The 71888-nt window shown below is 39.6% G+C and overlaps 3 protein-coding genes across 5 annotated transcripts; 2 read left to right on the forward strand and 1 right to left on the reverse strand.

Annotated features, from left to right (window-relative positions):
* Window positions 1-2995: 2995 nt before the first annotated feature.
* On the reverse strand, window positions 2996-5487 carry LOC110369252 (enhancer of filamentation 1-like). Its single transcript, XM_036124763.1, has 2 exons — window positions 3332-5487; window positions 2996-3235 (listed from the first exon to the last, which is right to left on the reverse strand). The coding sequence occupies exons 1-2, from the start codon at window positions 5391-5393 to the stop codon at window positions 3126-3128; spliced, it is 2172 nt and encodes a 723-aa protein (XP_035980656.1). The 5' UTR covers window positions 5394-5487; the 3' UTR covers window positions 2996-3125.
* A 1619-nt stretch (window positions 5488-7106) lies between these two features.
* Window positions 7107-18452, forward strand: mon1a (MON1 secretory trafficking family member A). The gene is made up of 6 exons (XM_036152107.1): window positions 7107-7225; window positions 7574-7726; window positions 11443-11829; window positions 13842-14607; window positions 14721-14868; window positions 17356-18452. The coding sequence occupies exons 2-6, from the start codon at window positions 7603-7605 to the stop codon at window positions 17494-17496; spliced, it is 1566 nt and encodes a 521-aa protein (XP_036008000.1). The 5' UTR covers window positions 7107-7225; window positions 7574-7602; the 3' UTR covers window positions 17497-18452.
* A 1405-nt stretch (window positions 18453-19857) lies between these two features.
* Window positions 19858-47332, forward strand: mst1rb (macrophage stimulating 1 receptor b). Of its 3 annotated transcripts, none has more exons than XM_012874009.3 (21): window positions 19858-20088; window positions 24292-25512; window positions 29546-29722; window positions 32287-32409; window positions 32768-32938; window positions 33037-33197; window positions 35240-35375; window positions 35503-35639; window positions 36645-36821; window positions 36928-37027; window positions 37157-37375; window positions 38443-38589; window positions 40587-40740; window positions 40927-41016; window positions 42143-42358; window positions 42447-42527; window positions 42673-42854; window positions 42958-43067; window positions 43178-43343; window positions 44250-44386; window positions 45172-47332. In XM_012874009.3, the coding sequence occupies exons 2-21, from the start codon at window positions 24307-24309 to the stop codon at window positions 45407-45409; spliced, it is 4128 nt and encodes a 1375-aa protein (XP_012729463.2). In that variant the 5' UTR covers window positions 19858-20088; window positions 24292-24306; the 3' UTR covers window positions 45410-47332. The 3 variants fall into 3 exon arrangements, with proteins under 3 accessions (XP_012729463.2, XP_012729479.2, XP_035980448.1); XM_012874025.3 differs by having other exon boundaries at window positions 19982-20088; window positions 24205-25512; XM_036124555.1 differs by lacking the exons at window positions 19858-20088; window positions 36928-37027 and having other exon boundaries at window positions 24226-25512; window positions 36645-36702.
* The last annotated feature ends 24556 nt before the right edge of the window (window positions 47333-71888 follow it).

Genomic DNA, 71888 nt, shown 5'->3' on the forward strand with positions numbered 1-71888 from the left:
TCTGAGAACTAGACAAAAAGACAACGATTAAAGAAGTGATTATGCCTTCTATCTAAAAGTAGGACTCTCCGTGAAGCTGGAGTCATGATTTTAAGTGAAGTTCTAATTGAACATTACCAAATTGAACATGACAAATCTACATAAAAAAAATAATAGAAAACATCATAACCATAGAAGAGTTTAAATGTGCTTAGGCTGACATATAGCCAAGAACTGTTTTTTTTTTTGTTTTTTTTTTTGGTAGTAACAGCTTTTATTCAGCAGAACAGCCAATGAAATCCCACTGACACTCACTGAACAAAACCGTTTTGCTTGAAGTTCCATATTCTAAAATTTAGAACCTGTGGTGTTGGGATTTTGACAGGAAAAGTGAAGAAATGTCTTATTGACCCTGACTGCAGTGTTGCTGCATCACCTGAAACCAGAAACAACGGCTGCAGTAATGTCAACTCATTAAACGTTATAAATATATACTTGAAAAAAAAATGCATTCATTCAGAGCCTTTATTGTAGTGTTGTAGGTGGCATTGTGAACACAATAATAAATGGTGCAGACGTTTTTGAATAAAAATGTTTGCTCTTTTGAGAAAAAGGATGGTTTATGCTGCTGTAGCTACTCAGCAAAACTGACCAAGGCAGTTGGTCAGTTGTTTTAATTAGAAACTCAACTTTTTTCTGTCTGTACAGGTAATAATAATAATAATAATAATAATAATAATAATAATAATAATAATAATAATAATAATAATAATATAATGCATTTTATTTATAGGTGCCTTTCTCAACACTCAAGGTCACCTTACAAACTCAACAATAAAACACTCAATCCCATAAACATTGAATCAACAAAGAGCAGGAATAAAATAAAAAAGAACAGGAGGGATCCTTACAATCAAATAAAATGTAAAAATCATAAACAGTATGCTTGTCTAAAATAGATACGGTTTTAAGTGAGTTTTAAAAGTAGTAGTAGTAGACATGGAGTGTTGAAAGTAGTGTGGCAGAGAGTTCCAAAGATACGGAGCTGAATGACTGAAAGCTCTACACCCCATGGTAACCAGACGAGCATGTCTGGTCACCATGGATGAGCTGAATGGAAGAAGAGAACCTGAGAGAGCGAGTGGGTATCTTGATATGAAGGAGCTCAGTGAGATACTTAAATGTAAGACTAGCTATGTAGCTAATACTTTAAATGTAAGGTCTCTATTAAACAACACTGAATGGTTGAAATTCTGCTGCCTGAGCAGCGGCATGAGCAGGGATCACATGACATCTTCTCTTAAATCACTGCACTGCCTCCCTGTTTGTAAAAGGACCGAATCGGAGATCTTGTTGATGGTCTATAAAGCACTGAATGGTCTTGGACCTACACAGATTTCTTAATTGTGCTACGGGATGTAGGTTTTTCTGTGGTACTTCTCTAACCTTACTCCAGCCAGAGTTAAACACAAGACAGGGAAGGTACGTGGTGGGCGTTGGCTCAGAAGAGCTCATCTGCCTTTTGTCAGGTCTGGTTTTTATTCCTGCGAGGTGTCATGCCTCCCTTCACACCAGCAAAGAAGCGGGTGGGAGACTCAGTTTAGATGCTGATCTGCTGTTAATGTTGCAGGTAAAGCTGGTTTGCATGGTACCAGTAGTAAGCAAAAAAACAACAACAAAAAAAAACCCTGTTCTGACCCCCTGGCTCTGGAAACATCTACCTGAAAATCTGAGATGTGCAGAAATTCTTGGCTCCTTTAAATCACAAATCAGAAAACATCACAGTTAATTGCAGTTTACCTATAAAGGGCATAGATTACTTAAATATTTCACCTCTATCATGTTGTTTGCTTTTTATTTGTTTGGAAGGGATTTGAATCCAGCTCATACTGCTCTTTCAATGCTCATCAGTCTGCTTTGAAACCTTTTGCAAATGTGGTAAATGTTTGCCGGTAAAATACTTCAGGTGTTCTTTGTGTTTGTCTCTAAATTAGATCCCTAGTTTTACAGTAATTTCTACAAATATTTGAACACAGATGAGTTTCTGGATATGTCTTCTCTGAAGAGTGCAGACCTGTCAGCTGAACTTCTGTTTCTGCAGCATCTGTGTAGTTCACAATGTACACTTCTGTACAAAGGTTTCTGACCACACATATTGCTGTTAGATGTTTTGCTTGTATTCATGAAATGTTAATTCATGAATTAATTCATTTTTGATTTTTTAGCTTGTTCAGCAGCCTATCTCTGAACTGAATTATGTAGGTAAAAAACAGGAAGCAGATGATCAACTCCAGGTTTCTGCTCGATTCCATCCCATATTTCTAGGTCCACATTCATATCCAGAAATATTAATAGTGGTATAGTATAAAAGTGGATTGTTTTTGCAAAAGTTTAACAAAACTGTTTAACAAAAAAGAGCTGGATAAAACCCCTCTGCATTTATCCGGGCTTGGGACCGGCCCAAAATAGGACACAGGACACTGTGTCGCCTTTTGAGGCTGCATTACCATAATAAAGGGGGCTGATATTTTAGAAGAAACAGGGGACAGGGTGAAACATAATAGACGTTAGATGTATAACTGGCCATGTTATGTGTTATTATAAGAAAATTCAATAAAAACAATGTTAAAATTTTTTTTTTTGCTTTCATCTTTTACTTTTATATTTTGGCCAACAGGCAGGGAATACCCCTGACAAGTCGGCAGTCCATCATGTAGCAACACAGAGACACACATACAAACCTATGGGCAATTTAAAGAGACCAATCGACCTAACAATCTTGTTTTTGGACTGTGGGGGAGAAGCCGGAGCACCCGGAGAGAACCCCGCATGCACGGGGAGAACATGCAAACTCCATGCAGGAAGAGCGCAGGCTGGTTTTTGAGCCTGAAACTTCTTCCTGCACGGCAGCAGTGCTAACCACTGTGCCACCATGCTGCAACTACAATTACTTTCAAAGCAATTGTAGGGATACTTTTTTTTTTTGTTGATTTTCTCTGTGTATTTGTGTGGCAAATTTTTTATTTTTATTTTTTTAGAAAAGTTTTTTTTTTTTATGATTATGTTTTATTTAAATATTTTGCTTTATTTTGGCTTCCAGTATTTCTTTTCTTTATCAAGTTCTGTAGTTTTGGGCTTGCTCAAGCCTAAAAGGGCCTCTGTAAGGTGGAAGTCTTCTTTGGATGGAAGCCTTTATTATGGTAGTAGCCTGGGTTTGCATGTAGGCCCGCGTTTTGGCCTGGGTTTGGGTAGTGGCCTGGGTTTGCACGTAGGCCCGCGTTTTGGCCAGGGTTTGGGTAGTGGCCTGGGTTTGGGTAATAGCCTGGGTTTGCATGCAGGCCCGCGTTTTGGCCAGGGTTTGGGTAGTGGCCTGGGTTTGCACGTAGGCCCGCGTTTTGGCCAGGGTTTGGGTAACATCGCGGGTTTGCATATAGGCCCTGGGTTGGATATGGGCTCTGGTTTGCGTAGAGGCCTGGGTTTGAGCGAAAACCTGCATTTGTGTGGAGATCTGGCCTTCCCTGGGGGGCTCTGTGAGGAGGACCTCTTCTGTTTGCATTCAAGTCTGCATCTGGGTGGCGGCCTGTATTTGACTGAAGGCCTGGGTTTGCTTGGACGCCTCTGTTACCGTACCGTCTTATGTAGTGGCAGGACACATTAATATTACGGATGGGTGTGTTTGCACGGCGGCCTGTTCGCGCGGACTCCTGTGTTTGTGTGAAGTCCTTTGATGGCGTGGAAGCCTCAGGTGTAACGGAGACCTCTGGTGACGTTGAGATCCGTGATGGTGTGGAGACCTCAGCTTGTTTAAAGGAGTTATTTGGGGAGGAGCCTTTGTGGTCGTTTTCTTTTAAAGCAAGGTTCAGCTCCACTGTCAGATTCACAATGTGACTCTGCATAGATGTGATTTTTTGCTCCTGTTGCTGGACTTTGGTTTCAAGTTCACGGTAAGTCTTGAGCTTGTCCTCACATTTCAGTCTGAGCTGGCGTTCCTCTACCAAGGCTTCTGCCAGTTTTTCGCTCTTGGAGTTACGGCTTTCAGCTTGCCTCCTCAAGAAATTGAGCTCGTTAAGGACGTCCACATTGTCCGTTACTTTGGGAACCTCATTAAATTGTGATGTAGCCTCAATGTCTGGCGCAACAGATGTTTCCTGCTCCTCCTCTTTCTGTTCACGTGTGACTTTCATGTCACGTTCGTTTTCTAAAGCTTCTTCCAGTTCTCTGATCTTTTCCAGGTAGGAGGTGCATTCAACCTGAATTGTGATTCTTTGTTCTCTCTCCTCATGAAGGCAACAGGTTTTCATTTGCAGCTGATCTTTAAGGTCGTCCACCTGCTGCATGAGATTGTTGATACGTTTGGTTGCCTGCTCCATGTAAAATGAGCAATGGTTCCTCTTAAAGGCTGAGGCTTTGCGGGCCACTCTCTTCCTCCTGGGGGAGGTCTGTGTCCACTCCCTGTTTGAAGGACTTGTTACCTGCTGAGTTTCCACTGAGGAAGGAATGTCAAATTCAGCAGACAAAGATGTAACCTGCTGGGTTTCCACCGAGGAGGGAATGTCAAATTCAGCAGACAGAGATGTTAGCCGCTGGGTTTCCACCGAGGGGGGAATGTCAAATTCAGCAGACAGAGATGTAACCTGCTGGGTTTCCACCGAGGGGGGAATGTCAAATTCAGCAGACAGAGATGTTACCTGCTGGGTTTCCACCGAGGGGGGAATGTCAAATTCAGCAGACAGAGATGTTACCTGCTGGGTTTCCACCGAGGGGGGAATGTCAAATTCAGCAGACAGAGATGTTAGCCGCTGGGTTTCCACCGAGGGGGGAATGTCAAATTCAGCAGACAGAGATGTAACCTGCTGGGTTTCCACCGAGGGGGGAATGTCAAATTCAGCAGACAGAGATGTTACCTGCTGGGTTTCCACCGAGGGGGGAATGTCAAATTCAGCAGACAGAGATGTTACCTGCTGGGTTTCCACCGAGGGGGGAATGTCAAATTCAGCAGACAGAGATGTAACCTGCTGGGTTTCCACTGAGGGGGGAATGTCAAATTCAGCAGACAGAGATGTTACCCGCTGGGTTTCCACCGAGGGGGGAATGTCAAATTCAGCAGACAGAGATGTTACCTGCTGGGTTTCCACCGAGGGGGAAATGTCAAATTCAGCAGACAGAGATGTAACCTGCTGGGTTTCCACCGAGGGGGGAATCTCAAAATCGATAGATTCAGTTATTCCGCCCTGAATGTCAGAATCAGATGTTCTCTCTTCTGGCTCAGTTAGATGGAGCTCACTGGCGTCATTGTCATCCATGGGGAAAATAATGGCATCATAGTCGACTTGGATGTTGAGGTCAACCATGTCTGCCCATGAAAGTTTTAATTCAAAGGCTTCCTTTTCGCTGATAGTCCTCTTTTGCTCCATGTCTAACTTCTATGTTCTCACTTTTCTAAACGGTTTCTGACAGCTGAGATCGATGTCTCGAACGAACTCTCTCAACAGCGGTCTGTCTCGATAGAAGGCGGGAACAGTTGTGACGGATACCAGTTTGAACATTCCTTTGATGCATCAGAGTGATGTCATCACCTATGACATCATAGTCCCTTTGATGCGGAACATTCCGATTCTACTGTCCAACATAGCAAAATAGCACACAAGAAAATCTAAATGGAAATTGTATTGTCCTTTAAATTATATATTTCTTGTTTATGTCGATTTATTTCTTAACTTACCCAGTGGAAGTAATTTATTAGAAGGAGTTTAGAACATATGGAAACATAAATGTTACTTTCAGGATACAGCAGTGCTGTATCTTATATTTTTTTATTTAAAATTTTCAAAAAAATGATAAAATCATTACCTTTTTTTATAGGTTTAATTAAGTTACCGGAATGTTACTATTTTCCTTTAGTAAGTATTTATAGTGCTCAATTGTATCATGTTGTTGAAGATTCTCAGTTATCCAGGTCATAAAATAAAACAACTAGAATTCTATTCTGAAGGCAAAAAGGAGCCAAACGACTCTCCATTGTGAGGGGCGATCAGTTCCAGATTAATTTACATGCGAATCTAAACTCTAATGAGGTTCGCCAGCAGATAAAGCTTGGAACTCCACACTACTGCAGACATTTTTAATTGATAAACCTTCTTGGATGAGAAGCGAAACGTCTTCAGCTTCTGGATAGAAGTCCAATATATGTTTTTTTTTACCCTTTTTGGACTCAATTGTATCGAAAACTATGCGCGCTTATCAAAAGTGCGCATGCCCAAAGGTTTTATCAAGTCAGGGTTTTGGCCTATATGGCAACCTCAAGGTGGCACAGGAGGAACTTACATCCCCTTTTCTGCTGGCTGAGGAGCGAAAAGGAACACATTATTGTAAAGTATTAGTCAAACAGATACTCATGGGTAATTGTGTTTAAATGGAACTTGTATAAATAGAATTTATGGGTCTGGGTTAATTAAGATGTTTCATTCATTATGAAAAAGGGTAAATAAATCAAGTGCAAATAAAGAAAGTTCAGTTATTTTATGTCGAAAATCAACACTCTTAATTTTGTCGCATTTTTTAAACCTTTCTGTCTCCAATCTCACACAAACCTCTCGATTGAACGAAAATACTGCCTAAATTTGCGAGAGGTGTGAATGAGCATCCCTGAGGCATAATCCTGGCAGATCAAATAATTTTACAGTGTGCCGCAAACACGGAATAATGGAATAATACGCGGAATAATACGCGGAATAATAATACAAAAATAAATACAGACATACTTTATCATTTAATAAGTTTCCAAATTACTACAATATTTATGTATTACAAAAAAGTATTCAATGTGGGTAACACGTGTCTGGCGAAAATGTAAATAACATGTACAATTATTTTTTAAACTAAGGATTTATTAGTTGAACTAGCCAACCAAGGAGCGGTCAGCTTTTTTTTTTTTTTTTTTAAGTACTTAAATTTTTTATTGGCCGTTCATTTTTTTTATTTGCTTGGTGATAATTATTCTGGCACAAGCTATCAACTGAATACGTAAAAAAAATAAAATAAAATAAATTAATAAAATAACATAAAATAAATAAATAAATAAATAAAACAGCGTCTATGGGACTTCATATCCCACAATTCCCACTTCCGCTCCATAGCATGTTGGCAGCACACAGAAGTACTTCAGTTTAGAGCAGCTAGCTGATGCAGCAGTAACATATGGGCAGTGGAGACGCGGATTGAAACCTGCAGGCTGTGGAAATGAGAGGTAAAAGATGGACGTTGTTTAATTTGTGTGTTTGTGTCACTGTAGAGAGTTGAGGCACGTCTAGCGAGCCGATTGTCTACCGGAGTTAGCTTTTAACAGTAGCCTAGTCTGAAGTTCTCCTTTAGGTGCCGCCTCCACAAACAGAAACGACGTGATGGAGCATTATGCCCCCAACACCACACCGTTGTTTTGGTTCCTCAGTTTAGTTTCACTTCAGCATTACTGCTGCTGCTAGTTGTAGCTGTGAAGTCACTTTAGCAGCGAAGGAGGCTATAAGCGGCTCAGTCTCGAAGAAGCCAACCTTTGCACCCAGCTTAGCTCAGACGGTCTGTCTGTCTGTCCTGTCAGGCGTGGGTCCCCTCCGGAAGTAGCCGGGGATGGACGGAGAAAGCCGAAACGCCACAGTGCCCTGGGACAACGCCATGCTGTCTCCCGTGGATCGGCTGCGCTCGGACAGGGCGGACAGCCCCACGCCGGGTCTGGTGGAGGGAACGGAACCAGGTGAGCTGCAGGCTGGAGTGAGAATGAAACCATCTGGAAGATTTTTTTATGTGTGATGTGCATGAAGTCAAGACCCCACTGTCCCCCAGTTTATGGTGTGTCCATGTGTTTTTTTCTATACTGCCCACTGTGTTTGATTTTTATGACTGCATTAATATTTTATGGTGTTATTGTAAAAGTAAGCACACCGTGAACATGGTACAGAGTACCAAAGTCCATTTCTTCCTATGTCTAAACACTCCTGGCACATAAAGCTGGTTCTGATTCTGGATGTATGTGAACAGCCAGTTTTCCAGCCTTTCACCATCATTTAACTCATTTTACAGACTGCAGGTCAGTCCTGCTGAAATCTGGTTTGGATGTTACATCCAGTGCCTTTCCCCCCCCCCCCCCCCTTCTCCATTCTAGGGCCTCTTTTATCAGAAAGTATTAGGTACAAAAGTGATCATAGGATCCATGTCTGACTGCTGCATATGCTGGAAACAGTTTTGATTTCAACTCCACACTTCTGTTACTTCCTGGTTTCAGTGACTTTGTCCAAAGAACCTGTGAAATTAATGAAAGATTATAAAAAATAAAATAAAAAAAAATTCTGATTTGAAGCTGACTGCATCAAAAAACCAATGACTGTTGACATAAACTTGAAACATGCGTTTGTTTTCTTATTTTAAGCGGCATATTTGGCCATCATGAATATTTGAGAATCATTTAGTTGAGTTTCATACCCAGAACCTCTGGACAAGTTTATTTTGCCCTGTATTTATGCCCTGTCCCTGCCGCAAACTAGCATCCCCACAGCATGATGCAGCCACCACCATGATTTACCGTAGGGATGGCGTGTTAAGGCTGACATGATTCAATTCAATTCAATTCAATTTTATTTATATAGCGCCAAATCATGAAACATGTCATCTCAAGGCACTTTACAAAGTCAAGTTCAATCATATTATACAGATTGGGTCAGATTATACAGATTGGTCAAAAATGTCCTATATAAGGATGATGGGTTACTTTGGCGCCCAAACGAAGCAATTTTTTTTAAAGTAGGCCAAAAATGTGCCTTTTTTTTAAAACTCTTCCATAAAGGCCAGATTTATTGTCCTGTGGACACATTCTGTCATCTGAGCTCTGAATTTCTGTAGGTTCTCCAGAGTTACTGTAGATCTTAGCTGATTCCCTGACTGATGCTCTCTTTGCCCACCGAGACAGTCAGCCTGACGGCCATGTCTTAGTTGGTTTGTAGTTCTTCCATAGTCAGCCCATTTTACGATGTGGTTACAAGTTTGCTCCTAATGCTGCACCGGGTTTTATTTTGAAGGCAGATGAACAAAAACGCATGTCTCACTTTTCAGATTTTTTTCCATTTCCCAAATTTTTCTATTGTTTTGTATGGTGAAAAGCTTTAGTGTGAATATTGTGAAAGCCAACGTAAAAAAAAACAAATGAACAGCACAACATGCTTACAGCCTTGCCTTGGCAAAGTGCAATGAAACAGATCATGAAGAAGTAGTAAGTTAGAATCTACTGTTCCACCCAAATCAACCGCTCTCTACAACTTCCTCCTAGGCTCAACATAAGCAGGAAGTCAAAGCGTCAATGGGCACTTCTGCCAAGTTTCCTTTTTTCACATATCTACAACCCAGCAGCGTTTGCTCCTTGGCTCGTGCTGAATGGGGTTTGCTTGTGAAGTGGCATGATTGTGCACATTTTAGGCATTTAAAATAATGCAGAACATTGTGTTTTTGGTGGAATATAAATGTATATGCAGATGCACGTTGTGTTATTACAAGCAAGCGAAAGCAATAATCAGACCAACGTTGAAGAGGAAGAAGCAGGAGCTGTTACCGGTACCTGGGACGGCTGTTGCTAAGGGAGAACTGGCTTTATAACCATGCGCCATATCGTATAAAAACCCAGAATAATACATTGGTTTATTGTTGTAACATGACACATTTCAAACATTTAAATTTAGTCTGAGGGGCAATGACTAGTGTTGCAAGGTACTGTATGTATGCGGATATTTGCTGCCGTCCGTTTGCTGCGCCCCTCCGTCTGTTGCCTCTCAGTCTGCGTGGACACATGCATCAAACGCAGAAGATATTTTAGGTTTGGAGTTGCTCTTCTAAACCTGAAGAGATAAGAGGAACATTTTTACATGGTTATAACCTCATGAGAAGACTTGCCCAGAAAGTTACAAAATCTTATGTTAAAGTTTTTTTTTTTTTTTTTTTTTTTTCCTTGGTCAGCCTATATAACCACAGTACTTCTCTATTTGTAGAAGTATGCCTTTTTCCTTAGAAATTCTGCTTAACCCCAATGGGTTTTGAAATATTTTAGATTTTGACTCTTTATATACAACATATTAAACCAATGTTTACCATATCCATGTTGGGTCTCCAGCTTTACATTTATGGTCGGATAATTATTATTTTTTTTTTCACTTTAACTTCCTGCTTTTAACATATTGGACCCAGAAATACGCAAAACAATCTAATCAGAATTGTAAAAATGTATTTATTACAGTTCAAAAAATACATTAAACATGCTTAATAAACTGGTTTTGGAAGGAGGGACATATAAAGATAAAGTTGAAAAAATACAGAAATTCTATACAATTATTTCTCATATAAGCCTGTTTGTTTATATATTTTTTTTATCATGTTGTGGGGTGTAGCTCTTCCAGGCAAATCATTTCAACACGTAAATCATAGATACAACCCCAAACAAAAAGATGTTAGTATCAGTGGAAACATGTCTTTGAAACAAGTAGAAGAGTTTATACTTATGTTGAGGTAAAAGGTTAGAGCATTGCGCTTGTGTCCTGGAGGTTCTGTGTTCAACTCCCTCAGACTGCCACTCTGGCTCCCTGAGCAAACCCTTAACCCCAGATTGCTCCCGGGGTGCTGCACAGCGGCAGCCCACTGCTCCCCAAAGGGATGGGTTAAATGCAGACAACAAATTTCATTGCAATGTTTGTTGCTATAATAATAATAATAATAATAATAATAATAATAATCATAATAATAATAATAATTATTATTATTATTATTATTATTATTATTATTATTAGTATAATGCGTATTTTTTATCTTATGATTAGTATAATAATAATAATAATAATAATAATAATTATTATTATTATTATTATTATTATTATTATTATATATATATATATAATATATATATATATATATATATATATATACTATATATATTATATATATATATATATATATATTTTTTTATTATTATTGAAAGAGAAGAAAAAAGCTTATTTCCACTAGTTTACCTCTGCTTTTGTGGTTTTTGGCGCCCCCACCTGGTCCACATCAGAAAGGATATGGTGTAAGAAGTAAAAGACCGAGCCCAACTGCAGACTTTGAATGTTTCCGATTGTATAAAAGTTTGAGTTTTCTCTGATTAAACCTATTTTTCCTGCTGTTGGTACGGAACATGAAAACCTGCCCCATAGGGACGGGATGGAGGACTAAAAGGATGTTTTGACAAATGGACCAGTGGTTAACCGTCTTCTATTAGAGAGCAGCTCTCAGATTGTTTTGTGGCCTTTAAATGCTCTCCATACAGTGGATAAGACGAAGAAGAATAATCCAATACTTTCAGAATAACTAAAAATGAAACTGACTGTATAATGTTACCTGTTATACCAGCTATCACTAAGCATTTGTCCCAAATATTTCCCCCCTTTATGGATGCAGGTGCTGTTCAGAGGAGTGCTATTTTTTATCACGCACAGTCTTATGAAGATCTGACTGCTGAGGCTGAGAACGAAGCCCAGAGGGCCCCGGAGCCGGACCGCCCACAGGGACATAATGAAGATGAGATCGACGCGCTGGTGGGAGAGAAAAGCGTCGAGAGGCGGCTCAACAACGACCCCTCATCCGAGAGCAGCACCAAAGAGGAGGACGTGTCCAGCGAGGCGTGGAGGAGTCACAAAAAACACGTGTTTGTGCTGAGCGAGGCCGGAAAGCCGATCTACACCCGCTACGGCACGGAGGAGGCCCTGTCCAGCACCATGGGGGTGATGATGGCGCTGGTGTCTTTCGTAGAGGCGGAGAAGAACATCATCCGCTCCATCCACGCAGGTAAGGCAGTAGAACGGAATCACTATGCCATTATGTGAGGTGTCAGCAAATCACAGATGCCTGACTCACTATGTATCGATGTACAAACAGGATGAGATAAAAGAAAAAAATCCAATCTTAACGATTGACGAGAATGCTTTAATATTCACTAGGTACATCCTGATCAGGATATCTTTGTCCCTGATACGATCTAAATCAGGGGTGTCAAACATACGGCCCGCGGGCTGGATCCGGCCCGCCGAACAATTTAGTCTGGCCCGGTGGCTAAATGCATTATCAATTATAAAAAAATAAAAATAAAAAAATATATACATTTTTTTATTTTTTTTTCCAGTGTCCTGTCTGACAATGTGGCAATAATAATTTTTGTCTTAATGCCAAAAAGAGCTCATCAGATTTGACTTTCACAAGTGGAGCAGTACTGCTTTTGCCATAGTGCTCCGCTTGATGTATGAATGTGAATAGTTTTATTATGATTCATGCGGGGAATATCTCAAATGATATGGACACTACAATGGGAAAGTAGGAGAGCAAAGGAAGAACAAGAAGAAAAAAGAAAAGGTGAAAGAAAGAGGAGATAAAAGGAAGAGAATGATAAAACAATTATTGAAAAAAAAAATTTACTTTGTTTAATTGAAAATATGCAGTTCCTATATTGTCCACGAGGGGAGCTGTGTTTTAATTAGCAGATTAAGCTTCAGGTGTGGAAAAATTTAAATCATTTCTTACTTTTTATCTGTTTGATGTATTTTGTCATGTAGGACAGTGTTTTTAAGTTCCAAAAAATGTGAATACATTTTTTTCAACATTGTATAATCACTGTGATCAGTTCTTATGCATAATGCACAAGTAAATGTTTAACTGAGTAAAAGTATTGTTGAAATTGCACATACTTTTCTTAAAAACGCTGAGGTTATTCATAATATATTGTGTAAAAGTGAAATTCATTTGATATAAAAATCAACAACAAGTCCACTTTTATTAGTTCTATTTAATCTTGCAATGAGTTTACTCGTGTGGCCCCTCAACCAAAATTAGTTTGACACCCCTGATCTAAATCATTCAGGAATGAGCATCTGCCGATAGCCTCCGCTAGATGCAGAACTTCAATAAAGTTACTAAAATTAATGCCGTGTTTATCCATGAAAGGTGCCATATTAAAGTGCAAAGAAATATAATCTTTTATTAGTCTGATTTAATACTCTAATGCTAAATGTCATGTTTTCATTAGCTGTGAGTGGAAAATCAGCATAATTGAGAGAAATAAAGGCTTGAAAACATCAGTCTGAGTGGAATTCATCGACAGGGTTTCACTTGGTGAATAGGGTTACTGAAAAAAAGGGAACTTTAGCCACTGACGTGAATGTAATAAAAAAACACATGAATATATAAGTTATCTAATATTCTGAATCTATAAGAAAACAGGGAGTCCAAGAACTGAAAAAAGGGGAATAAGTTAATTTTAGTGTTATAGATCAAGCGCCACATAAGTGTAAAACATGTAACTTAAATACCAAATTTGAGCTTAATACTATTACCCTGTTTATCCAACTACTTCTCTGTTTTTCTATACAACGTTACCAATGGGTAAACTAATTAATTTAATACATTTTCATAAAAAGAGGCTGTGGTTGGTGGAAAATTGGACCGCATGGCTGACTGGGGATGTGGCCTAGAAAGTGGTAGACGGTAGAACATCAGAAGTAAGAGGCTGAGTATCGTCAGGGACTTTTGGGTAGTGATTATATGGAAAAGGCGTTGCTTGGTGACCGGGACATCCCTAATCGTAGGGCTGATGCGATATGGACCAAAAATAAGGCTGAGTACTGATGCACGATATTTATCTCGATATATAAACAATATAGTCTCATCCTATGTCTCTTTTTTTTATTTTTTAAATTGGGATATTTTAAAAATCTTAATGTATTGCCCAGCCCTGCCTAATAATAACACTTTCAGCCATTCTCAGGTTAAGCAGCTAAAACTCTGAGCCTTCTGTTCCCCCCTGTTAGATGGCTGCAAGGTGGTTTTCCTCACCAAGAGTCCTCTGGTCCTGGTGGGCGTGTCTAAGACCGGCCAATCAGACAAGGAGCTGCTTCGGGAGCTCCAGTACATCTACTACCAGATCGTCAGCCTGCTCACCCTCACCCAGCTCAACCACATCTTCCAGCACAAGCAGAACTACGACCTGCGCCGCCTGCTCGCCGGCTCCGAGTACCTCACAGACAACCTGCTGCGCCGTCTGGAGCGAGACCCGGGCCTGCTGCTCAGCGCCGTCACCTGCCTGCCGCTGGCCAGCTCCGCCAGGGACGTGGTCTCGTCCAGCCTGCAGGCGGCCAAAGCCAAGAACCTGGTGTTCTCCATCCTGCTGGCCGGCGACCGCCTGGTCACTCTGGTCCGGAAGAAGGACCAGTTCCTGCACCACATAGACCTGCACCTGGTCTTCAACCTGGTCGGCTCCTCGTCGTCCTTCCGGGAGGGCGAGGGCTGGACGCCCATCTGCCTGCCCAAGTTCAACACGGCGGGATTTTTTCACGCGCACATCTCCTACCTGGAGCCCGCCTCCGAGCTCTGCCTCATCCTGGTCTCGACGGACCGGGAGGACTTTTTTAACATGTCTGAGTGCAAGCAGCGCTTCATGGAGAGGTTGAGCAAGCGCAGCGCCTACCAGGCCATGAAGGAGGCGCTCAAATGCCCCAGCTACTCGGTGGAGCAGGTTGGAATCCCTGAGCTCAGGCACTTCCTGTACAAATCAAAGAGCTCAGGCTTGTACACCAGGTGAGAGGTCATTATTCTTTATTCTCTACCTTCAGTTCATTTATATAGCGGGCATTTCTCTCCTCAACATCTTCCACGCTACAGTCCTGTTTGTGCATGCCTTCTTTGTCCAGTCCCGAGTTTCCCGAGGTGTACCAGTCCGACGAAGAGCAGGAGAGGCTGATGGGACTCTACCAGGACCTCCACAGCTGCTTGCACCATCCCACCAGACCGCTCCGCTACTTCTACCGCTGCAGTGAAACCGAGAACCTGCTGGCCAGGGTGAGTGTGTCGCTCACTGGATCTTAGACAAAATAAAAAATAGTAATGTGCCAGAAACTGCATTCTAGGGTTTCTATACTTTGAAAAAGTACAGAAATGGTAGGTTTCATGTATAGATTTAACCTGACTCTCGCCAGCTGTATGTCGCTCCGCCTAGCTCCACATCCATCTGGGACCTCTCCATAGGAATTGCCTTTATTGAAGGCTGGGCCTTATCAAAAATCCTTGCATATGTTTGGATAAGCCACTTGTCTGTCATCTTTATCGACGTGCTATTTCAACCACTCACACCGAAGCTAACCCGTGACGCTGTGAGAGCGACGCAGGAAAAAACAAAACTTTTTTTTATGTGTTTGCGGCTCTAGTGGCATGCGTTTTATTGACAGTGAGCTGACAGGAAGAGGGGGAAAACAGGCGGCAAAGCGCCGCAGGTCGGAGTCGATCCTGGGCCGACCGCGTCGAGGACTAAAGGCCTCCTAACATGTTCACGCTAACCGCTAACCGCTCCAGAAAACAAAACTTGCCAAATCCGGTCGGGAGAACGGCAAAAACATGGTTTCCACCAACAAAAGCCTTCAGAGCCGTTCTCTGATGTTCTTTTAATGAAACAATATTAGGTAGATTGGACAACACGGAAGAAATAGCAGCATCAATGTTAACGCTTGCTTCCTCGATGCGAGCCGCCATTGCTATCAAAACAGTCTCACGTCACGGTCGCTTCTCCACTACGTCACATCTATGAAACTCCAGCCCTGCGTCCTGATTGGCCAGACAATAAAATTGGTTGGAGAAATCACTCTCTATGGAAGATGTCCCAGATGTATGTGAGTGGAGCTAGGCAAGAGTCAGGTTAATATAGATTAGCATAAACACAGACAACACAGACTGTAAACTGCAGTGTTGTTTTTTATTCTTCAAGAGGAAATGTTATCAATACTTCTAGCTCCGTATGCTGGAAGTATTCAGAGAGACAGAGAGGAAATAAGCAGAGGGCCGATCAGGTGTTTGTTTTGGGAACCAATAATATATACAGGAAGCCTGGAGGGGATAAAGCTGTAATCAAAACAAACGGGGGCTATTTTGAAGAATCTACGTTAGTCTCAAGTCTTTCTACTCAATTCTTGCGTCGTCTCAGTTTAAGGCATCTAACTTTGAAGTCGAGTCTCAAGTCAGGTCTCAGATCTTAAACTTCAACCTTCTAGTCTTAAACCAGTGAGTTCAGTGAACATGTAATGTAGTTACAGAGCAATTCTAGTGTCTGAAAATTTATTGGTGCATTTATTTGCCAGAACATGCAGCTAGTATAACTGGACCCGCTTGTTCCAGAGGTTTAGTCAGAATGTCGTCTCGTCATGTTCTCGTATCATACGTCGTCTTGTGAGTTTACCGACCTCAGTCTCATGTTTAAATTTTTTTTTGGGCTAAATCTGTATCCAGTAGGGTAGAAAGAACCGATCACCAACCCAGTTTGAAAATAAAAGCCTCTTACAGACAGCCAATGTAAAAGATGACATCAGTGAGCATTTCTTTTACCTTTTATTAATATTTCTAACAAAATATTACCAATATAGTTGAAAAACAACAGTTGGCATAGTGCAAACTATCAGCTAACTAATAACAATCACATAGTGATATTAAAAAAATGCCCTAAATAAAAGAAGCAATGTGATCTTTAAGACTCAAATACAGTAAAAAATGAATGTTGTTATTTAAATAAACACATTTTCAGATATTGGGCATGAAGGTAAATCAACAAGTATAAGTAATGTTGACAATCCAGTGCTTCAGTTGGATCCTAATTAAGATGTTTTCCAATTAGAATCAAGTTATTTCTCATTAATTTTATATATTTGTTGATGGAATCCTGGCCTAACATTTGTGTTGTTTATTGAAGAGTCTCATAAAAACTATTGCCCAACCAGCATTATCTAAATAAATTCACTTCTGGAGAAAACTATTTTAAATCGCTTTTGTTTTTATGGGGGAGTAAAACAGAAATGAAGTCTGTCCACCGTTACCGCTTCCTACTGGCGGGTTTGTTTACCCTTCAAACTCTCGGCCTCAGGACTTTGATGCGTTCAGTTGGTTTTAGGTGGTATGAGAAATCCTGCAGTCTGATGGTGCAGCAGCGCCTTTATTTATTGTGTTATCCTCAGTCTTTCAGTCCTGTAACAAAAACCTGCTGAAACCAGCGTGCTACTGGGAAATCTAAGTTTTTTTTCTTTTTTTTTGTTGTTGTTGTTCCTGTGCAGACTGTGAGGGTTTTGCAGCAGGTTCAGCCATGCTCAGGGTCTTCTTTCTTCAAATGTTGACAATTTCGCCAGTCACTGGGGGGAACAGAGATTTTGCAGGATTTTTCTTCTTGAATCCCCAAACCTGTGCATAAAAAAAACAAAAAACCCTTATCATATCTAGAGTAGTGGAGCCTAAGTGAACGGAACGCCATGCTGCCTTTTCATGCCGTTTCCCTGCTTTCTCCCCTTGCAGCTGACGAGCGGCTTCGAGCTCTACCTCTGTTTCAGTCCGTTGGCGACCAAGGCCTTGGCAGTCTCCGCTGTGGACAAACTTCTGAAGTGGATCAGGAAGGAGGAGGATCGCTTTTTTATCCTCAGTCCTCTCACATACTGAGCCCTCGCCGCTGGCCGAACCTCCTGAGACGACAACGGACCTCCGCGGCGCCCTCGTCCGGCCTGGTGCCAGCGACCTTGGGCCGAGAAGATAAAAAAACAAAACAAAAAAAAAACAAAAAAAAAAAAAACTGCGATCATCTCACTGTAGACAAATGATTGTCAGAGCTATGCATTTCTTTAATCTGGGACCCCTGGTTCAATTGCTTTGTTGTTTTATAGGCTCTGCAGGTGAATGGGGATTAAAGCTGGAGCTTACCTGGCAAGGTTTTAAATGGTTTTATTTTGAATAATAGATTAATCCAGCATTTGCTTTGTCTAACATGGAAACATAGTTTGTGTGGGCCGTGGAAGTCCTTAATAAAGACTTGTTTTAGTGTGACAGAGCTGTCAGGCTTATAAGAACAACATTGTTGTTTTCTTAAGCTATAATTACATATCTTACGATTTTTTTTTTTTTTTAAGTCAAAAACTCTTTGTAAACCTAGAACTCATAAGCTGCATGAGCGTGTTTTACTGTCTTTGAAGATCCATGGGCAAAGCCTGTTGGCCACATTCCTGTTGAGCCTTGTCGATTCCAAGAAATGCTGCCGTTCTCCCACTATGCACTTCTTTTATTTAAAGAGGCACTCCATAAAAGAGACTGGAAGCTGTTCACTGTGCTTTTAAGTTTGTGTTCTCTATGCTGATGTTAACTGTTCATCTTCTTGTGTTTAAATCCATGTGCTTGTCTTGTTAACATGCCTTTTTTTTTTTTTTTTTTTTGTCTGTAACCTGAGAAATTAACCTTTTTTGCATTTGTCAGACAAGGAGGGGTGCTCTGTGTTTCAGTGGCTCTTGTTTTGCAACATCTGCCTCCACTAATCATGCCTTAACTAATGGGTATTTTGCAAAGCTGCGCATTTATGGCAGCCAGATTTTTAGAATGATCGTCTATTTAATAAATTAGAGACCAATCGATGCCTTTTTTTTTTTTTTTTTGTGTTCTTTGGATGCTACCCTGAAGAAAACAAGCACAGAGCACACCACTATATACGCTGTTGCCTAAACATTACGTCAACTGTACACATGGAGAATGATCAAAACAGTAACCCAGATGCTCCAAAACAGGCTTTCAGGGGTTGGAGATAAAGGTTAATGAATGGGATTTTTTTTTTAATTTTTTTTATTATACATAAAGCTTGTTAAGAGTGAGAAGGCAGGGCTGAGAGGCACTGATGGAGAAACAAAACTGGATTATTGTGAGTGACAAAAAACAAGACGGGTTACAATTAATGAATACATTTGCATCTAAAAAATAATGAGAAGTAAGTTTTCTTTTAGAATAAAATATATTCAGTAGTTCAGAAATCTAGTGTTTCTGGTATTTTATTGTTTACATTAGACTGCTAACAATACTTTAAACACAAGTGTTATATTACACCCCACACAATCCTGGGGAGGGCTGCTTTCTTGACAGTTGCCAAACACTAATAGAAAGTTTAGTGGAAGAAAAAAAGTGCACAAACAGCAGCTTTTTAACCGCATCATTGAGTGGATTGGTAAGCAAATCTCATTCATCCTTGTATCGAGCTGCTCCTAGATTAGAGACAACCCAGCCGCACTTTACCTGGGCTAAGCAGCTGAAAGTCCTTTAAAAATTAATAAACAAATACAAATCTTTTGCATTTTATAAAGCAATCAATGCCCCAGTCTCTAAGAAGATTGGAGAGTCAGACCCCAGAAAATGTTAAAGCACTTCAGGCTTCCCTCTGCTGACAAGCTTTATGGAGGTTTTGCCATTTACTTTTGAACTTTGTACCTGGCCACTTTGCCAAAGGCACTAACACCTGGTTTAGAGACCATGGTAACTCTGGGTAAACTCGCCTGACCTATCCTGGAGAAAAATGACAGACACCAGACCCAACAGTGAGCTAACAACGAGCTGAGAGCTGCAACTATAACAACCTGGTCTTCTTTAACCCTCAGCAGAGCCATAGGCTGTTTGCCACCGTGCCACATTAGATGCAATAATTCATGCAAAAGCAACAAGTAAGTACTGTGTGCATGTATACAGTACATCAACGTATCTCAGTTTCACTATCTAAGACAACATATCTGTAATAAAGATAATGAGTTTAAATTAGTCGAACGTGGTGTTCTAATTTTCCCAGAAGCAAAATGTGATGGCTTTCTTTGCTGTGAGTCATATTCATCAATAAATAATGATCTAAACCAATCATGTGTGTGTAATGAATCTATTACTATTTCATAAGGGGTCATTGCCCCTTCCGCCAACCCTCCCACCCCCCCTGGTGGCGCCCCTGGATCCTGCAGGCAGGCACAGGGATAAATCCACATCTAGATTCGCAGTTGGTGTCACTCTGGGGGCGGCGTGGAGGGGAGGAGAGGAGCGAGCAGGAGCACGGCTAAGGAGCAGAACCAGCGGAGCTTCCCACCGGAACCACCCGTTGATCCATGAAAAGTTACTGCTTGTCAAGTTTGACCTGAGAACCAACAAGCCGCGCGCGCGCAGCGTGAGAGCCCCGCGCGCTGTCAGCCAGGGACGGAGCGAAACTGGACGTTGCTGGAGGACACAGACCAACCTGCACAGGTAAGCTTTAATATCCACTGTCGGGTTGAACGCAAGCATATTCGGTCATTTATGGTGTTAAACATATTCCCGTTACGTAACAGTTTATTGAACCAAATTATTTATATCAAAAACAAAACTGTGAGTAAAATTCTTTGTTTTCCATCTGAAATATAACCGGCAGCTCCAACGAAAAAGGTCACAAGGATCGCTTGACTTTCTGTTTTTAATTTATCCTTCATTCTATTCCACTCTAATTTTCCTACATTAATTCAAAAGCGAAACAACTCGTCCTTATAAGTAAGGGTTAAGCAACAGCATACCACTCACCTCATACATTCCCAGACTAAGGTTTTGCCCAGGCTTGGGATTTCAGGCTTGCGTAGGTGTTTGCATCCTGTCTGTGCCAGAAACCACGAGTCTGCTTAAGAGTAGGCTGTTGGGTTAAGAAACAGTGGTGCGAATATCAAGATAAGAATAAGAATATTTAAAACAAAAAAATCATAACAGGCAGAGACAAGCATAGGCTTCTCAAGCTCTGTTAGCCTTGAGGAAACTACCGCTGCATCGTAGTATTTACATAAAAAAAGTATAATATCTTTGTTTTTATATAAGGCAAAAAGCAGCAATGAGTTTTTTTTTTTTTTTTTTTTATAAAAGTAGCCTATGTCTAAATTCAGTAGTTTTACATTGACTGAAATTACTATGCCTTTAAACAATCTGGGAAAGCTCAGATGATGATGACATGGCTTGATAAGCTTCCGATTAATTAACGACATCTGAGTCAAATGGAGGTTCCCCTGTGAATGTCTACTGAGGAAGCACTTGAAACATGCTGCTTCCTTCTGTGACACCCTTGAAAAATCAAAAGAAATCACACAAAATTATAAGAAAACAACTATTTATTCCACAAATCTGGTTCATTATCGGGCACAATTTCCAGGTCCCTGAATGCCACTCAACAAGGAAGAAGCAATTACTCCCATAGCATCGTAAAAAGCCGGATTAGAACGTTACACGTTTTTGGCCATAGTAATGGTTGCTCCGCTTCCACTTTACAAAATAGATATGGAATGGGATGGAATGAACCTTATGTGGAAATATTGAATCAATATCTCAAGACATCAGTGATATTGCTGATAAGGTCAAGCTTTGGCACAAAATTATCTTCCAAATGGTCAGTAATCCAACTCATTACCAAGTTAGTTACAAAGTGGCTTAAGGACAACAAAGTTTACCTATTAGAGGGGCCATCATCACACAGCTCTAATCTCAGTCCAAGAGAAACATTTATGGGCAAAGCTTAACAGCTGTGTGTGAGCAAGGTGGCCCATCTACCTGACTCAGTTGCACCAGTTCTGTGAGGAGTGATAGGCCCAAATTTCAGCAAACCATGTGATAAACTTGTACAAAGAAACCCAAAACATTTTATCCAAATCTTACAGTTCAAAAACAATCCTATCAAATACTAAGGAAAGGGGCGAAAACATCTGAATTTGATGAAAGTTTGAAAAAGAAATTATGTCTCACTGTTCTGTTAATTAGCAAATACAACTAACTTTAGTAAATATACCTATATATATATATATATATATATATATATATATATATATATATATATATATATATATATATATATATATATATATATATGTATTTGTGTCTTTACCATTTGTGTCTTTCTATACACCGTATGTTAATATCTGGTTTACCCAAGATATAAAAAAGTTAGTGACACCAATGATGACTAGTTTGTACATTTTAATCAGACGTGCTTTGTGTCTTAAAACTGAAAAAAAATAAAATACTTTAAAAAGAAAATAAATAAATATCAATATCTTTAATTACTGGAAGGTTGGTGACTGTGTAATAATCAGGAAGTCAATTACTGCCACTGAGTCATTGTGTCCTCTGGGTACGGTGTGTGTCATGGCTGCTGTTCAGCCACAGAGCATCTCTGTTAATCTCTGTGGAAATCTCTGCATCGATTGATGGAGATGTCCTTTCTTTTTTGCACTTCTCGCCTAAGTACCACTTATCTCATAAAGCTCTGCAATACTGTGTTTGACAGTACGCTCTCGCCCCACAGGTCATAGCTGTAAGTGGGATTCAGTTTAGCAAGGGAAATATATTGGCCAGAAATCTTCAGAGCCGGGCCGTAAATAACACAATGAGTGGAAACTGGTTTTCAGCCATTCCCTTTATTCACCAGGAGTCAGAAGAAAGTCAATCAGTGCCATTACTATGTATCCCCATGTCCTCACACCGTAACCTCAGTTTCACATGCAGATGAAGATGTTAAAATGTAACATGACATCAGGGGCATCCTATGAATTATTGATGCGAGGACGTTCTTGTTCTTCAAAATGTTCCATCTGGCTGCCTCCAGCAAAGAACGAGTGCTACTTTTGGGAATGAAACCTACGTTTTGGTCTGTATGAAGTACTTTTAAACAAAACAGTCTTCGGTGATTACGTCCAAGTGACATGAGCGGAAAATCGGTTTGTTCCTTACCTGGTACTTTTTTTTAGAAGTCACATTCTGTCTTCTAGCCATGAGTTCATGCACATCTTTCCCCTCCTTGAGGCACGTAGAGGTTGTGACAGGAATGCAAAGTAGAGCGGCCAGGGTTCTTGAACGCAATTTTACTGTAATGTGTCGAGTTAATGATCTACAGGCTAACGTCTGTTCAGGAGGAAGAGAAGGTCCGCTGTTGGTGGTTGTGCAGAGACGGATCAGAATGGAAACATTGGGATTTGCTAAATTTAGTAGATTCAAGTTGAACAATGGCCATTAACCTGTTCTCAGTTCTCTTGCATAAAGCAACTGATTTGGAAATTTTCCATTTTTGGACTGACGTAAATAAACATGGGCGGAGACTTACAGGGCATGGCAAAAGTATTCATGCCCCTTGACATTTGTTTTCACCCCTTGTCACTCTACAACCACAAGCTGCGCGCTGCTGAAATGTATTTCAGGTTGGTGTTATGTGAAGGATCAACACAAAGTAGTGCCTAATTGGGAAAATGAGAGATGGGTTCCTGAGCAAGACCCTTAGTCCAAGATTGCTCCCCAGATGCTGTGATAGCTGACCACTGCTCCCTAAGGGATGGGTTAAATGCAGAAGACAAATTTCATTGGAATATGCAAATGCAGCGACAAATAAAGAGTTCTTCTTCTTCTCCTTTAGATGTTTGATTTAAAAGAGCTCCGAGTGATGTTATCTGACACTTAACCCTGCTTGTAATTTCTCCACAACTTTCTGCCTGGCCTGTCTGTTGTGTTCCTTAGTCTTCATGGGGCTTTTTGGTCGCTAATGTTCTCTAACAAAACCTTCACAGAGCAGCTAGATTTCTATTTAAATTACACACAAATTGACCTTAAGCTAATAATTATTTAAGCGGCTTTTCAAGACAGTTTGTCACACTGGATTTTTTTCAGGGTAGCAGAGTAAAGGCAGCTGAAAGCAAATACGTGTCACACTTTCTTGTTTCCTATTTTAAGAAATTTTAAAAACCCTGTATATATATATATATATATATTTTTTTTTTCCTACTTCTCAGTTAGTTTTCAAAAAATGTTAACATCCCATAGAAGAAAATCCTCTTTTTGAGTATGTTCTGTATTGTCCTTTATTTTAAAACCTGAAAACAATGGAGGTTCTTTAACAATGAAAAACTATTTAACATTGGTGATATTTATCAAATATTATAGGTTGTAACATGAGATGCTCTAAACAATTTTATTTAGCTGGATTGCGGGTAAAAATGTCTCTTTGGATTTTAAAGGTTGCAGACACCTGGACTGGACTGACAAATCAAGACTGATCTGTTGTGGGAAAAAAAAGCAAACAGACCAGTCTGTTGTCAAAGTGTGGGAATGTAATAACCACAAACTTAGCATTGAAGTTCACAGATATGAACATTTTCCGTTAGAGTTTTCTTTCAGTTGCTAAATCAACTAAAATAGGGGTGTTCCTCTGGCTAGCTGTAAGCCTCCACCCCCGTTTTTCACAGTTTCACAAGCTCAGACCGAACAAAGAACTATTACTGATAATAACCTTGTGGAACCACAGTTCAAATATTCCCAGTGATCCATTTACCAATTTTAATACATTTAATCTCTTTCTCCCTTTAGGTGTCATTAGCTGGTGCTGAGGATGTTTTTGTTGCATCATCAGACCTGGAGGTAATCCAACATTGTCTGTGCCGTTGTTCCCCCCAGAACCTGGGAGTGGCGATGGTCCACTGGACCACAGTGTGGGGGACATGCATCTGGCTCCAGAGTCTGCTGGCCTTCGCCTCGGCCAACTGTCCCTCACAGAACCCCAACCCGGTCAACTTCTCCGTAATTTACACCATGCCATTTTTTCAGGCCCAGGGACCCATCCAGAACATAGTCAACAACTCATTTTACCAGGAAGTGTACGTGGCTTCGCAGAACGTTATCGAAGCCGTCAACAGGAGTTTGGAAAAGGCATGGGAGCTCCGCACTGGGCCAGTTGGAAGTCCAGAGTGTCAGATATGTGATTTATGTGATACCGAAAAGGATTACCACTTTCTGGAGGACACAGACAACCAGGTGTTGGTGTTGGACACTCTTTTTATGTATTTATATTCCTGTGGAAGCTCTCAGTATGGTGTTTGCTATTTCCACGAGCTGAACCCAAATGGAGGACCACCTTCTCGCTCTAAGTGTTTGTTCAGAAAGAGCGCAAACTCTGCCGCTTATTGTCCAGACTGTGTGGCGAGCCTTCTCGGTACCAAAGTGTCGATGGTAGAGGAGGGTCAGACTGTCTACTTTTTTGTTGCTGCCTCCGTAAATGAAAGCGTTACCCAGCGCTACGGAAGGAAGTCAATATCAGTCCGGAGACCCCTGGCCACTGAGGATGGCTTCTACAGTGATGTGCGAGGCCTTACTGTTCTGCCCAGCCTTCGGAGGACATACCACATCGACTATGTCTACAGCTTCTTTACTCAGGAGTTTGTCTACTTCCTCTCTGTCCAAAGAGAGAGCCCAGATCAGGACTCTTCGCCATTTCAGACTCGCCTGGGACGTCTCCCACGGAGCGAGTGGGAGGTGAAGAGGTATCGGGAATTGATCCTGGAGTGTCGCTTTGAACCCAAACGCCGGAGGAGGAACGTTCGCAGCGAACCCTACAAGGACGTTGTGTACAATGTGGTCCAGGCGGCTTACTTTGGCAAGGCCGGCAGGGAGCTGGCAGAGGAGTTAGGGGCGGAAGAGGAGGACGACATCCTCTATGGGGTGTTTGCTGTTACCGACGACAGTGGGGTCACAGAGAATGACTCGGCTCTCTGCGCCTTTCCTATGGACAATGTGAACAAGGCGATTGTTGACGGGGTTGATGATTGCTGTCAGTCTGGACCAGAGCAGCTGTCCAGGGGGCTTTGCCACTTCCAGCCGTGTGAAAGCTGTCCACATGAGGTGAGTCTATAAGTTCACAACAACAGAAAAAATCTACCTAATTGATATGATACTTTATTTAACAGAAATAGCCACTGTCCCATTTACTCAAAGCAGAGACGGTGACTTGACTTAGACTCAATGTTGGGGACTCAAGTTTCCAGAACAACTTGTGTAATAAGGGTAGAAATAGGATGCTTTGTAAGCCACAGACTGCAGCTCAGCCAGGCGGTGTTCATATTTTCTATGAGAGGGTGAGCCTGATTTAATAGCCTGGAACATTTGTGTGCAGTGACGTTATAATGGTTTATAAGAATACGTCCATGTTAACTGTAGTTTTACAATAACAGCCACACAGATGTTTCTCTTACAAAAGTCTCTAATAAAAGAATAGACTGAACTGACCCTCAGACACCTTATTGTTATGCTGTTAAGATAGTCATTACAACTAAAGACGCTTTTCAAAATAAAAGTGCTTTGTGAAGAAATTAAAATTTATGGTGTCTGGTGCCATACTCCTGTGCTCATGGTACGAGAGGTGGGGTACACTCTAGACAGGTCGCCAGTTCTTCACTGGGCAATAGGGAAAATATGAAACATGATTATGACTTGTGATATTTTTTTTTAACTCTTTTATAGCACTTCATAACGGGTTCTGAAAAGAAAGAACTGTTAAATGTTTATGTATAAAAATTGCCCTAATGAAAAAACTAATGTGAACATTATTTGTACTAATGACTTAGAACATTACAGTGTTATAGGCACACTAGATTGCATGCAAATAGTGAACCCATGTTTGTTTTAGATCATTAGAGACTATACTTGATTGGATACTCATGATTATTTTTTCACATAAACAGAGATTCTGGCAGGCAAAAAAAGTGTAGTGCCCGTGGCTGACTCAAATTGTGCTGGGAAGAGGATGAGAGTGATACCACTTCATTGATAAGATTGTATTTACAGGAACGCTTATTTCATACCGTTCAGGTACAGTAGAGTTATCACCATGTGTGGAGTTTTCACATTTGGCATGTTTTACCACCTTGTGGTTAGTTTGAACAAAGTACAACGTTGACTGTAAATACACGATTTTTGGAAGTCAGTCATTTGTGCAAGAAGTATCTCAGACTGGAAGTTTCTGTATTAGCAGTATAAGAAATAACTGTTTGCATGCTAAGGCTGGACCAACAAAGTTGTAAAAAACAGCTTTATATGCCCCATGAAAGATAACAAAGGGATGAGTCATATCACATGCTCAGGTCTTAACTTTTTAACATAAAATGAAAACAGAAATTCTTCCAGTAAATGCATTGTGGGAAGGGGGGGTAATAAAACAAGTTAATTAAGAGCATGTCTAGAAACAAGTGCAATGATAATGTTGTTGGTTTGGACTAGGGTTAAAATATTTAGACGGTTACTTCCAGCTCAGGGTGTGATGGAGCAAGACTTTGGCTGAGGCAATGTTGGAGTGAGGTTAGTTTACTTGCTTATTGCAACTGTTCAGTGAAATACTCAGGATATACAGAAAAATTGCATCCTTTTTGGATCTTATAATTTCGTAGGACATGGTGTGTTAATTCCCACGGGAATGCTTACACAAAGGTTGTTTTTCTTTCCCAGATCCCATGCATTTTTCCCATAGAACACGTTTTTCATCTTAGGTATTCAGAGCTACCAGTTGGCTTGAGGATTAGCAACTTGGGGATTGTGGCGAGACAACTTATTTCTATTAAACTGAATGTAAACAGTTGTTTGAGAGAATTCATGGGAAATCTTAGGCCTGAGACGGCAGTAGCAGTTAGGATGTTATGTCATTATAGTCAATGATTTAAAAAAGCTATAACTTCAAAACCTGATTTGTTGGTATTTGTATATCTGACAATAAAATACTATTTATAAAGTTTTGATGAACACATCCTTTCTGATATTCTGCCTTCCATTGAAATTAGGCTAAAAATGTCCTTTTCCCGAGGCCTCCAGTGCTTTACTACCACTGGCTGCTCTAAATGTGTCTCACACAGCCAGATGTGTTTTCCAACACTCTGAAATGCTGTTTGATTCATCTGTTATTTTGAGTCCAAACCATCTGTGCTAAAAAGAAAGGTCAGCAGTGTAGGAAATATTGTTCAAGACTGAATGTTTTGTTCATACTGTGTTTGTAGATGTTTTAATTCTACCCGATGAAGTGTTTCCCCTCTACTCTGCCAAACAGATTTAGAACTATACAAAGTCCTAGTAAAAGTATTTATACTCATTACGTTGTCACATTTTGCCAAGTTATTTATTTTTATTCTATTTGACAGGCTATAGCATAGTAGTGTATAATTGTGATGTGGAAGAAAAAAAATATACTTGGTTTCAAAATGTTTAACAAATAATAAAACCTGAAAACCTGTACTATGTATTCATACTCAGCCCTGACACACATATGGAGACTGAAATATCTATCCTTTCTTCTCAAATAGATTAAGCTCAGTTAAATTGAATGGAGGACATCTGCAAATATCTGTTTTTAAGTCTTGCTACAGATTGCCAGGGGGATTCAGATCTGGACTTTGACTTTGTCATTCTAACACTTAAATATGCTTTGATGCAAACCATTTCACTGCTTCATGCTACCAGCACCTTTTTTCACCACGAGGCTTGTATTGAGGTGATATCCAGAGATTGCTTTAGATCCCAAATAGTATTTACATGCTGGTTTCGGTTCACTCATTTAGAAGGAATCTTTTTTGTTTGTGAAGTCACTTAACTCAGACCTGTAAAACAGTCAGGCTTGAAAAAGCTCATAAAGTGAAGGGCTGAAGCATTGTCGCATTTACAAATAACAGCTAATTTAGAAAACACCAGCTTTAACTTTGCTACTAGCAGCCCCTCTTTAGTTATCTCTATTGAAAATATGCTTAGGTATTTGAATGGCGTGAAATTATTTTTCTTATGTGATGCCCAAAAAGCTGTTGTTTTGAAACTAGATATACAGTTGATAATTAGCTAATGAATGAGGCACCCTTTTAAAATCGGTTGCAGACTGATTTTTAGGTCTGACACTTCATCTTTGATCATATTCTGATCCACTCTTCTTACTGTTATACACACACACTTTACAACACAACACGTTGTCATGGTCCGGTACAAGGACTGAGCAGAAAAACAAAGTGTGAAAAAAGAGAAAAGAGGCCAAAGTGTTCTCCTGATGAAAGAACACCCATATCCGAAATCTCTTTATTGTGTTCTTTACATACCAGTGTTCCCACAGCAACCCAGTCTGTGTAGCAAAATAAGTCCCCCCCCCCCATGTCTCTATTGATAGATTGCAATACAATGGTAGGAATATAGGACTGCAGTTCTCCACTAAGACTAATCACACCAAAGTTGCTAATATTCATAATGAAGCTTTGCCTTCTTTCCTTCTTTTGTAAATAAATACTTGTTTCCGTTTGTTAAGGTGGGTGCTTTTAGTCAAGCAGAGATCTAACCTGTGCTTTGTTACTATCAGCAAGACAATCTGTCCGTAATGCATCATATTATCATCTATCACAGCTTGTTAAAGTATCAGATAATCATATTATCACCTTGTGCATCTGGTGTGCCGGGTATTTTGACTCATGGTCACCCTGGTGATGAGAACACCTTGCCTCGTGTCCCCGTCTGCAAACAGCCTGAATACATCGGTCACTTTTTAAAGATACAATCTTACAGTTGGGCAGTACTTCATTTTTATAATGCTGACTTTAAGCTGACATGACCTGGTACATTGTTTTCATCAAGATAACATGTAAATGTTATCTTGATGAAAACGTTATGTTGTCATTTTGCCTATTGCCTGTAAATATTAAAATACAGTCTTCAGGAGCAGATGGATCTGTTTATATTTGACCCTGGAAACAACCATCTTGGGAAACAAACTTGCTCTTTCAACAGGATGGGACATATTTTTGGGGCCATCCGCTAACTAAGTTTGCAACCAGTATTTCAAACTTAGAACATAAGGTTTGCTGCTTTGCTTTTCTCTTCACTGTTTCATTTGTGTTCCCTCATCTGATGGTTGCCTTAGAGCATGGAGAACAATGCGACGTGCAAAGACCATCCTACCATGGTGTCAAAGCCCTACTACAGAGTGGACCTCTTCAACAGGCAGATGACAAACGTCCTGCTCACCTCTCTCCTCGTGACAACTATAGAGAACAAAACGGTTGCTCACATTGGCACCTCCACGGGACGTCTACTTCAGGTATGTAGCATTGCTAAGGAAAACAGAAAGAAAAATAACAATGCTTTCCAAATCACTAGGGATGTTACGATATATTCAGTTCATAAGACAATACATTATGTTACACAACACTGGGCTCATAAGAACAAAAAAAAAAAAAAAGAGATTCTAGCAGTATTTTCGGGGAACCTAAGCACCATTCTTTTTTCACAAATATAGAATAGAATAAAATAGAATAGAATAAAATAGAATAGAAATACCTTTATTGTACTACAATGGGGAAATTTGGGCATGACAGTGACAAAAACATATAGACAGAATGCCCTGAATCACACACTAGATTTAGTAATATTAATTTAAAAAAGCTACTTTAAAGTTAAGTTGTAAAGCAGAAGAGAATGAACTTATTAGAAAGAGGAAAAAAACTGTGCAGTTATTAACTGATAATACGGCATATGCAGGGAAAATCCATACATTGCGTAAAAAATGCACTATTCAAGTTAAATAGAGGAAAGACAGCATCTGATTTCCAGAACGATGTGAGAAAAACTGTATTATCTGCATGATTTTACAAACACGCCAGAGAAGCTAAAGCGTGTGCTTTAGAGAGAGAGAGTGTAAATGATTATTGATCACATCCAGAACCCATGGAACCAGTAGCTTGTTAGGAAACACTTAATGAGTTTGTTGTGAGCAATAGAGATTATAGAGTCTAGCAGCAGCTGGGAGGAAGGGTCTGCGAAAGTGCTACTTTGAGCATCTAGGATGCAGCAGTCTGTCACTGAAAGAGCTCTCCAGCTCTGCAACTGTTCCATGAATATGGTCAAAAAAAGACCTCTTTGTGAAGTTCTAAAGCAAAGGTCTAAATGTCTTTAATCAGTGTAGAATAATCCAGTCCATGTCCATCCAGTCCTTATATTGTACTTTTGATCTTTCTCTATCTCTGATGTGGTCCTAATACCAAAAAGACATTGAAAATTCCCGTTTTTTTTGCTTTTACAAATAGAAGAAAGCATCATAAATTTAAACCTGTGTTAAATAATCCCAGTTTATTGCATAATTTGAACTACAGATGATCAAATGCTGGACACACTTGTTAAAAACCAAAAGCTCTCTTCAGTTTCTTACTCTTGCATAGACAGGAAGCCTTGAAGTTAAGAAATTCCTTTATTCTTGCAAAATGGGGAAATTCGGGTGTGACAGGGGCAAAGACACCACCAGAGTTAGACACAATTTATAGTAATGAAAAAAGAACAAGCGAGTCCAATCTAAAGTTAGTTCTAAAGAAATGACAATAATAAAAAGTAAATACCAGAACAGATTTGAGCTTCCTTGTACAAGAGCTTTTCTTTTTTCCGGGCCCATTTGAAATATCTTTGTCAGAGTTTAGATTTAGTCTAAACTCACCTGTCACCCATGCAGGTGACGGTTCACAAAGCTTTGAGTCAATTCATAATAAACTCAGAATTTTCATTGTTAATGTGTTGACACTGAATGTTAATGCTGTTGATTGTTCTATGTAATGGTTATGTGGGTTAGAAAAATTGTATTGTGCAAACAGTCTCAGTCATGAGTTATATCATGTTTCAAGTGATAGCCAGTTGACATTTTTCGTAAATCTGAAAGGCCTTTCTCAGTTTAAAGACTGAATCCATTTATAATACGTTGCATAATATGACATACCTCTCACACAATCCCCCACATCCACCTTTGAATGGATAATCAGTCCCTCACCCTTCCTTGAAAACGTCTGCTAGAATGTTCTTGGTTACGACACAATTTTAGATTACATTAAGATAGCTAGAGGGTCAGAGAGAACTGGTCAACCTTTTCAGATCCAGCTGCTTTTGTTCCACCATGTGCTATGCTACATTGATCTGTTTTAATGTAAAGTTCCTGCAAATTTTGATTTTGTTTTTCTCTGCATCAACTGAATCCAGTAAAGTTATCTCGGGGAGCTTTCAAGCTTAAATCTAATAACTTGATTGGTCATCAGAGAAAGTGTGGAACCACACACCTGTCCACCGAGCGGGACTTTTTTAGGCTTCTAAGTGAACTCTATTTGCTCCTGGTAATATTTTGAATATTAATTTCTTTGTCATACAAACTTCCTTTTAATTTTTAGTTGTAGAGTAGAATTAGTGTAGCATCTGTGCAATGTGGGTTTGTTTTTATTTTGTTTAATTAATCATTATGAATAAATCTTACTTGATTAACAAAACTATTTTTTGATTTCAGTTATTCCTACTTCATCTTGATTTTTCTTGTAATTTTTAAAGTGTAAATTTTAGTGTTAATTCTAAATAAGTCTTAATCTTCAGAAATTACTACAAATATCTTTAATTCTTTTATATTTCCTTAAGATCTAATTGCTCAGTTAACAAATCAAGAAATAATCCTTCAGACTGAATTTGTCCAATAATAAATCTAATTCATTTATGATAGATTGTTGAAACGATTGACTTATTAGGGTTTCACATGAGATTTCCTTTCACCCATTAAAATAGATAATATGTATACAGTATTTTTTTTTCCTTTAATTACTGTGATCTGCTACCTACAGTTTGTCCTGTCTATGTTTGCAGCTTGTGTTGACAAGATCAAGCCCAGTAATCTTTGCCAATTACTCCTTGGTAGAGAATCAGAGGGTGTCTTCTATTGCTGCTGTGTACTCTTCAGAGTATCTACTTTTTGTAGTTGGAGACAAGGTACAGTATACCACAGCCTAATCTTGTTTCACCAGTCCATATGATTACCACTTTTTTAGTCTAGCACTCTGGGTAAAAGGAGGTGCTCCAGTAGTTTAAAGACATTCCAAGAAGGTTTCATTACAAGCTGAGCTGCGTAATTTTAGACCTGTCTGGATGTTTTGACAATGAAGAGTCTGTCTTTGTATTCTAGAAATTGGTATGGGTTCAGACCTAGCACTGTTAACCCCAGTAAAGCTGGGGTACAATCAGACTCAACACATGTTTGAATGAAGCCAAGATAGAAAAAATGTATGAAATGCAAAATGAATTATTGCAGAAGAAGCAATATTTGAAATAGCCACATTTCACTGTTTAGATGATTCAGGTGCCCCAGAGAGGGCCGGGTTGTCAGCACTTCATGACCTGCGCTATTTGCCTGACTGCCCCAAAGTTCATGGGCTGTGGTTGGTGCTCTGGAGTGTGTTCCTGGGAGAGTGAGTGTCAAAGCCGCTGGAGAAATGAATCCTGTCCGCCTGGGATCAGTGGGGTGAGGTTTGCTCTGCGATCAAAGATAATAGTACTTCTGCTACCTTAAACTAATATCAGAGTATAGTAAGCTCTGTATTTCCTCTTTTACTGATACAGTTTTTTCCACGGACTGCTCCCCCTGATGGACAAACAGAGCTAACAGTGTGCGGCTGGGAGTTCCAGTCACCCTTAAGACCTGCTATCACCTCCAGAACCCACCAGGTCCGACTTGGACAGACTGCCTGCAGTGTGATTGCACTCAAAAGCAACAGCACACAGTAAGTCAACCTGAAGGGCTAACTCTGGACCCGAATGCATGTCTCTTTATACTTTATTAATTTTTTGGTAAACACGATGCACTCTGATAAAAGATAAAATATGATTTTCTTTAGACAAAAAAAACATACCTTTCCTGCTCCCTGATAGGATCTTGCAGGGTTTCCAACTTGTTCATGCCTCTGGCGTGACTCTTTTAATTTCTCTTTCTCTTTCTCTTTCTCATTCTAACTCTGCCCAGACAAATCTCACATCATTTTTTGGTCATACTAAACAATTTTTTGGCAGTTAATTATTTTGAGGGGAGAAACATAGGCTATGAACCCGAGTTTTTTTTTTTTTTTTTACCAATAAAGAAAATAAAGTAGAACTATATGATATCCAGGCTGCACAGTGGAGCAGTGGGTGGTGCTGTGTGTGGCCTTGCAGCAAGAAGTTTCTGGGTTTGAGTCCAACCCTGGGTCTTTCTGCATGGAGTTTGCATGTTCTCCCTGTGCATGCGTGGGTTCTCTCCGGGTACTCCGGCTTCCTCCCACAGTCCAAAAACATGACTGTTAGGTTAATTGGTCTCTAAAATTGTATTTAGGTGAGTGTGTGTGTGAATGGTTGTTTGTCCTATCTGTCTCTGTGTTGCCCTGTGACAGACTGGCGACCTGTCCAGGGTGTATCTTGAATCAGCACCCCTTGTTACCCCATGAGGGATAAGTGAGTCAGAAAATGGATGGATGGATGTATAATATCCAAATAAAGAATAACTTAAACTTAATTCTGCTTGATATTATTTTTTCTCCTATTCTAAAACATATTCAATTATGCATTTTGATTAGAGCACAGTGGGTCAGGAGCTAGGAGTTTGTTCTGTAACCAACGGGTTTGAACCACCCCTCCGTCTGTCTCAGTCTTTGTGTCCTTTTTCAAGACACTTCCTCCACCTTGCTTGCTGTCGGTGGTCAGAGTGGCCCTTTGGACTCGCTTCTGTCAGTCTGCCCTGGAGCAGCTGTGGCTACAGTGTAGCTTACCACTGCCAGCGTGTGAATGTGCGAGTGAATGGGTGAAAGACTGAATGCAGTTTAAAGTGCTTTGGAGTCGTCACACTTGATAAAAGCTCTATACATGTATACTGGGGTTCTGGTTTCCCCAGTGTCTGTCTCGGCTCTCTGGGGGTGGGTCTTTGGCTCCTCACAACCACTATTGAGCATTTATTTATGGATAAACCTTACATATACTGGTGCACTGTTGCAAACACCTACAGGTGCTTGGATCCAGGAGCTTACAGATTTACTTCTGTACAGAAAAGCCCTATCATTAGCTTTGGATATCGATGTATACATCTTGCATTACTATCCAGTGCTCGTTGATACTTTTTTAGTTAGTTTTGCTGTTCTTTTTATATATCTCTGCAGGTGTAAAAGCAGACTCTGAGGATGTTATCTTTTTCCTCTTCTCTATTTTTGCTACCGTTTCTCCCTTTAAAAAAAAGAAAACAGACCGGGTCGATCACATTGCAGGAGGCAGGACTTTACAGTTCGTCACTCTCAGCGCTAGAATTAACCCTTAATTCAGCAGCACTTTTCTGTAACCATAACAGTCAAGATACATACTGAGATTTTTGTTGCTTGGTGCCTTGGAAAATTAAGAAATGCATTTAAGTACACCATGTATACTTAGATTTTTTCAGACAAAAGCGACAAAAATCGTTCACCGGAGAGTTTGCTCGATGGCATGACATGATTCGCGGATGACGAATTACAAAAACAGAGTGCGTCGCTTCTGTAGTTATTTGACTTGTTCTAACCTGTTGACACTGACCCTGTTGGTCCTGCCATTTAAATTGCCATGCCAAAATCTGATAACTTCCAAAAATAAATCCATTAATTAGATTTCATGTAAAAATGTTGGACCAGAAAGGCAATGTAAAATGAAATGTAAAATGTGATCCTTTCATAGCTATAGAAATTGCTCTGAAAATAGGCTGCGAGAGGTGCTAAAGAAGCTTTGTTTGCAGATGACATGCTGATGTTTGTTTGTCTTTTGTTTCTTTCAGTTTAGTGTGTAAAATTCGATCTGGGGCTACCAAGCTCTTTGAGCCAGTCAACATTACAGTGGAAGTGCATGAGGGCAGGTTGGAGGGCCGCTACTCTATTGATGGGAAGGCTCAAATGTCAGGGTTCACATTTGTGGTAATTATACTCATTCCTATGTTAGCTATGTTTGTGTTTACTTGGACATCACAGTGACTTTGAAATAGAAAAATATATTATTTTAAATTTGATCCTTTACCAAAAGAGAGAGTTGCTCTCGCTCTAGGTTCCCAACATCACAGATATACAGCCCAACTATGGCCCTCGTGTCGGAGGAACGCTCATCACAGTGACTGGGTTCCACTTGGATGCTGGGAAGAACAGAAGAGTCACTCTGAATGATGTACCTTGCCCTATAAAAAGGTAATACATGGATTTTGATGTTTCTGTATGTCTGTCACGCCTACGTCATTATTCCAGGGAAGGGTTTAAGATTAAAGTAATAATTTGTGTTTCTTGATATTAGGTTCTGTTAAAAGATTGTAAGCAATTAATACTATTCCAGCAGCAGAAAGCTCTCATTGCATCTTTATAAAAAAATAAAATAAAACCCAAATTAGTTGCTCCTAGAGGCTGAAAGATATGGCTAGTCTTGGGAGGAAGGGAGAGGTGCAAAACAAACAATCTTCTACCATTTTAAACTAACCCCTGTGTCAAAAACATCCTTCTGGTTTGTGGAAATGCTTTTCTTATGACCTTCTAACCATTATTGTGTTTGCATTGAAGTGGTTATCACAAATGGCAATAACTCTTTTTGTGTCTCTCCATGTATTGTAAAGCCAGATTAGTTGGTCCCAGAGGCTAAAGATAAAAGCTAGTCAGAAAAGGACCAAAACAAAAACAGGCTTTTAGCATCTTGAAATGATTCCAATCTTGTCATAACAGTTTAGATTAATGCTATTTAATGAACCTTTAAACCACCGTCACTTTTGCATTGGTGCTGTTATTTACTTAGAAGACACTATTTACAAAGGGAGTGGAAGTAGTAGCCAGTGAGTCACCAATTACCTTACGGTGTTTAACATGTACAGAGAACAGGATATGTATTTGTATTAGGTAGTTATTCTGACTGGAAAAACTTCTACTTAGATGCACTCACTAAAGATGCACCCACTGCAAATTTAGTTATTGTTTAAAGTTCATAAAGTACATTTTGTGAAAATCCCTATTGCATTACTCACTGGAGAATTTAAAGACTGTTGTGACCTGACAGTCAAATATAAATTATTGTTTAATCTGTGCTTTAATCACCAGTCGAGAATCTGCTGGATGTTTGGGCAAACTAGACTTAAATGTGCAGAGCTTTGTGATTTGTTCCAGTTAATCACTTAAAACCTCTAACTCCCACATCTCTTTATGTCTGTTTAGATCAAAATCTATAGCCGACATTTCATCCATCATCTGCTTGTCCCAGCCCATCTCGGAGGTGAGGGATGTCCCACTGAGTGTTTTCATCGACAAATCTCCGGTCCACACCACAAAGGTGTTTTACTACAAAGAAAATCCAAAGATCACAGGCGTACTGCCCGACTGCAGCTTTCACAGGTTCGCTCCACAGAGACAAAAAAAGGACATTAAACATTAGAGTTTCATAGGAATTGATATTTTGGAATGAAAATGTAAATATCTTTGTTCTTTTCTCTGAATGTAGAGGTTCAAAGATTCTCATTGAAGGGGAGAACCTTGACTCAGTTTACCGCACCGTAATTCGCTTTAAACCCAATGAGAGCCACCTAAAAGCAGTAACAAGGGTACATGAGTTTTTAAGATTGAAACATCTTTTAACAACATATTTTTAGGGAGACGTGCCCCTAAAAACCCTTTTTGATAAATATTTTATGGACTGAGAACTTGAGTATTTCTACTGTGTTTTGCTCTAGGAGTGCATTGGTAAGTCCCTGCCAACACAGATGGAGTGCATCACCCCGGTGTTCCAAAGAGATGAGAGTGAGGAGGGACTGCTGTCTTTTGACATGGACGGAGCCCTGGGCCTTTGGAATAAAGAGTTCTCCTATCACCCCTATGGAGAACCTATTCCTTTTGAAACAGAAGGACATGTGCTCAGCTTGTATCCTGGTTTTGATGAAGTTTCCCTCCATGTAAGAGAATAGGTTTATTTTAAGATAACTGTGAAAATATTCCACTGTATTTCTATACTAAGCGGCCGCTTTATTAGGTATACCACACTAGCACAGAATTGGACATCTATTATGTGAGTTTGTAATGTGGTGATTTTTTTTTCTGCTGGAAGTAGCCATGAGAGGATGGTTACATCACAGTCATAAAGTGACGGATATCAGCTGCAACAGGTTGTGGTGTATAAATAATGCTCATCTGGTACCAAGGGGTTTGCCAAAAAAAAACAAAAAGCATCTGCTGCACCATTAAACCACCAGCCTTAATCTCTGTTACAAGGTGGGATAGATCCATGCTTCCAAGATTTCATGTTGTTTATGCCAAATTGTGACCCTACCATCTGAATGTCGCAGCGGAAATTGAGACTCGTCATACTATGCAACATGTTTTATTGTCCAGTTCTGGTGAGTCTGTTGAAATTGTTGCCATAATTTCTTTATAGTCTTCAGTTCTTTGCTGGATTGGCATCTGCTTTGGCTGTATGCTGTTGTAGTCCATCTACATCTACAGTACATGCTATGTTTTCAGGGATGGCATTCTGCATACCTTAGGGGTCATGAGTAGATATTTGAGCTACTGTTGCCTTTCTCATCTCAAGCCAGTATGACCATTTTTCTCTGACCTATCACATTAACAACGTTTTTGTCCAAACAACTGGCACTCTCTTGATGTTTTCTAACTTCCAGCCCATTCTCTGTAAACCCGAAAGATGGTTGTGCATCAAAATCCCAGTAAATGATTGATTTTTGAAGTATCAAGACAACTTTATCTTTGGCAATAGATTCATGATTGTAGCATGGCTGACATCAACAGCCATGCCACATTCAAAGTCACTTAAATTCCATTTCTTCCCTATTCTAATGCTTGGTTTTAAGTTCAACCAGTAGTTTTCACCACATCTAGATGCCTAGAGGAATTCAATTTCTGCCATGTGATTTGCTGTCGAACAAATGTACCTAATAAAGTGTCTAGTGAGTATGAAACACCTTTTAGAAGATTTTAAGTACTTAATTGGACCTGTTGTTCTCAGCATAAAAAGCTCAACCTGGTGAGCTCCTGCATGACCATCGTCATGACGGTCGCAGATGTCGATTGTGATGCCAAAGTCCTGGATAATGAGATAACCTGCCGGATCCCAAAAAACATCTCCATTCCCAGTGAGGGACTGCCAGTGAAGGTTGGTCAGGTTGTTGTTTTTTTTGGTAGAAAATAAATAACCTTCTTTATGACTCAACATCATATTCCGTGACGCTAGCATCACATTTGAAGTTGACCTGTGGAGGCACTTATTTGTAACCAATCCTGAACATTATACATTAGTCAACCCTTTGATTCTGTTTTAAGCAAGAGAAAAAAACAACAGTGCAGTGCTTGATAATATACCTAATGGGATTTTTCAAAGTGAGTTTAGGTTTAGAGGGTATGGCCAGTCAATATCGCACGTGCAAAAGGTAACACTCTTAGCGTCTTCATTTTAATTGAGTGACTTCCTGTTTTTGCATGTTAAACTACAGTTCAGAGAATTCTACTGAACTATCAAGTCCTCTTGGATTTACATAGTGCACTTCTCCATTAATTTACAGTAACAGTGACTCCAATCCACTTAAGAGGTGCGTTACATTAAAGAAGCCTAGAATCGGATTTTGCACATTAAATACAACAGCTTGTCAACTCTGTTTATTTGTGCAACTGATCAGTTTTAACATTGCCTGCCAGCTCAATTGTATTGGTATTTGTGCATTCACAAACACACAAGAATCTATCTTGTACCGCTCCGACTTCAACCGCATGTGACAAACCCAAAAATGGTTTGGGCCAATCACGTTGCAGTATTATTGTTTAAAGCAGGACATACCACTGTGACAAAAGCAAGAGATGCCAAACCAACATAAACATGGCAGCGCAGAAGGATGCACACTTAATTGCTGCTATCACATCTGTTTTGTAAGAATCCACAATTTCATCTTTGAAAAAGGAACAGCAAGAAGTGCCTGGACTAGCTTACCTTGTTGTGGTTTCTCATGATGCATGCTGCTTACATCTGCATTTGATACTGTGATTGGCTAAAACCAACCTTTGTCCAATCAGCTTGGAAAGTTCAGCTGAATGTCCCTCCTTTCCCCAAACGAATTCGAAGGGAGCAAGCCAAGATTGATAATGTGCAGGACGGAAAGTGCTACGCATTATCAGTATGACTTGTCAGGTTAGCCCAGTTTAGGAGCATCTCCAACTATCTCTTCTTCCTGATTGAGGCATGGTTTAATTTTGCTCGGAGGATAATCACAGTTTTCATCCCCACATTTTATGTTTCAATTTGGGTGTGTCATAGGGAACATTTAAGCATTTCCTCATGTGCCCTCCATGTTGATTTGGGGGTACAAAGGGAATGTGCATGGATCAATGCGTCATCAGTGTTTCCTACAGATATACAGTATTTGTGGGTTCACAGTTTTCTTGATTTAGGTGTACAGTAAAACTGGGCTGAGCCTTTTCATGAGGCAAGCCACCATTTGTGTTAAGCCCTAGAATTGACAGAGGGTGAACTTTCTTGTGACCATGACTGTTTTCTTCATTGCATTAAACGTTCTTTACTCCCTCTAAACAAATCCTGCCACAACAAGACCATGTGACCAGAAGTACAATATTTTCACCTTTCTAGAAATAATGGCCTAAGTCATTTCTTGCAAAAAAATTACAATTTTGCCTAAATCAACTTAATAACTTATTGCCATGTTATTTGGTGTGTTTTATGAAAAACCTGCAAAAATGACATATGCCATTATTTTAGGAAGGTGACTATAATGCACATGCGCGCAATGAGTAAACAAAGAGAAGCAGTGGAGTCTTGCGAGTCAGTAACTTCCAGCGGAGGTGCAAAAAGAAAGGTTGAGTAACCCTAACCCTGTAGACCGGGTTGGGCTTTAAAGTACTTCCAACGGATGGCACAACAATGTTTATGTCTGCTGATTGCACATGGTGCAAAATTATTTTCAGGCACAAAAAGGACTAAGTGAAGACTATCAGGACAAACACTTGTTGCATATTGTTTTATTAGAAGACGAACATGCTTTTTTGTGCTTTCTTTTTATGGACAGGCCCCTTTAAATTACACAAAAACTTTAGCCTGTCATCAAAACAAACACAAAAATGACAATAGTCTTCTCTGTTTTCCAGATCTCCATCAACGGGCAGGTTCATCATGTTGGCACAGTGGTGAGGGTCAACAACCACTACATGGTGGGAATAGTTCTGGGGATCCTGACGGCTCTTGTGGCTGGGGCGGTGCTGGCCTTTGTTGTGATGAAACATTTGAGAAAGAAAAAGAAAGGTCAGTACCTCTCTCTTGTGTGTGGACCTTGATCGGAGTTGTTTACAGAGCAGTTGCCAGGTATGGATTGGAATCTTGAATGACTAACAAAAGTCATTCAACTAGAACATCTTAAGTTTTTTACCGGATGTACATGTGCTCTTCTTTTGTGGGGTTGATGATTAAGAGTTTTTAAATGTCTTTCAGCCTCATTGATAGAAGCCCGTTTGACCCACAGTGCCACCCACTCAGCAGCAAACACTATGGAGTTGTCTCCCATTGGAGACTACAGAAGAGGTGACTATATCCAGATTTTAACAAAAGTATTCACACCCCATTTGACTTTGGCACATTTTGTTTGCATCACAAACAAAAACTTAATCGTATCTTATTAGGAATTTTATTTGATATAGCAAGACGATATAGTTCAAGGTTATGTGTGTGTGTGTGTGTGTGTGTGTGTGGGGTGCCATATGGCTTAAAATTTTCACAAATAAAAATCTGAAAAGTGTCAAGCGATTGACTCCCTGAGACGAAGCTATGTTGGATTTTTGCCTTCAAGCCTAGAAGGTTCTACTAGCTTTGCACATTTAGAGACATTTAGAGAAGTAATTTTTGTTGTTGCAAAACAGCTCATTAGGTCAGTCAGATTGGATGGAGAGATTCTGTGAACATCTGTTTTGTAACACTTGAATATGCTTTGATCTAAAACCATTCTGGCTCTGGGTGCCTCATTATCCTGCTGGTAGCTGAACTCATGACCCAGTCTTAACCCTTTTGCAGCCTCCATCAGGGTTTCGTTCAGGGTTGTCCTGTATTTGGCGTCCTCCCACATGATGCTGCCATAACCATGTTTCACTTTGTGGATAGTGTGTTTGCAAATATGTCAAAAGGTTACTCTTTGGTCTAAATGACTTGTAGCAAACTTAGCTTTCTTTCACCAATGGCTTTCTTCCAATCAGGCCACTCTTCCATTGGACAGATCTCTGTGAGATTTTTTAAATCTTGGCATATGGTTTTATAACCTAAATCTTTAAACTCCTCCAGAGCTTTATCCATGACCTGTCTGCTCTCTTTTTTTGATTTACATGATGCTATTTCTTCTAATTAAATTACGCACATATGTGTGTGTACACTTTTCATCAACTTCTGAAGGCAATTGGTTGCACAGGATTTTATTCAGTATTATCAGGTTTTTATTTGGGAAGAGTTATAAAAACTATGAACCATTTTTCTTCTAACTCACAATTATGCTTTACTAGTATTGTATTGACATACCACCCCAGTCAATTGCATTGAAGTTTGCAGTTAATTTTGGAATCCTTTTGTAGTTCAGGGCACAATAATCTCACATTAAAATTGCACTGAGATAGAGAGAGCTACAAACACCTTCCTAATACTCCTGTGTCTGTACCCTCACCAGTTGTATCCCTGAGTCCCCCCACCCCTTTGGTTGGGCCTGTGGTTTTTCAGGGACTGGCCTACTCTGCATGCAACAGAGATCCAACTCTCACCCCACTCATGCAAACAGAAAAAATCTCTATATCCAGTTTTACACCAGAGCTGCTGGAAGAGGTGAAAGATGTTCTCATTCCTGCTGAGATGCTTATAGTGCAGCACCATCGGATCATTGGGAAGGGTAAGAAATTTGTCAAACTTGGGAGATCTGGATGTCATAGGAATAATAGTGGTCGTTTCTCATTCTGTTTGTTGTTTTTCCCCTGCAGGCCATTTTGGAACTGTCTATCATGGTTACTTAACAGACTCCAACAACAGAGAAATCCACTGTGCTGTCAAGTCTTTGAACAGTTCAGTCTGCTTCTTAACTCTTGACTTTAATGCCTAAAGACAGTACTAGAAAATCAGTCCTGTAGAACACGTTCCACAAGAATCTATAATGTTATACTATGGTTTTTAAAACTCTGTCATCATCTATGTGTAATAACTCGTCAGGAATCACAGATGTCGAAGAAGTGGAGCAGTTTCTGAAGGAAGGTATCATTATGAAGGGATTCCACCACACCAATGTGCTATCTTTGCTGGGCATCTTCCTGCCGCATGAAGGACTCCCTCTAGTGGTGCTTCCGTATATGAAACACGGAGACCTACGGCATTTCATACGCTGCGAGAAGAGGGTGTGATAGCTGCATGAAATGATGGAAGTTTTTAATCTGCTTTCATACGTCGATCTGTTAGCGACCTAATGAGCAATGCATTTATTTTGTTGCATTTCTTTAGAACCCGACCGTAAAAGATCTCATTGGCTTCGGGCTGCAGGTTGCCAAAGGGATGGAGTATTTGGCCACGAAGAAGTTTGTGCACAGAGATCTTGCTGCGCGCAATTGCATGTAAGAAATTAACATTGAGCACTTCTGTTTGATTTTGACCTCTGGTTAAATCGGTGAATCAAGAGAAGTTATGTGGTGAATTTAACGTGATTTCACTTCGCTGTCTTTAGGTTGGATGAGTCATATACAGTGAAGGTGGCAGACTTTGGCATGGCCAGAGATGTCTTTGATAAGGAATATTACAGTGTTCAGGACCACAGGAAAGCTAAACTGCCTGTCAAGTGGATGGCCATTGAGAGTTTGCAGACACAGAAATTCACCACTAAATCAGATGTGGTATGTAGCATTAAAGTGAATATTACAGTTTGTGCTGGAAGAGTTAAATGTGTTTGTCAAACTAGTTTGTACAACCTAGATGTTTATTCTAGATCTGCTGTATCTTACAAATGTATTGTATGGGGAACCTATTTATGTTTTGTCTTGTTACAATCACACACATCAATGTTTAGTATTAGGATAAACCGCAACAAAGCAACGCACATTCGTGAAGTGGAATAAAAATGCTACATGTTTTTACAACTGAAACTTAAAATGTTATGTTCAGTTCCCCTAATGACTTTAATTTCTATCCTTTGGCATGCTATGGTATGTCTCTACCAGCTCTCCATATCTAGAGATTTTTGCTTGTCCCATTCTTCTTTTCAAAAGAGCTGAAGCTTTGTCAGATTGGATGGAGAACATCTAAACTGACACAAGTCTTGTCACATATAATTGGATTTAGAGCTGGACTTTGACTGGGCCACTCTCTCTCATGAAAATGCTTTGATCTAAATCATTCCACTGAAGCTCTGGCTGTATGTTTGTTATCCTGCTAGAATGTGACTCTCTGCTCCACTTTCAAGTATGCCACACCCTGATAGTTTAAACTTCTCCAGCACTTCCATCTGGATTTGAATCCTGCAGGATTTAATTTCAGGGTATCAGAGTAAAAGAGTCTGAACACATTAGAATAACACCCTTTTCAGACTTTATAAATAAATAAATAAATAAATAAATGAATAAAGGAAACCGTGTGCTCTTTTCCTCCCATTAAAAAAACAAAACATTTTGTTATGGTCTATCATGTGAAATCCCAATACAATGCATTAAAGTTTGTGTTTCTAATGTGTCAAAATGTAACAAACTGTATGTTGGAGATGTGGACGTTGTCTTGCTGTTGAACACCTGCTTTTACCCCTGCAGTGGTCCTTTGGTGTTCTGATGTGGGAAATGCTGACCAGAGGAGCGAGCCCCTACCCAGAGGTGGACCCTTATGACATAACACATTACTTACTGAAAGGCAGAAGGCTTCCCCAGCCACAGTACTGCCCCGACTCGCTGTGAGTAACAGGAACGGTAGCAAGAAGCTGCCACCACTGTGCATTGCCAGGAAGGAAGTTCTTGTAATAATTCAGTGGCCCTTGTACAGACAGGGGAGGAGATCTGGACACAAAGTCCAACCTGTAACACCAACATGTTCAAATGGTCACTCAGTAGTAGTAAATTGTCCACTACTCCTTGTTGTAACATGGTTATGAAACGTTGTTGTGAAGTTAATGTGTACAACAACCTTTGAAAAGCCACACACATGCAAGCAAACTCAGTCACCTGAATGCACTTCTTTGAATTAACGGTTTTAATGATATTTAGACTATAAACTTTCCCGCAACACCTTATTAACTCATCAAGAGGTAATTTCTCATTTCTAATTTCATTGTAGATCTGAAAATTGAAAAAAGGTTTTGTCACAAAAGGCATCCAGTACGCTAAGTTTTTTGGGATGTATTAAACAGAGTAATGGAAGCATGGTCCATTATCAACAGTAATTGGGTCACTCTTTTTTTGAAAGCACAATTTATTTAAAAATCTGCTTTTGAATAAAAGTCACTAGTTATAGTTACTTTGAAATTAAAGACAATGCAAAAAGCGAGGCACAAACTTTGTGTTGTACCCAATATTTTCCATTTTCAAAAGGCTTTCATTGGCAATACCGTTGCTCTGTGTTAGTTTGCCAAATTTGTATAATTCTTAAAATGCAGTCAGGGGCCACACAAGATAAGTGCAGGGGCCGCGAATGTCTGCATTTTGGATACCCCTGATCTAGACCCTGCCCTTGTTTTTCCAGATATCGCATTATGCTCCAGTGCTGGGACCCCGATCCAGAGCTGAGGCCCAGCTTTGCTACTCTGGTTTTAGCTGTATCCACAATCCTGTCAAGCCTGGAAGGAGAGCATTACATCAGTTTGAACGTCACCTACGTGAACCTGGACCAGCCCAGGCCCTACCCCGCTCTCACAGACTCCCCTGATGAATATGACTCTACAGACGTTGAAGACTCAGGCTCAGACTCAGCCTCTTCCTGATGCAAATGGAGCACCCTGCTAGCAGCAGGAGCATAAAAACTCTCTTTAGTCACACTAGTGGGTTTATGTCAAAGCAGGTAAAACAAAGCTGCTTCCCTACCATCCGAGGACATGAATGTGATAGTACCATACATGCACCTGCCATATCAGACTCTGCAGTTTACCTTAACTAAATCCAAAGCAAATTCAGTTTCATAGTAAAATGTAGGAACATCGGTCACTTCTTAAAACTGCCTTTTTGGGTAAAATATCATCATGTGTGCATTTGTCATACAACAGCATCTCAATAAGTTAGAATGTTATCAAAAAACAAAATTATTGCAGTAATTTTACACAAATATTGAAACTCGGATTTATTACACTTCTCAGTATATATTTCAAACTGTAATTTATCTTAATTCCTCTGAATTTGGCTTACAACCAGTGAAAACAGAAAACACAGTTTCTCCCCAAATAAATACTGCATAAGAATGATTGAAAAATATATTTCTACTAGAGAAAAATCAGTAAACGGACAAGCATTTGCACTGAATACTTAGTTGGGACTCTTTTGCATGAATCACTGCACCAATTCTGCGTGGTATGCGGTGATCAGCCTGTGGCTCTGCTGAGGAGTTAAGGAAGCCCAAGCTGCCTTAATACTGGCCTTCAGCGGCAGCGTTTTATACCACACATCCTTCTGCTAAATTCTCCATTAATCAGCTTGGACACAGTTCACTGTGAACAGCCAGTTCCTGACCTTCTGCTGCTTACTCTGCTTGTAGTCAGTGACTGTCTGCTGGACAACTGTCAAGCTAGTGTGTCACCTTGATTTTCTAGACCAGGGGTCACCAACATGGTGCACCGTGGTGGTGACCCCTGGTCTAGGGCATAACATAACATTTCTCTAAAGTGTACGTAACTATTTTTTGTTTTGGTCAACATTGTAATTTTGTGAGAAACCAAATTTTGTTATTTTGATTAGCTGTAATCCGGGGGACAGCTTTAGCCGGGGACAAGTTGTCCAAAGCGGTTCAACCCTGTCTTAACAGCCCATTCCAGCCTCTCCTCAAATTTTGGAAATAGTCTCTAATAGTATCTGTGGGGGTAAATGATGAATGATGGAGATATGTAATTTTAGCTGGTTGCAGCACCTCATATTGATATGTGCCCACTGTAGGCTTGAATCCAGTGATGACATAGTTGTCTTTTTTTTTTTTTTTTTTTTTACTTTTTGAGGGAAATGCCAACCCCAACCATCACACTACCTCCACCAAAAACTGTTTGGTATTGGCAGAAAAGATCTAAGGGGAAAAAAATAGTCTTTCCATCGTTACAACATATAATCAACTGAAACAAATGTTCTTACTGTGTGTACTATGTTTGTTACATGCTTGCTAGATAGGCAGCTTGCTTTGAATTAATATTGTTAAAAACCAATATAGTAATAATACAGTACATTTATAACAGATTACAGTATGCAGTGTTAATATTTCAACAGAGGAAAAATATTTGGATATGCCTACAATTTTCTTAGCACATTCATGGGTTTTAGCAGTGCACTAAAATCCGACTGGAGCTAACTTAGCAAGCTATAGGTTAGCTTGATGATGTGTGTGTGTGTGTGTTTTTTTTTTAAGATTAGCTACATTTAACCATGTTTTTTGAGCAAACTAGTTCAAATAAAAGCTCTCTCGAGAGCTAAACAAGTAGAATGAATACATTTTTAGCTCTGTTTTATTCCTTGTTTTCCTGTTATTCACCTGTACTGTGGTGACATAGGACAAGAAAATATTGCTACTTAATGCTGCGTGTGTGTAGTGTCCTTTTACAATACGTCTTACATTTTCTCTTGATTTTTCAGTGTAAGCAAAAGATGACCGATAAGTCTGCTTATATTTCTGTCTTTGAAGTAGTACAATAAAATATTTATTTGTTTATAGATTTGCTCTCATGTTGTCAAATTTTGAGAATTTAAACAAACTAATTATTTTGTTTCAGTATACAGTCTAATATCTTCTTAAGCGTCCCTTGTTCTGTTGCCCTACAGTTGTTAACCAAATTCTCAGTTCTCCACTAGAGGTCGGTATTTTATCAGAAAGGACTTCGCTGCTTCCCAGCTGCACAGCTCCAACTCTCATTTTGTGGGGTATGCTTAATGCTTATAATTTGCACTGCAGGATTACAACATGACTGAATCAGGTTTTCCAGCCCATCTGTGGAGACAAATTGTAAACCCTATGCACGGTATTAAAACAGACGAGACACTTTAAACTACTGTATTTCTTCCTCTCTTTTTATTCAGCCTTCACACAAGTAGGACCGAACAATTTTGATTTCAAATGAATAAGATGTAGAACCAGCCTAGAAGGTTTCACCCTCATATTTGAAGGAAATGCCTCACCCTACTGATATGCAGCAGCAACCCCCTGCGATGTAAACCGACGGAACCCATAAAAAGCAATCCCTCCTCCAGACAAAACCCGGCAGATCAGAAAATGAGGAATAAAAAAATCATATATCCTGCTGTCAAGAACACAAGTCAACCCCAAGGTGCTTGACGTAGACGAGAATGAGCTGATCTTAAACAATCAAAACTGGGCTTGTATGCGACGCTCCTATTTGCAGGTAAGATTCCCCAGGTTTCATCTCTGAGAAATACCAGCATAACCATATAGTTTGTTCACCCTTACTGCTGTGTTGCATCACATTTTTACTTACTGCACTCTGTAAGATTTGAGAACTGAGACAAGCAGTAACTGTACAAAATGAAATATCTTCCTAATGCTTTCCTAATGTTATGCTTTTACTGAGGAGTTTGTGGAGTGATGTCTCTGGACTACACACAGGTCAAGTTCATAGGATATGATCAGAATAATGAAACAAGTTGGAGCAAACTGTATGTTGCTCAGAATTCTGTGTCTCTGACAGCAGCTGATAGCTGTACCTTCACCTACAGTCTCATCAGGCAAAATTATTCACAGTCCTTAAACTTTTTCACACTTAGTCATCCTACAACTGCAATACTCAGAGTAATATGTTGGGAATTTATGCAATAAAGCACCACAAAGTGAAGTGGAAGGAAAATGTTACGTGATTTATTATCATTATTTTTATCCCAACCCATTGACCGTATAATTTGGGGAACCACCTTTTACTTTCATGGTATGTCTTCACAAGCTTTTCACATGCAAACTTTTTTTGCCCAATTCTTCTTTGCAAAATAGCTTAAGCTCAGTCAGACTGGCTGGACAACATTTGTGAAAAATACCTTTTGAGTCTCACCACAGATTCTGGGCTGAATTTAGTGCTGGACCTTGACTTGGAAAATGTAACACATGAATATGCTTTACTCTGTATGCATGAGGTGGTTCTCCTGCTAAACACAAACTACCATCCTAGTTGGAAATCTTTGTGGGCTCTAACAGGTTTGCTTCCAGCCCTGCCTTGTATTAAGATATTTACTGTAAAATCAACCCAAGTCATTCTCATTTGTCATCTGGGATGGATGTAACATTCCCTATAAACAATCGGTCCTCTCCATCAACAATGTCTTAGTCAAGTTTTTCTCCATTCAAACTTAGAGGTATGGTCTGGAATCACTTCGGTTCAGAGTGTAGCCCGTGTTTACTTCCTGGTTCCTCAGCCAATCTTATGACATTTCACTTTTCGACTTTTATTGTTGGCAGGGGCCAGATGGGGCCAATGCTATCTCAGTCCTCATGAGAAAGGATTTGTTTCTCAAACAATCATTTTCAAATGGAATTTCTAAACAATAAATATAATTAAGTACATATTAGGCACAAATGAGAGGAAAAGTTTGTCTGCAATTTATAGTTTATTGACAATATAACACAAAACAAAATCTAAAACACTATATGGCATATGTATGTAACACGTATTGTTTCATCCTCCCCACAGTGATCATAATTCCCTGTATTATGCTTTTGTGTTTTTAAAAGTGCATAATTAGCTCCTGCATGTCCAAATCATAGTTGTCTTATTATTCTTTTCTCCTTTCTGTTCTTTCTAGATGTTCCCATTTCTCCTGCTGCCTTTTTGATCCTGTAAAACCATCTTCTTTTTCATCCCAATTCTCACCTTTTCTGCTATTCTTACTTCAGTTTTTGATTGACAATATTCCTTCCTACTAATTTAGTTATATGTTCAACAATGCCAGGAATTGTGACATGTCAGTCACTGTGTGTGTGTGAGTGTTTGTGTGTGTGTGTGTGTGTGTGTATGTGTGGGGGGGGGGGCTTCCTCTATCCCATGAAGTCTCAGTAAAATGCATTATGGTTTGGGGTGTAATGCGGCAAAATGGAAAACAAGGACAACACTCTCATGCCTCACCACATGCTATCCTTTGTGGATGTTCCTTTGACCAGATCGTGCAGCTTTTCTTTTCATTTCTTGAAGTAATAACCTTTGAATTGTATTTATGTCTTCTCTCTAAGTCCTGGTGGTGTATGTGCTGTTGCATGAGATGGCAGCCAGATTTGAAAAAACATAAATAACTTGTTCTTGATGCATGTGCCAAATTTTGAGAGACAGATTTTGAGAGAGAGAGAGAGAGAAAGAGAGAGAGAGAGAGAGAGAGAGAGAGAGAGAGAGAGAGAGAATAGCAATATGTGACACTGTCCATGTGAATAAGACTTGCAGAAATTGATATGCAAATTATTTCCATCAGAATGCTGCGCTGATGGCAGACTCACAAATAAATGGCAAAGACAAACTAGGACTTTGGGGTTTCTGTTGATTCTGTTCTAGCTTGATGTTACAAAACACAAGAACTGGGTGATACAATTATTTTTAAGAAATGCTTTCATGCAACAACAAAAAAATCCCTGCATTTTCCCTCATTGTTTTAATATGTGTCACTGTGCAGCAGTGAACTGTTTTCCCCAGTAAGTGTTTTCCACTCAGCAGCTTGGAAAACGGCTGGTATTATTAGATGTACAGTGCTTCATGTTAATTTTGTCGACAAGTTCAGTTTTACTCCAGGTCCCAGGGCGGGTCTTTATGGTCACCCAGTGTGCACGCCTGCAACAAAGCATTACATAAAATGTGAGAAAATATAGGGAAAAATTGCAGTGGTCTATGGCAAAGCTAAACATGCCCCGCATACGGTCGGCAAGTCTCCTGGTTGCCCTCCTTTTCATGTCATCATTTGGCCATAGATTCAGCTTCATATTTACTGGTTCATTCAATGGTTATTTAACATTGATAACGGTTGGAATCAAGCACTGTATCCATGGTTCTCTATCCATTCATGGTGAGATTAGGGCATAAAACAGTGTCTCTGTATCCCGGGTGGAGAGTAAAATCTAATCCACGGAGTACAGGCTTGTGCCAGACAGTTAACCTGCTGTCTTCCAAAGACATTGCTGCAACATGTTATAGGCATCTGTGTCATAGCAGTTGGATGCAAAAGAACTGATGGAATAATTATGCATGGGTGCATTAACTCACCTTGCTTTCAGCACTTAAAGAGAAATTATGCAGTCACCATCTAGAAAAATGACACTGGCTAATGTACAACTTTATTGTTGCAGTCTTAATTGCTTAAAGCACTATTAACACCTTAAATTGTTGCATAGCCTCTCTTTATTATATAATTGGCATCTTAACATGTGCTTGTTAAGCCCTTTATTACAGTGCAGCTCTTTGATGTCTGTGTTAGTTTGTATTGAAAAAAAAGAAACAGGTTAGAAAATGAAAGGAAAATGAAACATGATTTCCAAAATTTTGAAGAATTTAAAAAGTGTCTTGTGCATTTATAGCTGTCCTGGGTTCACGCGCTGCAGAACTTTTAGCTGCATTTCCAGCTGCAAGTCTTTGTTGGTAATTTGCTACAGGTCATGCACTTCTAGCAACTGAAATCTTTACCTATTTTATTTTTCAAAATAGCTCAGTAAGGCAAGGCAAGGCAAGGCAAATTTATTTGTATAGCACAATTCAGTACAGAGACAATGCAAAGTGCTTTACATAATTAAAATACAGGAAAAAAGCAGAATAAAAGCAAGTAGGTATTAAATGTAGAAACAAAATAGAACATGGAAAAATAGAAACTAAAAGCAAACATTAAAAACAGTTTACAGGACTTACAGGACTACAAAGTTGAACTAATGATGTTTCAGTAAAACTGTTTAACTAGAACAGTTTAAGGCAATCCTAAACAAATGTGTTTTTAATCTTGATTTAAAGGAACTCAGGCTTTCCGCACTTTTACAGTTTTCTGGAAGTTTGTTCCAGATAAGTGGAGCATAGGAACTAAATGCTGCTTTTCCTTGTTTAGTTCTGGTTCTAGGTATGCAGAGCAGGCTGAAGCCAGAAGACCTTAATGGTCTGGAGGGTTGATACGCTGATAACAAGTCTGTGATGTATTTAGGTGCTAAGCCATTTAGGCATTTATAGACTAACAGAAGGATTTTAAAGTCTGTTCTCTGAGATACAGGGAGCCAGTGTAAGGACTTTAAAACTGGTGTGATGTGCTCTACTTTCTTAGTCTTAGTAAGGATGCGGGCAGCAGCGTTCTGGATCAGCTGCAGCTGTCTGATCCACTTTTTAGGCAGACCTGTAAAAACACCGTTGCAGTAATCAATTAGACTAAATATAAACGCATGGATTAATTTTTACAGATCCTTCTGAGACATTTGTGCTTTAATCCTGGAAATGTTCCTCAGGTGATTGAAAGCCAACTTTGTAATTGTCTTTAGATGCTTTTGGAGGTTCAGGTCTGAGTCCATCACTACACCCAGGTTTTGGGCCTGATCAGTGGTTCCTAGCTGAAGTGACTGAAGCTGTGTGCTAACTTTTGATCTCTCCTCTATTGGTCCAAAGATTATTACTTCAGCTTTGTTTTTATTCAATTGAAAAAAAGTTTTGGCACATCCAGGCATTGATTTCTTCTAGGCATTTACTCAGTGCTTGAATGTGTTCATAGTCACCTGGTGACATGGTGATGTAGAGCTGTGTGTCGTCTGCATAGTTATGATAGCTGATGTTGTTATTTTTTATGATCTGAGCTAGAAGAAGCATGTATATTGAACAGGAGGGGGCCTAGAATGGACCCTTGGGGAACCCCACATGTAATTTTTGTCACCTGGGATGTAAAGTTACCTACTGATACAAAAAAATTCTCTGTTCTTTAAGTAGGATTTAAACCAGTGGAGAGCTGTACTAGAGAGGCCAACCCAGTTCTCCAGGCGTTCTAACAGGATGGAGTGATCGACAGTATCGAATGCTGCACTGAGGTCCAATAGAACCAGCACGGTGGTTCTTCCACAGTCAGTATTTATATGGATGTCATTAAACACCTTAATAAGGACGATCTCTGTACTGTGGTGAGCACGGAAGCCAGACTGGAAAACGTCAAAGCGGCTGGTCGTTGTTAAGAAGGTGTTTAATTGTTGAAACAGCTTTTTCAATAATCTTACTGATAAGGGGGAGGTTTGAGATGGGCCTGTAGTTCTGGAATAGTAGTTTGTCTGAATTGTTCTTTTTCAGCAGTGGTTTGATATTTGCTGTTTTTAGTGACTGGGGGAAAACACCTGACAGAAGGGACGTGTTTATTATCTGGGTCAAATCAGACGCTATGACAGGCAAAACTTTATTAAAGAAAACTGTGGGTAGAACATCAAGGCAGCTGGAGGAGGAACTTAGCTGCTGAATGATCTCCTCCAAACTTTTGTAGTTTATTTGGTTGAATTGGGAAATTTTTTTGGACAAGATAAGTTCAGGTTGGATACAGCTTTGGTTCTGGAGTTGATATGGATGTACAAACTGATCCTCTAATTTTTAGGATTTTCTCAGTAAAGAAGTTTGCAAATTCATTGCAGGCCCTGGTGGAGTGGAGTTCAGAAGCCACGGACACAGGAGGGTTTGTTAACCTGTCGACTGTGGCAAATAAGACACGAGCATTATTAATGTTCTTGTTGATGATCTCAGAGAAGAAAGATTCTCTTGCATTTTTCAGTTGTAAGTTATATTTGTAAAGTCTCTCTTTATAGATGCCCTAGTGAACCTGGAGTGTCGTCTATCTCCACTTTCGTTTCGCTTTTCAACACTCCCTTTTTTCACCTCTAACTGCTGGAGCATTTCTCCAAAGAGATTTTTTCTTCCCGGAAAGAACTTTCACTTCAACTGCAGCAACGCAGTCAATGATGTCTGAGACTTTAGAATGAAAGTTATCTACTAGCTCATCTACTGAGTTGCAGCCCAAGGTTGAAGTAGCAGAGTAAGCTTAAATAAAAGTTTCCGTGGCATTGTCGTTAAAGGTGCGTTTATTATGATGTCTGTTTGGCTAAATGAGTCACTGGAAATGATGCTTTCAAAGGTACAGTAAGCTCAGTCCAAGTATCTGTACCAGTTCCAATAGTTGTTGTTTTTTTTTATCACCTTTGACATCGGTTAATCAACACTGGTGAGTCATGTCGCCATTATGATTCATCTCTTTATATATGGAATAACAACGGTGTCCAGGAAACCTGAATCTCCAAGTAAATCAGGGATTAGCTGAATGGACCCCTGCATGCTTCTGTGGATCTTATGTCTCATCAGAATGAGGACAAAAAAAAAACAGACTCTATTCCTTTGAGAGATCGAACCTGCAGTGAACTGAAAACCATGAGTGATTCTGCACTATTATTTGTTTGTATTTGTTTTTTCTACATTCTCTGTTGAGGGCAGAAAACATGTGCTCATCAAACTGGTACTGGTCTGGGTGCAGAAGTTGAGATGATGCTAAAAGCTACTGTTTTCAATCTTCCTGGCCCAATTTAGTTTACCGACAAGTCAAAGCAATGTGCAAAGGCAAGAATCAGGAACTTTGCATTTTAAAAATACTTTAAAAAGCTGCTTTCCAATAATGAGCTTTGTTCGGTTATTCACAAAAGCTGTAAGTTCAAAATTACTTAGCGAGTCAAGCTTCAGTGGATGGCTCTGATTCCAGTTCAAGACAATAATTTAGGACGAAAATTAAAATAAAGGATCACACTGTGCCTCCCAAATGCCGGCCATTTGTTGTGGGACTTGAAGTTATCTCCATATTTTAAATGGCGGCTTGGATTGATGATTTCCTGCAGCCATTAATCTTTATCGCGCTGCAGCAGGAGCCTTGGCTGTCTTTAGACGGCAGTAAATTGTAAACAAGGAAGTAAAACTGGAGAGTTCATTTACGTCTCCCCTGCTGAGGGGAAGAGTGTATTAAACCACATAAACCTAAACTGCAGAAAAAAAAGAGAGAAGGGAATGACAAACAGGAGGAATATTGAGCAATGATGATAAAATGGGTCATAAATAAAAGAAAAAATCCTCTCAAAATTGAGGAAAACTTGAAAACAGTGAATACATATGAAAGCAATGACTTCTGTGCTCTTGCTTCATCAGATCTGTGTTCTGCTTTACCAGCTTTGAAACAGGTTTTAGTGACTGGAAGCCGGCCACAAAGCACCTAGGAGCGCACAAAAATAGTACAAATCCTAAAAAAAGGGAAGAACAGACAGACCTGCAGAAACAGGATGAATCAGAGTGCTTTTACCGGACCTCGGTTCTGTTGGAAGTGGTGACTGTTGCAATCATTTGGCACTTCAACAAGCTTTTTTTAATTCTGTTATTTTTTACTACCAGTTACCGCCAACAAGTTATCCCCGCCAACGTTCCTACTATTAACCCCAATGCTAATTACTTCGGGTAACCGAGAGGCTTTGAAAATGTTCCTAATGCTTTATAAAATAATTGGACTTTTTTTTTTTTTTATTCTCTGCTGTGTTTCCAGCTTCACATTTTCAGGCCCATTCAACAAAATGTTATCAATGGAGACAGAGATAACAAACCGTCTTTAATACAATGTCAGATCAGAATATTTTAGATTTTAGTTCTACGGCTGTAACTTTTTTTCACACTGGGCTACAAAATTCAGAAAGTCATAAAGTCTTTAGATGGATACAGATTGTTTGCAGTATTGGTTGGAGAAATTTTCATTTTTTCATGTCAGGAACATCATGTAGTGCCTAGGTTAGCGACTGCATCAAAGAAAAATAAATAAGAAACAGGAAGAGAAAATAAAGTTGTGAATATTAAAACAATAAACGTGTTTTAAGTTTCACTTGAGTAAAAAAAAAAATGCTTTCTGAAGAGAATCACTCACATGAATTGTGTAGATATTCTAAGTTTGATGATGGTCTCTTATTTCTATGTTATAGGCTCTTCATGAAATGTTTATATTTGCACTACAGCTGTCCTTGGAAAGAGGAATAACCATGAGGAATACTGAAAAGGGAAAGGTTTTGAACCAATAGATAAAAGATAGATGCTGGACCCTGTGGACGCTGATGGCAGGAAGCAAAGCTGGAAGTTTGCACTAATCAATATTCCATCAAAGATACTTTATGTGTAGAACCTATTATTCCATCTTGCCTGAGTGGAGTGAACGTCCCTTTGGTAGCTTTCTTCACACCTTTCTGATATCAGCTCTTCAATTATTTACTGTTTTTAAAAAGTCTGAAGTGGCTATTACTTAGCACAACCAAGATAATAAGTGAAAACAACAACTGTTTGTGCACACGTTGGTCAAGCATGGAGTCGATAAACATATTATCTCCATAAGTTAAAAAAACGACTAAACGACACCAACAGGCTTTTTAAAAAAAAAGTTAACCTTAGCTGTGTTGCTATGATTTCTCAAAGTTAAAAGAGTCACCAAAATACTAGAGGCTATATGTGTTGTCTAATCCGCCTGTTCTGTGAAGGTCTCTGAGGTTCTGTTAGAGAACACTAGAGAACAGACAGCATCAAGGACGCAGAGAGGAAAGAAATATGGCACACCCATAAAGTGACAGGCCAGACAAGGATAGCATTGATCAAAGACCATTCAGAAGGCCCATGGTGACCTTGGAAGAGCTGCAGAGATTCATGGCCCTGGTGGAAGAGAGTCTGGTGACAGAGCAACCATTAGTCAAACATTTCATCAAGCTGGCCTTTATAGAAGATTTGCACAGCTGTTGACAGAAAGCCAGTAGATGCAGTTTGCCACACACTATGTAGTGAATACAGAAAACATGTGGAAGAAGGCTTTCTGGTCAGATGAGACCAAACTTGAACTGGATTATAGTAGTGTTAAAAAAAGTCAACACCACAATACAATTATGAATGATTATAAAAAAAAAAACGCAGTCATTACAGTAAAAATACAGTTCATTTTAAAGCTAAAGGAGAGCCAAACCTCTCCTAAACAGGGTGATTAAAAACATTACCATAGCAGCATTCTTTGAACAGAAAATAATAATTCAAAATCCGCCTACTATAGCCTACTATAAACCACTTAAAGGTATACTATGCAACCGGGGTTGATTTTCCAGCGAGGGCGAAAGTAAAAGTGCACTGTCATAAAGATGCTCAGCTGTTCTGGTTTCTCCATCAAGCCAGGCGCTTTGGTTGTTTTGAGCTTAGCAGACAGGCGAACGCAACGAAAAGTGGAAAAAACGGCAGTACAAACAATGACTAACACAGTGAAAGTATGAACATCAAGCTTCCCGCAGCGCTAACTTGGCGAGGCGGCCGCAGCGGCTGCCTCGCCAGTTTTATTATTATTATTATTTTTATTTTTTTTATGTTGGCGAGACGCTACTGCGGCAGCCGCCACGGCGGCCGCGGCGGCTGCCGCAGTGGCGTCTCGCCAACATAAAAAAAATAAAATAAATAATAATAATAGTAATAAAACTCGATATGCTTGCATGTTTATTTGACGTTAACACGCGGTTCTTTGTTGTTGCTTTCGCGCGTGCATATAGTGAATGGCAGGGCAAAAACACATGGAGTTCTCGCCGTAAAGCGAGACTTCTGTGTGTGCGGGCCGTGAGCTCTTGCAATTGCAAGTGCGGTATTTCCCCCACAGACCCCCAGGGCGGCCGAGAAAACCTTTGTTCGACCTGAAATGACTCATTTAATCATCCAAAACGGTATGGAACACATTAATTAACTGAAAAATGTTGCATAGTATGCCTTTAATATTTGCCAAACAAACAAAAATGTTGAGTTACTGTTCTATTAAGAATGGGTGAAAGTTCAGTTTCTTTGTCGATGTAAAAGGAAACATAAACCCCAGAAGACCTGCTGCTCTAACTGCTGCTCAATATTGGTTTTACAAAATATATGAACAAGGAGGATGAATAATAGAAATAACAAGCATACGTCATAAAATTGTAACAAATGTGATAAAGGTTCATCTTCCTCTTCCTTTTAAATATGCACTGCTTCTTGGTGTTTTATGACATCCATCCATTTTCCTACAAGCTTGTCCCTGTTGGGGGTGCTGGTTCATTTCTCCAGCTGTCAATGAGTAAGAAGTGGGGTACACCCTGGACAGGTCACCAGTCTATCGCAGCCATTATGCACACACTCACAACTAAGAATAATTTAGAAAGACCAATTACCCTAACAGTCACGTTTAAGGAGCTGGAGTACCCACGCATGCACAGGGAGAACATGCAAACTCCACGCAGAAACATCCGGTCCACATTTTTGGACTTGAACCCAGGACCGTCATGCTGCAAGGCAAAAGCGTTACCTATTGCACCACTGTGCAATCCTGTTTTATTACATAAATCCCTAAATAAATACATGAAAATTTCACTTTCAAAAATGCAAAAAGTTCAAGGGGTGTGAAGACTTTTGCAAGGGACTATCAGCTATTGTCCAGAGAAAAAAAAAAGACGACAACCAAAGCACCGACTGGTTTTTGGTGCCAGCTCTCTCAAAATAAACTGCAGCTAGTGCTCCTCTCATTACAGCTCTTCCTTCTCTAAAGACTCCCAGCTGAGTGCCGTGCTGCAGAACATCCAGAAAACATTCCACGAGCCATAAAAGTTCCCATTCACCACCCTTACCACTATTTTTACTAACTTACTCACTGAGGGATGGGCTTTGTTTTGCCAGTAATATAAGGATGTGTGTCCAAAAATAGCCTCCAATGGGACAATAGTCTGGTACAATCAGCAGGAGGCAGAGCTCAATTATAGAAAGCTTTTTTTGTGAGGCCTCTTGCTCGATTCAAGCATTGTAATGAAAAAAAAAAAAAACTTTTTCTGGACATCTGCTGCTCTAATTTGGGCTCAATGGTGTGCAGGGTGATAACACTGGGCACAATAGCGAGCAGGATACCACATATTTGGCTTATCTGTGTAGCTGTCAGACTTGGTAATGGAAGTTCTCCATTAAACATCTTTACTATCTTTTTAGTTTGCATCCTTTAGTTTGTAGGGAAACTAATGAGGTGACAGAGTGGCAAGTTTTTCTCTAAATCTTTATGGCAGTTAATCAGTGACGGCAGGATGTGTGTTAAAGCTTTTAGGCCAGTTAGAGCTAAATGGAGCAGATACTGCCACTTTTAATCTTGGGCTGTCTAAAGAACTCAGAAAGTGGCAAATAAAATCCTCTTTAGACAGATAGAATTGATAGATAGAATGTGAATGCTGCTTGTCGGGACTTTGATGCAATCAACTGGTTTCCTTATATAGGACATTTTTGACCAATCTGTATAATCTGACCCAATCTGTATAATATGATTGAACTTGACTTTGTAAAGTGCCTTGAGATGACATGTTTCATGATTTGGCGCTATATAAATAAAATTGAATTGAATTGAATTGAATGTATCCACTGGTAAATTCATTTTATAACACAAGATTAAGCTGATCAATATCTGTTTTTGTAATTATGTGGCTTATCGAATGATTTAGCTCACTACAATGCATAATGCTTTTGCCTAATGTCTTCATAATAAAAAAATAAATTTTGAGATAAGAATCAAATATGATCTAGAATACCAATAAGGAACCAGCTAAAACTTTTTTGCATGATGTAATTTTTTAAATGTCTTATGTTTTTACTTCTTTTGTTAAAATTAGTGTTTTAAAAAACACAAAAATGCTCAGATGACAGATGTCATTGACGTCCTTCACAAGGAGGGGAAGCCACAAAGAAGAAGCTGGTTGCTGTAACCAAGCATATTCATAGAAAATTGAGTGGAAGGAAAAGGTGTGGTAGGACAATGTGCACATTCAACAGGGAGAAGTGCGGCCTTGAGATGATGTTCAACAAAATCCATTAAAGAATTTGTGGGATATTCACAAGGATCGGCCAGTTGCTTAGAGTCAGGGCATCAAGAGCCACTGCGCACAGAGGAACCAAGTGGCAAGTGCTACCTATGCAACGATGTACATGGTTGTCCCGCTGGAAGATGAATGCCAGTTTGAGTCTTTTGTTGTCTCTATCAGTTTTTTTCCTTTTCAGAATTGCCCTGTATTTAGTGCCATGTACCCATCAGCTCTCACCGTCTTCTCTGTCCCTGCTGAAGAAAAGCTTCCCACCAGCACGATGTAGCCACCACACTATTTCGCTGTGGGGATGATGTGTTATGTAAAGTGGAAGTTCTCTGCCACATACAGTAGCCAAAAAGTGCAGGTTTGGTCTTAGCTGTTTGGAACATTTTGTTTTCACATGTTTCCTTAACCCAGTTTGTGACTAACTGGAGATTAGAGTTATCGTGGCTTTCTTTTAAAAATCACTTTGAACAGTTCATTCAACTCTTTCACAAGGACCAGATTTATGGAGTGCACGGCCATAAGTTGTCCGGTCAGCAGATCCCCATACCTGAGATGTAGCTCCCTGCAGCTCTTCCAGAGTTACCAAGGTCCTCCTTTCTCTGCTTCTGTGATTTATTTGATCACACGATTGATTGATTCAGATGATCTTATCAGAATTCAGAACTTTGATCACTGCCTGAACAAACCTGGCTGAAAAAGCAGTGGATGGATGGATGAGTTAAGGAGGTTTGAATAAAACCAAACCTCACTCTTTAAAGAAATCTTTTGAAAGAAAAAAAAAACTGTGTATTGGTCTGTCACATAAAATACCAGTGACAAACATTAACGTTCTTGACAAGATATTAAAAGTGTAAAACATACTAAGACATTTGCCAGGTACACTATCTATCTATCTATCTATCTATCTATCTATCTATCTATCTATCTATCTATCTATCTATCTATCTATCTATCTATCTATCTATCTATCTATCTATCTATCTATCTATCTATCTATCTATCTATCTATCTATAAAAACTGAAAGCATTGCTTAAATCTGCTTACACAAACGGCAACTGTACTCCTCGCTTAACTGAGGCTGTCCTCTGGATAATCCTTTCTACCTCTGCTTTCAGATGTTTAACAATAACACAGCATTTGCAACTCATGCTGCCATCCGCTGCATATAGGTCCACAGGTATTCAATATTTCATGCCACCTCAACAAGTTGCCATTCATCATCAAGTACAGCACGCGTCTTTTTTTTTTCTGCTGAGCTGCCAAGTTGATGCGCAGGATGGGAGCCTGGCGAGGAATGCATAAACCATGCAAATCTCCAGCCACAGCAGCCTGTCTCCGAGCACAGTCAGCTCGCTCCCCATAATCAATAACGCTGCAATAACCGTTACATCCGGAGACAGCAGGTTGACTAGATTTTTATATGTGTTTGTTATGGCAGCATCATGCTGACACGCGCTCTCTCTCTCTCTCACGCTCCTCCATCAGCATCCATTTTTAATCATGGTATCTGGCTTCGCCGCGGCTCATCAAGAGCCTCGTGGTCCTGCCAGAGTGTGGGCTTGCAGAGAGGGATGAGAGCTCTTACTGCTGCTGTGTGGAAATAGATGTGCGGGTAAAACTGCCTACCTCTCCTGCACCATCTGTGTAGTGGCAGCGCTGGGTGACTATTACGTAAGGTGTTCACATCACAATGAGCCCTCTTTTTCCCACTACATGCAAACATGTTCTTTGAATAACATGAATCGCTGTTCTCACAATTTCCCCAGCTGTGCTTTGTTATTCACCTTCTTCTTCTTTCATCTGCAACTGTTGGTTTTCAGTTTGATTGATGCTCTGAGTGGACCTCCCTTCCCCTCTCTCTCTTTTTAAGTTTTACTTCAAATTCATAGCGCTGATCTGATGGGTTTGCATTAATAGTGAACATGCAAGGACAATTTAGTTTTTGCATTTATCAAAGTCTAAACTTATCAACCAAACTGTATTAAAATGTGGTTTTAAATCAGAGTATGGATGTGATGAAGACTGATTCAGAGTTCATACAAATCTTCCGCTTCCCCACGACATTCTTGTTTTATATAGTGTTCTGGACATAATAATGGAAAACATCAATCTAGGTTGGTTTTATTGTTACTGAAATTCTTGAAACAACAACGCCCCATATGGCTTTCCAATTCAGCAGTGTGATAAATTCAGGCCACTGCTGTTTTTGGGAATCTGGACAAACTTAAATCAGCTTAGGTTTCAAGCTTAGTAATCATTTTTAGTAATATAGTTTACTGGTTATTCTTTTCAAGACTAAGTTATTTATATATATATATATATATATATATATATATATATATATATATATATATATATATATATATATATATATATATATATATTAATCCCAGCTTCTGATCTGTGAAACCTCTTTGTTGTTGTTTAAAACCTGAGAGTCAAAGCTGCGTTTTGTGAGCTAAATCAGACTAGGCTCAAGAACCATGGGTTGTACAAGGGTCTAGCAGTCGTGTTTTTGTTTTAGATTTGAATCAGTGTAAATGTATCACTTGTGAATTAACTGGATAAAACATAAGTTTTGGTGTAACACTTAAAAAGTAAAATAGGTCATGTCAATATACATTTTCAAAAAATATATATATTTTTTACTTTTAGATAAAAATCTGGAAGAACAAAAAAAATTTCACTACTAATTTTCTTTTTATCATATTTATCCAGACTTGGAAAACAGTCAAATATCTACAAGAGAAGAATGTTATAGTTTTCACTTGTGAACAACAATCTTGAAGTCTAGCAACAGATTCTCAGTTGGATTGAAGTCTGGACTTTGACTAGGCCATCCTAACACATTTATGTTTCCCCTTAAACCACTCGAGAGCTGCTTTAGCAGTATGGCTTGGGTCATTGTCCTGCTGGAAGGTGAACCTCAGTCCCAGTCCCAGATCACTGATGGACTGACACAGGTTTGGCTCAAGAATATCCCTGTATGTAGGGAGAGATTAGCGTACGTAGCAACATAGAAAACTGTCTTTCTGAGAACGCACTAAACTCTTCAACAAAAACTGGTAAATGAAAGATTGATCCGAAACACCTGCGTTCACTTGAATGTACGGCAAGCGTTGTGCACCAAAACAAGGGTCTCTCTTGAGGCGATACTTTTCGATTAACACAAGCAGAGTTCAGTTCCTGTTGTGTGTTTTTTTTTTTTTTTTTTACTCAATATATAATAGTTGATTGTAAATATGAAATTGGATGCGTTTCGTGGGGAAAATATAACAGTCACATGTAAAATTATATTAACTTAGATGAAACAGAAAATACTATTCTAATATTTTCTTGGGGGTGCCAAGGAGATGCTATGACTTTTTCAGGGGAAGCTATCTAGCACCCCCTTGCAATCCCTGGGTGCCGCCACTGGTTTGGTCTAATTCAAGTCAACAGATGATGCATTATTACCATATAATGTGGTAACAAAGGGCTCATATCAGGCTACCCTCATAGGTAGCATTAGGTATAGCTAATGGCATTCCTAATTACTAAGCTCATACATAAAATTAGACGAGCCATGCCAGGGTAGACAATAAACTTTGTCTCTTATATGTTTGTGCAGTTTTCGCTTTCAACGTCCTCAATGTTCCGTTTTCCACTGGTGATTTCCCAAGGTCATTATGTGTCTGGGAGGAAGTTGGGGACGCCTTGTGAGTCATTTTAACTGAGAAGTACAGGAATGTGTGGCCATTGGGTGCAACAGGAGCCCCATATGGTGCAAACATTGCTTCCACATGATGGTCCAATCTTTCCAGACACTCTGCTCCCATATAAACCCTTGTTTTGACAGCAATGCCAAGCAAACTGTACCAGGTCTGACAGCAATTTGTGGCCCTCATTTGTCATGGTATAAAGTTGTTTTTCATCCATAAGAAAACACAAACTAATATGAGGCAAAAAGTTTTAATAATTGTTCCCAATTGAAAGGTTTACTTCAGTTTTCGATTATCTATAAAGATTTTACATATGATAAAAAGCCTGGTTTCACCATAGCACCACAGTATGAATAATTTAATTTGAAGTAAATAAACATGTAATAGTTATTAAAGTATATATCTGTGTAATAAGACTATAAAGCAGGACTTATTTTATTACTGTTAATAAAAAAGGCATAACTATTGAAAATGTAGAGCTGAAAGAATGAAAAATGTGCGTAATAAAGAGGAGCACATAAATCAGCTGAAACTTAGGTCCAATAACAGCTTTAAAGGCCTCAGTCTGAAGCTAAGAGAGAAGATGGCCACAAAATAGAGTGCAATTAAAAAAATGTCTTTCAAGTTTAGGTGCCAGTTTGGGCTGTAGGAAGCAGAGATGACAGAGGGAGTCATGGAAACAGCCGATGGATGGAGTCAGACAGCTTCTACAGGTAGATAAAGATAACAACCTGTCAAAGGACCCTCTGTATTTGTTCTCCTCACACCCTGAGTGAGGGCAGAAAACTACACAAAACAAGTTGATGAAAAATTCCCTTTCACACAAAGCGGCTTTGTCCTTTGGCCTAAATGTAATCAAGCACATGATCCAAATGAAAAGCAAAGAGCCAGATACATGGAAAAACCTGTCATGCTGCTTCTATAACCCAAATGATTGATGATGATGGGAGAGAAGTTGGGTAGTTTTAACCAAACATCGCTTAAAAGATTGTGTCCCAGATTATTATGTAAGAGAGAATAATAATGTTATTGTATAATAATGTTATTTGTCAGTGGGTTGTGGCAATGAGTTTAGTTCACACTAACTGTTCACTGTTAACATTAGCTTTTTGCTTGCTTAGTAGTTAGCGCAAGCAAGCAATAAAAACAGGCAAACAGTGTTAAACATTCACACTTTGACTAAATACCATCAAGGGAGACAAAGGTTTTTTGAAAAATACAGTGCATGTGTTATGAAATAAAAATTTACTTTGATATTTGTTTTTTTTTACTCCAACCATCTTCCTTTATCTTGGAACCAATAAAAGTATTTTTTTTTATACTTATGTCTATTTTTATTACTTTTCTAAGTTTAGTTTTCTTAAGTCTGGTTAGGTTTTCTCTACATGGTCAACAAAAGAGTATACAAGAAGTCAAAGCAAAACATAAACACTTTTAGCTTTTATCCATGACATTTTTAAAATATGTTGAACGCTAGCTTAAGTCGTAGAGAGGCATAAAACACATTGAGCATTGTAAGGGATTCAAGCTGCGTAAGCCAAATGTATCCTTTGCACAGTGATTTATTTTGAGGGATTTATTTTGCTTACATATTTATTTTGCGTCAGTCTCTCAAGAAAAACTCACACATTTTTGTTGCTTCTTTCGGTAAGTTGCACGAATGGACTGACTAGTCTAAATGTAGCATTGAAGTTGTTAAAGGGGACATCCTCTGCGTTTACTCCCGCTGGCTCTTACACTAGCCTGTGGGAGACACCCATCCAATATGGCAGCGACGCAGGATGCGCTCCACTACATGCCGAGGTGTTTACAACTATGATGTTTATGCTCTGCGACCTGGAGGGGGGCGGGGTGTAAAGTGCCTCATTTACATTTAAAGGGGTAAATTAGAACACAGGCAAAAGACGGTCTGTGGGGCAATAATAACGAGGAATTCAGACCAAAACATTGCAATTCCACTTTATATAGACCGCAACTTTAAATGTGAAAAAGAACTGAAAAGCATATGTCAGATTTAAGCTGGTATCACTGAATTTGACCAAGGAATTGTTCATAACCTATACAGACAGACTATATTTTAAACAATGTAACACACTGAGTATGAATTTTGCGCTCCAAAGTCAATAATTTCTCTAAAAAAGTCTTAATGGACAATATGGGGTTATTACCTTTAGTGTTTTTACCTAATAATTATTTATTCTGGAATTAATAATATTAATATCCATAAATCCTTTATTTTGACCCAAGTATTGTTAGTTATGTTTCTTAATTTTTAGTAATGATTTCTAGTAATATAGTTTACTGGTTATTCTTTTCTATCGCTATTTGGGAACATTAACACAAGACATCTGTAAATACAACCAATTTGTTTGGTTTGAGAACCTAAGTCGGTGTGCTGGGTCAAACCTATATCCCGGTTCTGTTTTGTTATATTAGCCCCAGAAATGGACTGGTTCATATGTAATAGCTGAGCACTGGGGTAGTAAAATACCCAGGTTGAATTTTTCTGGAGCTATTTCTAGAGTGTATGAACATCCTTAAGTATAGGGACATTTCCGTCCCAGTTCTGACACATAATAAGGCATTAGTGATTGTAGGAACAATAGGTTAGTTATACAAGACTTTTCCCCATTTAAAATTAGCACTCCTCTCAGAAACTAATGAAAAGCCAGTGCTGTTCACTCTCTAGCATGGCAATTTGTAAAATAATTATAACTTATTAAGGAGAAAGGGGGAGGACAACAAAACAAGCCCCTGCCAGCTCAACAGGCATGAAAATAAATAAATAAAAAAAGCTGTGGCTTCCCCAAAAAGTAAGGCCTCCATATTTTACCCAGATACTTAATTATTGCTGCCATCCAGATAGGTCTGGAGAGACCGAAATTCAAGTTCTGCACTGAATTTGTCACCAGCCCATTTGAGACTTCAAACAATTTTAATTAATGTTTAACTGTCATAACTTTTAGTCAACCACTTTACTTTTAAAAAAATATTTTTTTATGCTAATCTAAAACATGTCATTCTTCTTTTAACCGTTGTTACAATTTTATGATTACAACAGTCCCATAAACTCTGACTGTTAAAATCAAGTATCCAAAATGGACTCTTTTCAGATAACCAAATTGAAAGGATAGGATATAAACAGTGTCAGACTGCACTATGTACATCTTTCGACTCACTCCAGGAATCCGGTTAGCTGCTTGGTGGAGCATTTTTACAGCCGTACAGAGAATCCAACTTGCAAACTGTGGATGACATTAATGCAGGCACACAGAACTAGTCAAGGGCATGATGAAAATTGACACCAGGGGGAAAAGAACTTTGTTAAACATCAACTGTGAATGTCAGATTTTTTCAGCTCCATTGAGACTGAACTCCATCATTGTGGTCAGAACAATTTTCTAGAGGCAAAAGCCACAGTTCAAGTAGAAGGCATAACTGAAAAGGCACATACATTCTCTGATAGTGGCTAACGGGCAGCCAAAAAGAAATACAGTAAATAATGGTGCCCTGGGGCTGACTAGTAAGGGTATAAAAAAATTAACAAGTACTGACTACAAGGTGATCCCCAAAATACTGGTCTCCCAAATTAAAGATTTTATTAAGCAGTCTGAGTCACCTGGCATTAACTTCAAGCTGCAGGTAACACCAGATGGTTTCACAGCAATTGGTGATGAATGTCGCCTGTTTAACTGCACAGCAGGACAGACAGACACACCAGCTGCATTCTTCTTAGGTTTCAATGTTGTTTGAGATGCTGTTGTTAGATTGGTTGGAATTAATGTTCCTCTGACACCTTAATTCCCGCATTCTCACCTCTTGCCTCCCACTTAAAGTATCCTGTCAATCACCAACTGTCGTTGACGATGAACAATTGCTGCTGACTAAAACCTTCTATTTCTGCTTAATTATAAATAGTGAAGAAAATGGTAAAAATTGTAGAGGATTTTTGCTTTTTCATTACAACTATTTATATGGCACTTGTAGAAAACTAGTTTGAGTGTTTTGAAGAATGAGCCTTCCATAATCATATTTGTCCTTTCAGCGCTGATTGGCTGGCGAGGAAATAAAAGCTTTACTGAATAACCCAAGCGGTCGCCTCCTAATTGCAGCCTGTCACAAATACTAAGCAATTCTTGGACCCATCATTTGTTGTCTTAAGTTTGGTTAAGTAGGGTTGTCACTGGTAGTTTTTTGTTTTCGTTGTTGATATGTGGAAATGTAGCGAAAAAGTCCGGATCTAATGGCCAACTGTCTGGTTGGCCTGAGGTATTTTCTTTTGCGTACTTTGGCTGGGACTCCTTTATCCCCTTGGTTTGTTGGTGAACACAGTTTTTATTAAACCTCAGTTAAACAGTTGTCACTGGTTTGGCCTTTATATGTTGTGTTTCCTTTGAGCCACTTTAATCTGTGGACTGTAACAAGTGAGCATTTTTGTTCATTCTTTGGTTTCACTATATGTAGAAGTGGGAAATTTAGCTAATCGCTAATATAAGATGCTAATATAAGATGCTAATATAGGATGCTAATGATGTTATATAAGACGTTACCGCTTGCTTCCTTGTTGCAAACCGCCATTGTTGTCTAAATCCCAACAGTTAATTTACTGATACGTGACATCTACGAAAAACCCGCCCAACAATCCTGATTGGCTCGTCCATTTTATGTGGTTTTGAAATCCCTCCCAATGGCAGTGATTTCAGCTGGATGTGTGGAGCAGAACAAAATGTGGAATAAAATCCATCTGACGAGAGTCAGGTAAAGTGGCAGTAGCTGCCATGATCCTTGGGTGGTTTAAATTAGTTAATCCCACTCACCGTGACAATTTCCATTGATTCCCAGTAGTGTTTAAGTTCTGGGTTTTTGTTCTTTCCAAGTTGCATCGTCTCCTTTCCATCCCTGTTCCTGAGTTTAGTGTGATTCACTGCCATTAAATATTATTCTCTCCAATATGCGCCTGCCGATGTCTTGCTGCCACTTTCGTCCTGCTTCACAATCCATGACAGAACGACGTAGCATGGAAAAGGACCAGGCAACAGGTGTAGAAGTTATAACTCTGTTTGAATACTTCCGTTATCATTTGGAAAAGAACATGCCCTCTTCCTGTTAATGGTTCCCTGCATTATAACTCTTCTACACCATGGCAGGGCAGAAGGTCCCGGCATTGCAGCCGCCGAAGGGGAAGAAACACCTCACCAGCCAGGGCTGACGCCCCACACGCTCTTCACGAGGGTCAGTCACCGACACCTACTCCCTGCTGTTCCCAAGTCTTAGAGCCTTTTCGTCTACTCACATCTTGCTGTCTGTCTTTGCCGGCTCCTGCTCAAAGCAGCCTGATGGCACCAACAGCAGCTCTGAGATGCCTGATGGTACCCAAGCCTCCTCCTCACCTCAAGCTGCCTTGGGTCCCAAGCCCAGAGGTCTCCGACAAGGATGTCCAGGTGGACGTGCCTTGTGTTGCAGAACCTGAGGTCAGGGAGGTTGTTCGGGTGGTTGAGGCTCCTGCCTTGGCCCCAGAGGTTCATTCTTGAATTCCTGTCAGAGGTTCTCAGTGGTCCCCAATAGTTTCCAGAGGCTCTCAGTGGTCCCCAGAGGTTCTCAGTGGTTCCCAGTCATCTCCAGAGGTTATCTGTGGTCTCCAGAGTTTCTCAGCTGTCCCCAGTCTTCTCCAGAGGTTCTCAGCAGTCTCTAGCTTTCTCCAGAGGTTCTCAGTGATCTCCATCATCACCGGCCTCCAAGGTTCCTTCATTGCCGCCGGCCTCCAGACCACTCAGGTCTTCTAGCTCACGTCTACTCTGCAAACCCAAAACCAGAACCATACATGGTGAAGCAGCATTTAGTTGTTATGCTCCACTTATCTGGATCAAACTCCCAGAAGACTGTAAAAGTGCTGAAACACTGTGTTTCTTTCAATTAAGGCTAAAAATGTACTTAAAAATGTTAATGTTGAAGTTAGTAGTCAAACTTGTCTTATGTCTTGACCTGCTGCTACTATTGCACTATAATGTACTTTCCTCTGTCATTTTTTATTGTCTTTGTTCTGTTCATGTACAGAACTCCCTTTAATTATTTCAATTTCCACGTTTTAATAACCTTTGAGTTCTCCACCCCCAAAATAAGGTTTCATTATAGTAGAGTGGCGCAACGTTAACAAATTGGAGAGAAAATGGCACTCTACTGTACACATCTAGAGGAATCCTACCTAATCTGGAAAAACAGTCTACTTTTGTATAAAAAAACCTTTGCAAAGTTAGAGCAGCATATTTTTTATCATTAATAGAGGAGAATAAAAATAATCCTAGGTTTCTCTTTACAGTTGCCAACTTACTCTTCAGCTGATCCAAAATGCTGCAGCAAGAGTTCTGATGAAAATCAACTAGCAGGGTCATACTTTAGCTTCCCTTCATTGGCTTCCTGTTAAATCAAGAATATAATTTAAAATTCTCCTTCTCACGTATAAAACCCCTTTATAATCAGGCTCCATCATATATCAGAGCTCTGATTACCACATATGTTCCTAACAGAGCACTTCGCTCTCAGACTGCAGGTCTGCTGGTGGTTCCTAGAGTCTCTCTCGTCTTTACAACACACTCTTACATTAGTCAGCCTTATTTGTAGCACCTTTTCAAATCGTCATATTTGGTGAAATCCTGCATTGAAAAGTTATTTTTTTTTTAATTCTTTTGTTTTTTAAAACATACTTGTCCAACTGAGAAAAGGAAATGCAACCCTTCTACTTTGGTTAGGTAAAATTAAAAACATTCACACCTCAACATTACTCAACTGGAGGGTGCCACTCTGCTGGGTTTAATGAAAAACATTGATCTCTATGCTTAATAACTGTTTAGGACATCAGACAACAGTAAAAACTGACCAATTAGCTCATATTTTTTATCCAACCAAAGCAATTAACAACACCACGCAAACAAGCCATTGCACTCTGATGCAGCCAAGTGCAGAAAAAAAAGGGTGCTTTTTGCTTGATGGGGGCAAGAAGGAGCTTCTGCCATATGCAATGGTGACGGCTCTACTTTTATTACGTTACATAAGTTTAATTGATTTTCAGTCGTAGTCTGGCAGGCTGATTTTCCTTCATCATGGCAAACACTGATCGTAAATATTGGCCCAACATCCTGAGTAACTGCAGAATGCGGTGTACTTATCTCACTTTTAATGGTGTTCTTTGTTTCAGCATTACAACATATAATTGTTTGAATGACTTAAGTAGAGATATCTGCCAATTGTAGTGGCTCTTATAGCAAGAGCCCTGAACGTTCTGCGCTGCTAATGCTCGTATGTGGAAATGATGAAATAGTGAGGTACTTAGCCAGTTTCTTGCTAAAGTAGTTAGACTTTCATCAACTATGCATTACTGTCACTTGCTCACCATCACACTTATTACAAGGAAAAATGGACATTCTCTCTCAAGTTTATTTGGTGCACCTATATACAATCAATGCCTTCTAAAACAATAAAGCTGCAATAACTCCATACTAACCACACTTCTATTTTTTCCCACCAAGAACATTCCGCCATTATATCCAGGTCAGCACTACATTTTACGCATCTTACTGATTCAAAGAATGTTGTTTAAACAAGCCTATGAGAGTTCATAGGCTTTTTTTCTTGGCCAGCTGTCGCATTTTCCTCCAAGCAATCACCAAGTACCTCGGTCTCTCCACTTCTGCTTTCTGGGAAGGAGGGCTATGTAATATAGCTGTACTTTCACAGAAGCTTATCAGCTGTGGCGTGCAGCAGCAGGAACGCATGACAATTCTGCTTTAACACAGACAACTCGTGAGGCAATATTCTTGCCAAAGAGATACTGAAGTAGGGGAAACTAACTGTGCATGTTTTGTTTGAGAGTTTTTAAAGCTTAAGCTTTGGAAACAGCTATCTTTAAGAAGATTAGCAATGCGAAATACAAGTTATAGTTCAGTACATCACTACACGATTGTCCCTGTTGTGCTTTTCAGCAGTTGGCTTCTCTTCTTTTTAAAGAAAAGATACAACATTTTGCAGTGTAGATTTAAGTCAAATTTTACCTCTCGAAAACCTGTCATGCATAATTTCCATCAAATGATGTGACATTCTGTTATTCCTAACACATCACCCATTCCATATCAGTATGGATATCCGTCACCTTAACGCGCCCCCTGCTCGTCACTTCCGCTAACTCACTGTTACTGACGTGTTACTCACTCACTCACTCATTTAAAATGTCTTTAAGAGACGCTTAGGGAACTATTCAAACCACAATATCTGCTCACATGTGGTCTTTTTTTTTTACTTTTTTTATGAAATATTACTGGACTTTAAACCTAAGATGACCATGTGCTGTTATTTAGGGAGGCATATTCTATATTGTGTTAAAGGGAAGAGTATTTTCCATTTCATACCGCAATGGAACTCTAAACCCATTCCCCTATATTACCTTAATCTTTAGAGACTAGTACAAAGGTCTCTCAGCCTTTCCCCGTATAAAGTCGCATGCCGCTTTTACCGACACGTTTCCAAACATTTTCTGTGTCTCCAAAAGTACAAAAACAGCTTACTTAGGATTCAACAGCACAGCACAAAGTTATTTTCGGTCATGGCGGAACACCACGGCGGACCCCAGCTCTTTTCCCTGGAAGCGAGCTCCACTTGGTGAACAAAATGGTTCTTTGAAGGATTAACTCTCAGAACAGGAA

This window comes from Fundulus heteroclitus, chromosome 20 (assembly GCF_011125445.2).
Source record: "Fundulus heteroclitus isolate FHET01 chromosome 20, MU-UCD_Fhet_4.1, whole genome shotgun sequence".
Lineage (NCBI taxonomy): Eukaryota > Metazoa > Chordata > Actinopteri > Cyprinodontiformes > Fundulidae > Fundulus > Fundulus heteroclitus.

Bases quoted from the DNA above. Each gene is read 5' to 3' on its own strand.
- LOC110369252 (XM_036124763.1), bottom strand. From the start codon at position 5,393: ATGGAGCAAAAGAGGACTATCAGCGAAAAGGAAGCCTTTGAATTAAAA. The intron at 3,236-3,331 runs GCCAAAACGCGG...GTGCAAACCCAG, and splicing joins AGGCCACTACCCAAACCCTG to GCCACTACCCAAACCCAGGC.
- mon1a (XM_036152107.1), top strand. From the start codon at position 7,603: ATGGACGGAGAAAGCCGAAACGCCACAGTGCCCTGGGACAACGCCATG. The intron at 11,830-13,841 runs GTAAGGCAGTAG...CCCCCCTGTTAG, and splicing joins CATCCGCTCCATCCACGCAG to ATGGCTGCAAGGTGGTTTTC. The intron at 14,608-14,720 runs GTGAGAGGTCAT...TTCTTTGTCCAG, and splicing joins AGCTCAGGCTTGTACACCAG to TCCCGAGTTTCCCGAGGTGT.
- mst1rb (XM_012874009.3), top strand. From the start codon at position 24,307: ATGGTCCACTGGACCACAGTGTGGGGGACATGCATCTGGCTCCAGAGT. The intron at 37,376-38,442 runs GTAAGAGAATAG...TGTTGTTCTCAG, and splicing joins TTGATGAAGTTTCCCTCCAT to CATAAAAAGCTCAACCTGGT. The intron at 42,855-42,957 runs GTGTGATAGCTG...GCATTTCTTTAG, and splicing joins TCATACGCTGCGAGAAGAGG to AACCCGACCGTAAAAGATCT.